Genomic DNA, 58807 nt, shown 5'->3' with positions numbered 1-58807 from the left:
ATTAGACGCATCTTAATTAATAGGACCAGCTTGGGGAACTTGGTGATGCAATGATCACTCCTGCCATGTAGAAACTAGAACAAACTGTTTCAATTTAAAACTTGGTGATGCAATGATGGTTAATCCATTCAAGTATGTTTGAATCAACTTATGTTTTCTTAGAATCAAGCATAATACCAAGAAATCAATCACATATGCTCCTTTTCATAAATAATTTTGACTTTAGAGTTTAGAAAGATTTCCAAACTTTAATTAGTTTCACTAATAGCCGAGCTTGATGATAATTTGATATTCCTAACCAAACTATGATGGGTAAAATAAAATTTGATGTAGTTATGTTTGATAAAATTAAATTTAAAAGAATAAGTTGTGTTTGGAATGATGTGTAAAAATATGTTTTAAAAAATGAATTATATTTGGGTACAACAAAGTGAACTCTAGCGTAACAAGATGCAACATTCAAGTTAATTAGAGAATGAGAAGGTTTTACGTACCACCAAATTGCAAACTGCAAGTTAAAGTGTGTTTTACTATTTGTGGAAATAGAGCCGTAGAGGCTACATCATGAAATATGTTGCACACAATGTGCATGTATTGTGACTTAATTAGCTACTACATAACCTATACTCCTCAACCTATTAACACATGCATTTTCATTTTCTTCACTTTGGCTTTAGTATAAGAGGATGAGGGCGTGGAAAGGGAAATGAGAGTTATGTGAAGGAGGGAGGGCAGCGGCGGAGGAGTGCGAATGGCGAAGAAGATGAGAGTGAGCCCTAGAATTGGAGATTTGGAGGAAGGGTATGTTGTAATGAGGACAAGTGAATGGTACTTTGAATTTGAAATTTGAAATGAGTGCATTTAGTGGTATTAATGGGTGTTGTGCACTCATTTAACGATTTTTTGGAAAAAGGAAGCTGAAGTAAAATGTAGGGTTTGTGAAGGAAGAAGATAAAAGAACAATGTGGTGCGGATTTAATGAGGAAGATAGTGAGAGAGAGAAAACGAAGGGGAGAAGATAGTGAGACAGAGAGAAGAGACGGAGAATAAAATAATAAAAAATAATAAAAAGGGGCAGGTGGAGGGATTTTAGGAAGTGATGATGGAATAAAATAGGCTTAATAGCTCTTTTGGTCCCTCACTTATCACAATTTTGCACTTTTGGTCCCCAATAAAAATATTAGTACTTTTGGTCCTCCACATTGCTTATTTATTTGCAAAAATGATCCATATTTGGACTAAAACGGCAAAAGTGTGTATATGTGAGGGACTAATTTTGCTAATTTTTCCTAGAGGGACCAAAAGTGAAAAACGTGATAAGTGAGGGACCAAAAGAGCTATTAAGCCAATAAAATAATATAAAAAATTTGAAGTAGTGGCACCTCGACTAATATGGTCTTATAACTGTTGTTTTAATATTATATAGATAGATACCATAAATATACATTTAACACACTTTTTCTCAATAAAAAGTATTTAAAATATACGTTTTTCTAGACTCACTTTTGTAACCAAAAAAAAAACTCACTTTAAAGCTTGAAAAGACACTTTTATTTAACAAAAAAAATTCTCAAACAAAACAAAGCATGTTACCATGCAAACATGACACTTTTATACATTTATTGTTGATGGAAACAGAAAAAATAAAATTGCTTACCAAGCAGGCTCTTAATGCACACAGACAGAAAACACTTCTCAGGAATAAAATTTCGTACGCCCAGCGAGTAGCAAGAGATCGATCGGCGTTCTACTATACCAGGAAAGTTATAGTGTGGACCAATTTTGAAATAGTCCACCGGTGATCCACTATTATGATATTTTAATTGATGATTCTAAATGAACAACTGGATCATTGGTGTACCACTTCAAAATTGGTCCAAACTCCCTACTATGACCAACATCAATTACCGTTTCAAAGGAAAAGAGCAGGGTTGGATACAATGACCACACCAAAAACCAAAACCATATTCTGAAATTCTGAAACATTTAATTGGAAACAAAATATACAGATAAACAACAAGGGGAGTTTCCTAAACAAGTATATATCATTATTCTAAATGATCTCCAAGTAAATCTATATGCTTGATTCAATGCAAAATACGAGAAACCAAAACTACGGAAACCACCACAGTCTATTATATCTAACATTATAATTGTTCACCAAGTCAATTTTTTTTTTTTGAATTGAGAAGGGAAACACCAGAGTGTCCCTCTAACTGAGCTCCACAAACAGGCTGGCCTGAGGATGCAATCCTGCTTCCTTCAATGACAATGTCAGTTTTTCTTGTCCATAAACGACCCGCGGAAAATTGGAGACCAGGCTGTAGCTATCAGCTTCTAAACAACCCAATGAGTCAACATAGTCATATACAGACTGAATTGTCACTGTGTTGTTGAACCTCCTTTCCTTGCGTTCACCAGTTGGAAATCGTACCAAAACCTAATAATTTTGATTGGGAAAAAGTAAACAGAGATGTCATGCAAATGACATAACCAAACAAATCTGAACAGAGAAAAAAAATGAGACACTAAAGAGGGAAGGAAAAGTAATATAAAAACACTGAGAAACAAAAGCAAATATCTGATACGTAAGCAAAAATAAAAATGAAATCTCACATAGTGAAACTGCATAAGCTGAACAGATATATGAACTAATCAAACATGCCAAGAAAGCTAAATCTTCAGATACTTTACCTGTGTAACATTAGGCCCTTTTGCAGGTTCTTCACCAAGGGACTCAGCTTTTTGTTGACGGATTTTAGCTAATGCAGCTTGTTTCTCTGCAGCTTCACGTGCTTCTCTTTCACGAGCCTCCTCTTCCTCCTTGCGCTTCCTCTCAGCTTCAGCAGCTTCCCTTGCAAGACGTTCTTGTTCTTCTCTTCTCTGCCGTTCCCTAGCCTGGACATACATACAGCATTAATCCACTGCAACAATAACACTGCATGTTCTTTTGAAATAAAGGCCCCGTGCAAAGGGAAGTTGAGAATGGGAAAAAAAAGAGTCAAACAATAGTGTGTACTGTGTAGAGGCCACACAAAATGACAAAATGACAAAATGAACAACCGTATAATACAAAAAGCATACTTGATCAGCTTCAAGTGCAGCTCTGTATGCAGCATCTTGCTCCTCCCTTAACCGGATATTATTTCTTCTTTCTTCTGCATCAAGCCTTGCTGCAACAAGAGTTGGGGAGCTTTCTTCAAGCACTCGCTGTAGCATCGCTAGCATCTCCTCCGGGGATTTTGGCCCTTCAACCTGGATCACAAAAAACAGATTGACCAAAAAAGCATTGTTATCAGACTACTTCGTTAACTAAATATCAATAAAACATAAAAACACATTCTTTATAGAAAAATGTACTAATGGATAAGTGGTATAAGTATAACTATTTGACACCACCAATTAAAATCTCCCTCATAAGATGATTCAATACAAACTGAAGAGGAAGAAAATATTTTGAAGTGACAAAGGACCCAGTCAAACAACATAAAAATACAACCGAGTGGTCGACATCTCGTCCCACTAGGTGGGATTTGTTATATGGATCAAAGGTTGACTATCAAGGAATTGAATATCCAACTTATTTACGCACATGTGTGAATCTTCACCTAGCCAACACCAGTTCTCGCTATACGATAAAAGAAGATACTTGACCTATGTACTTCCCATGGTGGTGGTTAAAGTCATCTAATGCTCTAGCAGTCTAGCTCTGGAAATCAAATTCCATATTAAGAAAACGGAATTCCTAAAGATCATTCTATTCAGCTTCACAATAATCTCAATGATATGAAGATGGATATCATGGCAGAAGTAATATGGGAAAGTAATTATCAAAATAAAAGAATTCTGCAGAAGATGTCTTTATATTTAAGTCTTGTGTTAAATTTAACACACCATTTCACACATCGATTTACAAATGGAATTGGAAGGTTTCAAAATTGAGCTAAACAAACAGGAAATCATGGTAAAGTGTACTGTATGAGCTATTGTTTCTCTACTCTCGCTGCTAATCTATTTTATGCAAAAACTCACATATAGTATAGGGCATTGTAATTGAGCCGCATCTGGCAAATTAATCATACATGAAGCAAATATTCATCACTCCGGAACTAAACATACATAAATTGATGATAAACTTCAGGCTTTGCATTCCTAATAATGTTTTTGAAAATTAATATTACTGCCATACTTCCTCATATAGGACCAGATCTTAGGAGGACTAGAAAATCATGTCTCAGTTTACGCAAATTATTTGTAAAATAGAGAAACAATTGTGTTGAGATATGTAGATAAAATAAATAGGGAATAAATATATTTAGTATATTTTATCTTTTATTAGGATAGATCTTTTCCTTATTTAGCTATCCCTAAACTCTTGTATATATATATGTACTCAGCTTCATGGAATAATCAATCAGAATATTTCATTCAAGTTGGTACCAGAGCTTTCTGATTCAAGTCTCCCTCTGGTTTACTAGTTTAGTTTAGGGTTTCAGCCATCGTAGGCTAACCCTTATTTTTACCAGTTAGAATTCCGGAAGCAACCACCGGCCGCCACCACTGCTGTTGGCTGCTGCTACCATAGTCCGCTGCTGCCACCACTGTGTCGTGATCAGCCGCCACCGCCAGCCGCTGCCGTCGCCGCCGGTCGCCGCTGACAATTTTTCTGGGTTTGCTTGTTTTTATTCCAGGATTCCTCTTCTGTGGTTCGTTTCTGTGTTTGAGGTCTCTTGTTTCTGTTTTTTGGCCTGTTCCAGTCAGTGAGCCTTTCGTTTGAAGTGTGTTTGGATTTGTTTGGTTGCGGTTGTTTTCCCTGTCTCTGTTTGTTCTTTTTCTTCATGGAGGATTTGCTGAAGGATAAGTCTCCCAAGGGTGAGAAGAAGAGTCTCATCTCATTTGCTTTTTCTGGGACTCCTGTTATCACTTCTGAGAAGTTGAATGAGGCAAATTATCTAGATTGGTCCAATGCTGTTGAGATCTGGTTTTTGGGTCAAGGTTTGTCCGAGCACCTTACTAAAAAGTGTGCTGATATTGATGCTTCTGAGAAGAAGGAATGGGAGAAGGCTGATTATCAACTTGTTTCTTTATTATACCAGGCAATTGAACCTAGACTGATTGTTCACTTTCGTCCCTACAAAACATGTTATGATGTGTGGAAAAAGGCACAGGACATCTATGCTAATGATATTCAGCGGTTGTATGATTCAGTACGTAATTTGGCAAATCTCCAGATGACTGATCTTAATTTGCCGTCTTACCTGAATAAGGCACAATCTACCATTGTGGAGCTGAAGTCAATGCTGGTTAATGACGATTTGAAGAAGGTGCTGGAGAAACTTGACAATATGTTCATGGTGTTTGTTTTGCATGGTCTCCATAAGGATCTGGAATCTGTTCGAAACCAGACCCTTACTAATCCCAATATTCCTACAGCGGAGGAGCTTATTAATCGTTTACTTCGTGTTCCTTCATCTGCCACTTCAGCTAGACTTGAATCTCATACAGCCTCTGATTCCTCTGCTCTCATATCAAATTCTTTTGAGTCAGGGGGTCGAGGTCGTGGTCGTAAAGGTGGTGGACGTGGAAGAGGAGGTAGAGGAAATCTCCATTGTTCTTACTGTAAGAGGGATGGACACACACAGGATCGTTGTTACTCTCTAGTTGGGTTTCCAGACAAAACTGCTAATGTCGCACAGTCTATGGAGTCCAAGGTTGAATCTGATGGTGCAAAGAACCACTCATTCTCAGCTGATGAGTACAAGGAATATCTCCAGCTGAAGGGCGCTCAACGATCATCTTCGTCAGCAACTGTTGCTCAAACCGGTAATTCTACAGTTTGTTACTCTCATTCTACACCTGTTGGATCCTGGGTTTTGGATTCCGGTGCCTCAGATCATCTCACTGGTAATCCTTCCTTTTTCTCTAACTTATCTTCACCCAAAACTACACACCATGTTACCCTTGCAAATGGCTCGAAAGTACAAGCCACCGGTGTTGGGCAGACATCTCCTCTTCCTACACTACCTTTGAGTTCTGTTCTATTAGTTCCGGGATGTGCTTTTAATCTTATTTCTATCAGTAAATTAACCAAATCATTAGGTTGTGCCATAACTTTTACCTCTGATTCCTTCTTTATACAGGACCGGAGTACGGGACGGATGATTGGAGCAGGATCTGAATCACATGGTCTCTATTATCTACAACAACCATCTTCTGCAATTTGTGCGGCTGCTGCTGAGTCTCCGAGTTTACTTCATCGTCGTCTGGGACATCCGAGTTTGGACAAATTAAAGAAGATGGTGCCTTACTTGTCGCAGTTAGAGTCTTTGGAATGCGAGTCATGTCAGCTTGGGAAGCATGTTAGGTCGTCTTTTCCTAGTAGTGTCAATAAAAGGGCCCTACATCCATTTGATGTCATTCATTCTGATGTTTGGGGTCCAAGTCGTGTTTCTTCTATCTTAGGATATAGGTATTATGTCAGTTTTATTGATGATTTCTCCAGGTGTACTTGGATATTTTTAATGAAAGATAGATCTGAGTTGTTTAGTATCTTTCAAAATTTTTGTCATGAAATTGAAACTCAATTTGATAAGAAAATTCGTGTTCTGCGAAGTGATAATGCTAAAGAGTATTTTTCTGATTCCTTTAACTCTTTTATGAAGTCTCATGGCATTATACATCAGTCTAGTTGTCCACATACACCCCAACAAAATGGGGTAGCTGAGAGAAAACATAGACATATTGTGGATACGGCTCGTACTTTATTGATCAATGCTAATGCACCTTTAAAGTTTTGGGGTGAAGCTGTTTTGACTGCAGAATATTTGATAAATCGGATGCCATCATCTGTTTTGGGTAATCAGATTCCTCATTCCATGTTGTATCCTAGGGAATCTTCATTTTGTGTTCTGCCTCGTGTCTTTGGTTGTACTTGCTTTGTTCATGATCTTTCACCAGGTCGTGATAAGATGTCTGCTCGGGCTGTCAAATGTGTCTTTTTAGGTTACTCTCGTGTTCAAAAAGGGTATAAGTGTTACTCTCCATCCACACATAAGTTCTACACTTCTGCAGATGTCACGTTCTTTGAAGATACACCTTACTTTGTTACAACTGGTCAACAATCTGATCTAGATATCTTTCCTGTGGTTTTACCTGTTCCTCAAGTGTCTATGTCACCATCTTCGGTCGTTACTCCTCAAGCAGACACTTCCACTCCATCAGCGCCAGCTCCTGATATGTCTCGTTATCGCATTACTTATGAGCGTCGCCCACGACGTACTGTAACGGATGAGCCCCACGACTCAGTTTCTGCAGGAAATGAGACATGTGATTTGGTTCCTCATCCAGCCTCCTCTCCTGCTTCGGATCCTGTTGACTTGCCCATTGCCCTTCGGAAAGGTAGTCGTTCTACTCGTAATCCCCATCCTATTTATAATTTTCTCTCATATCATCGCTTGTCCCCTGCATACTACGCTTTTGTTTCTACCATATCTTCCATTATTGTACCTAAGACTATACAGGAGGCCCTATCTCACAAAGGTTGGCGTCAAGCGATGATTGACGAGATGACAGCTTTAGAGTCTAATAATACATGGGAGCTTGTTCCTCTTCCTGCAGGGAAATCTATTGTTGGGTGTCGTTGGGTCTTTAATGTTAAAGTAGGCCCTGATGGACATATTGATCGATTGAAGGCTCGTCTTGTTGCCAAAGGGTACACTCAGGTTTATGGCTTGGATTATAGTGATACTTTTTCACCAGTTGCAAAGATGGCATCTGTCCGTTTATTTTTGGCCATGGCTGCTATGCGACATTGGCCCTTGTTTCAGCTGGATATTAAAAATGCTTTCTTACATGGTGATTTGGAAGAAGAGATCTATATGGAGCAACCACCGGGGTTTATTGCTCAGGGGGAGTCAGGACTAGTTTGTAAATTGCAAAAGTCTCTGTATGGTCTGAAACAATCACCCCGAGCTTGGTTTGGCCGTTTCAGCAATGTTATTCAGCAGTTTGGGTTAGTTCGTTGTGAAGCGGATCACTCAGTCTTCTTTAGGTGTTCATCCTCAAAGACGTTCATTTATCTTGTTGTCTATGTGGATGATATTGTAATCACCGGTGATGACCAAGAGGGCATACAAGCTCTTAAGCAGCACCTGTTTCAGCATTTTCAGACTAAGGATCTTGGATCTTTGCATTACTTTCTTGGGATTGAGGTAGCTCAGTCAAAGTCTGGCATTGCTATTTGTCAAAGAAAGTATGTGCTTGATATTTTGGAAGAAACAGGCCTTCTTAACTGCAAGCCTGCGGATACTCCTATGGACCCTAATGTGAAGCTTCTGCCTAACCAGGGGGAGCCTTATTCTGATCCAGGAAGATATAGGAGGTTAGTAGGAAAGTTGAATTATCTCACAATGACCAGGCCTGATATATCATTCTCTGTTAGTGTTGTCAGTCAGTTTTTAAACTCTCCTTGTAAGAGTCATTGGCAGGCTGTTATTCGGATACTTCAATACATAAAAGGGTCGCCTGGAAAAGGTCTTGTTTATACTGATAGAGGTCATACTAGTATTACTGGATATTCAGATGCGGATTGGGCAGGTGATGCAGGTGATAGGAGATCCACCTCTGGTTATTGTGTTTTTATTGGTGGAAATCTCATCTCTTGGAAGAGTAAGAAACAAAGTGTTGTTGCTAGATCAAGCACCGAAGCTGAGTATCGTGCTATGGCTCATACTACGTGTGAGCTCTTGTGGTTGAAGCACTTACTTCAGGAGTTGAAGTTTTGTGCGATTACTCCTATGAACTTAGTATGTGACAATCAGTCAGCTTTACATCTTTCTTCTAATCCGGTTTTTCATGAACGAACAAAACATATAGAAGTTGATTGTCATTTTATTAGGGAGAAGATTCTTTGTGGTACTATCAAGACTTCTTCTGTTTGCTCTCAAGATCAGCTGGCTGATATTTTTACCAAGTCTTTACGAGGTCCCCGGATAAAATATATGTGACAAACTGGATGCATACGATTTATATGCTCCAACTTGAGGGGGAGTGTTGAGATATGTAGATAAAATAAATAGGGAATAAATATATTTAGTATATTTTATCTTTTATTAGGATAGATCTTTTCCTTATTTAGCTATCCCTAAACTCTTGTATATATATATGTACTCAGCTTCATGGAATAATCAATCAGAATATTTCATTCAAGTAATTGAAAGTTCATGTCTTTAATGATACAGCCTGGAAAAAATTTATGTACTAAATATTATCTACGCAGAAATCTATCCAATTAGTAGGGATTGATATAGTTATAAATTTATGTTTTTATACAAAAGAAAAATTTTGGTAGAAATTTTACCGAAGTTTTATTATCTAAAACAAAGTGTGCCATGCTGATAAGTTTCATTAATATCATGCAGTCATTGTTTGCAATTCATAATTAAAATCATATCATCACACGATTTTGCAATTTCGCAGACAGGATCCCGAGTTGTGAGCAAAATTGCATATCCGTGTGATCACATAGAATAATAGAAAAGACAATCTGGGCTGCGAAATCGCAGGATCAGTGCATGCATGATCCCACTTCTGCAGGTTTCCAGGTCGGATTCATGATTGGATGCAAAAAAAGAATGGGAAAAAAACCCCAAAAACTGAAGATGAAGTTAACCCGATCCTGAGATATCTTCAATCCTAAGTAATGAAATTGAAGCCCACTCCCTCTCAATCACAATTTCAATCCTAAGTAATGAAATTGAAGCCTGCTCCCTCTCAATCACAATTCACATACGTTTTCCGCTCTTTGTTTTCTGAGTGTGACGAAACACTAATATGAGGAGTGAGTCTTTGTTCTGACTCAGACTCACAGTGATTCACCCTATCACTCAATTCTCTCCCAGAGTCAGACTTTTAGTTTCATGTTATGAGACACTTGTGAATCGTGTTACATTGGATGTTATGCTAATTCAGCTATATTGAATAATGGATTATAAATTTTTGTGTAAGTTGAGTTTAATGATGTGATTTACAAGATATTTTCCTTATCTATGGTAAATTTTATGCATGTGTATGTTTAAGTATACTTCTACTTTATGGTAGAATCTTATGGTTAAACTTACCATTATACTATATTCGATCTAGCAACCCCTCCCAATTCTAGACAGAATCATGACTTTGACAACATTGCATGCAACTCTATAATAGACTCAATCCTCAATTAAGGAGGTGTATGAAAGTAGAAAAGGAGACACGGGCGGTTGATGCCTTGGGGAATTATCACATCCAAAGAAAGGGTAGCTGAAGAAGAAGAGAGGAAAGCAAAAAATGAAAGCAGAAAAAAACTGGACGGGTGGGGTGGATTCAGGGTGCATGAAGAAAGAGGGGAACTGAGGAAGCATGATATGGTTAAAAAGGAAAAGAGGGGGAGGGGAAGCTAGGGTAGATAAAATATTGAATGAGTTTTGGGAGAGGTAACTCTTGGGCCTGCAAACATAAACACCTGAGATTATTTATGTAATGTGTTACTTCTTTGTATCTATGGAATTCTAGATTGCAAATTTGCAATCAGAATCAGGATACTGGGAGATAGGATTCCCTGCTAGTAAGGAACTCTCTCTGTTTTTGTTGTCTCAAACACCGAGGACCGTTCAACTTAGTATTACAGCTCCTAATCTGGGAGACCTGAATGATTCAAAAAAGATTGAAGGTAGGCTGAAGCAATTGAAATGAAAATGAATGGGATAAACAGTAGAGGTTCCAAATGGTGCAAGGCATGTTCGCATAACTGCTGTGCCAAAGGAGGATCAATCGATCAGTGAGTCCAAACATCTCAACAGAGACAGAAGATAGCTGGGGAACTGTGATGATAACAGCAGATGGTTGTTGAGAAGAGAGGATAAGGAGGCTGGAAGTGGAGAATGATATTTCCAAACCAACCAAGTTTCAGAATGGAGAAGGTAACCGTGGCAGCTAGCTGTGTAGAGGGAAGGTGATTTACTTTTTAACTTCTTAGTCACGGAGACGGGAAAACATATCCCAATGCACAAACGGAGAAGCAATATTTTCACGTCAACTTAAACATGAATGACTGTTGAGCTCAGCGGAAATCCAAACACACACTTAAGCTATTAGAGTGCAAATAGTCACTTTTCAAACCATGTTAGGTCAACGTAAATACAGGCCAAGGCACAAGGAAGAAACTTCAACTTCTCCAAATACTGATATTATGGCATTAATTTTTCCTTTTACTTTACGTGTCTCATAACGGAAACTTTGGATTTCACGATGAATATAACTAAAACAAAACAAACTATTGACACTTTGCATGTTTGGGTTCAGCAACATTATTCCGCATTTCCCCCTTATCTCTGCTCACGTACCATGTCAACATACTAACAGAGGCTCTAGCATGCTGAAAACTGAATTTGGTGAGAGTGAATTTTCTCACTCCCCATTCTTATTCTCTCAACAAAGCTCTACACATCTAAGACTGTTCAAAACTCCAATCAAAATTAAGTTAACTGGTTAAACAGACCACAATCTGGTCCAATTTCTTCACCTTAAGAAAAACATACACATAAAGGGACAAATTTCAGCCAAGTCATTTCCTGGCACCTAGCCAAGAACTAGGGTATAACTAAAATGTGAAAGCATATAATCCTATAAATCATTCACATCCAATATACAGTGAAACAATTGAACAAAACAAGATCAATCACTGAAACAACAGCATAATAATTCTCCATTTTAGTTTCAAATTCAATCAATAAATTAAAGAATAAATATATATGACAAAATGAAGCTAAAACATGAAGTAGAAAGAGGACCTGTTGAAGCAGCGCAATTCTCTGGTTGGTAGCTGCCATGACCAGAGCACAGAATGGAAAACGAGAAGCCTTCAAGCTATTACTCATCTTAAAACCTTCGCTAGCGCGAATGCTACCACCCCAGCAAACAAAATTCAGGTTCACAAACGCCGCAAGAGTCTCAGAGCAGAGCGTCCTCTGGCAGAACAACGGCGTATCAGGGTGATCAGGGGAATGCAGGTAAACAAACAGAAGCTGGAACGAGTTCCTTGACCGCTGAAGCGCATCCATGAAACCCTCCGTCACGAAATTCGGCCTCACCGACCCGTAATCCCGCTCAAACGCCGCCACAAAATCCATCGCTTCCGACGTCGCCGAAAGCATCGGCGCCGAACCGGAGGACGACGCGCCGGAGCCCGAGCCCCCGCCGCCGCCTAAGCCCATGAATCCCAAGGAGTAAGAGAGAACACCGCCGGCGGCCCAAAGGCCTAACCCGATGGCGCCGGAAACTAACCCTAGGCTGCCAGAAATGACGGAGACGGGTAACTTGATGAGCTTCCATGCCAGACCGGGAGGAGGCGGTGGCGGTTGTTCTGGTTGAAGGAGATGCTCAGTGACGTCGTTATTGTTATTGTTGTTGTTGTCGGTGTCGGTGGTGATTGGATTGGTGGTGGTGGTGAAGGAGGAGATGGCGAGTTCGAGGTCCCAGCCATGGGCGGCGAGGATCTCGGTGCAGAGGTCGGGATCTTCCAAACCGGTGATCGCTTGGAAATACGCCAATTTATCTGCTACATCTGCCATTTTTGTGAAATTGAACTCGAATTCGAATCCGAAAACACGAACACCAATTGAATTGAATTGCAGAAGGAGAAGAAGGAGGAAGAAGAAGAAGCGATTTGTAGGTAGAAATCAATTGAATTTGAAGGTTTTGGGGTTTTTCTCTTCCATTTTTCTTTCTATCACTCTCGTCTTCCTCTTACTCTGTCGTTGTCATTCACTTCTCCTCTGAGTCTGTGTATTCTGAAATGAAAGCGCTTAAATACAATTTGGCCTTTATCTACTGGCCCAATTTCCTCATATGATATCAAGGTTTTTTGTGATTTTTTTTGGGTCCATCAAATATGGACAAGTCGAAACTAGTCGGAATTTAGACAATCTTGTTTTAACCGGATGTTACAGGTCATCTTTCTCCATCTCAATCATCTTGTGAGTAGTCGCCTGCCGGGGAGCACTTTCGCCTTAAGTCGTGTGATATACTCATCGGTTGTGTAGATGCTTCTCCTCCTTCCTCCTTTTGATGTGATATTGAGCTCTTGACATTCTAGGGAGTTACCTGGTGGAAATAAATTGATGGACGAATTTTAAGGCTAAGTCATCCCCAGCTTCGGAAGGGTCTTGGTGGAAAGAGACGGGAACCAACACAATGTTCACTTCTGTAGGGTTATAGCGAGAAAGTACGATAGATTCTTGCATGGTTACCCCAATGAACATCATGGCGCTAGTTTAAGTGTCGAGATGTACCTAAGAGTCGGAATCTCTTATGTATGGCACAATATATGTCATTCATACAATGCTCATCGGAGTCTGGTTGCGCATGATGGTCTCCTGAACGGGTGCAAAAAAGAAGTTGGTTACTGTTGTCGACGGAGAAGAGAAATTATGCTAAGGTTCTAAAATCCACATTGGTGACACATAGATGATAGATCACTTAATAAATTTTATTCCTTTTTGAAAGTAACCAAACGAAATTGCCACAATTCATCAAGAAAAGAGTTTCTAACAATCCTACTATGATGAATGCGCTAGGGTTTCTAGCCATCCACAATGGTGGCCCGTAGATTACTTATAAATTCTATAAATGTACTAAAATATCTCTTGATATTGATATCTTTTAGAAAGTACCCATATTGAATTTCTACAGTTCATCATCCTTTCACTTTATGATCATTCCCTGGTTGCCTTAATCATCATTTTTCTTTTCTACTTCACTTCAACGCACCAAAACTCTCCCTCTTACCTCTGTTCAATGAGTTTTTTTATTAATGAAACCTTTTTCTCTTGTCTCTCAATACGAACACTCTCCTTTTAAACATTTGTTTTTTCTTGTTCCAAAGAGCCTTTATCATGGTATACATCATTTGGTGGAGCCATGGAGGCACAAAAGAAACATCAAATTTTGGTGGTTAGGTCTTGCGTATAGGTGCGTAGTAGGAAGAACCTAGCACAGAGGATAAGGATCGAGTGAAAGAGAAAGAAAATGATAATTAGGGATAGATGGACTCAGTCGTTGTATGTGTGTTATGAACAAGAAATCAAATTTGGATATGTTCGGAAAAATGTTTCGCAAAAGAAAAAACAATGAAAGGTTATTGTTGGTTGGAGGAGGAATATTGTTATTGTTGTTTTCCATACTAACCTCGAGATTGTTGGAATTATAATAGGCCACAAAAAATGTTAAAATTAAAATCACAATAGTCGGATATGTGTACTAACTACTAAGGTTACCCTTAGGAGTTAATCGCTCGATCTTTCAACCATTGGTCAAATATCATAACTACAAAGAAATTAAAGACCATAATAGTAACCCTAGGAACTCAAAAGGGGGAGTTCAAAGCTTGAGTGTACTTAATTGTCAAAATTATTTGTCATAAAAAATGTGGAGATTGTGAGAAGAAGTTATGTCAATGGCTGAAGAGGTGGCAAAATTAGTTTAGCCCGCTGGGTCAGCCTGTTTGGCCCACCTTTTTGGCGGGTTGGGTTAGGACTTTGAACCAAAATCTTAAAGTGGGTTAGCCCAACCCTACCCAAATTTTGGCGGGCTAATTGTGGGTTGAACCGGGTTGGCACGCCAACCCATATTTCCACCCTTATTTGTTATTTATTTTTGTCTAAAATTTTAATGTTTACATGACATTATCGTATATAATTGTTGGCTTATTATTATTGATTGAAGTAAACTTTTGTTGATGATTGTATAACACATTTATTGATGTTAAGAAGATTAAGTGAGTCTATATCAAAGAAAAAAGTGACATTTACCATTAACTAGAAATTATACCCGTGTGTTGCACGGGTTTATTTATAATTTTTTAAAAATTATATATGATTATTATAGTTTTAATAAATATATAAATATTAAAATATGTGTAATCATAAAATATAATAAATTAAATAATAATGGAGGTGAGACATTTCATTGAATAGAATTCGAGTTTACTCAAATTTAATAATTGATATTTTTTTAAAAAGAAAACTGTATTGAAACACAATAAAAATGAGAACAACCTTCTTTAGATAATTGCATTTGATCACAACATACCCATATCTGTTGTTCTCTACCACACCCTTGATTTGCCAAAAAGTTTGTCAGAGTGACGCAATACATGCACCACACCAACACACTGAATTATAGACATCTAATGATCTATATGATTAAATATATGTTCCAATTTCCTTGACTTCCTATCTCCCATAGAAACTCATCCAACCCTAAGGAGGAATCACTCTCAACCACCACATTTGAAAATTTAAATTGCTGGAAAAATAACAAAGCATGTAATACTACTTGAACCTTTGTCAAAAGCCCACAACATTTTAGTTCCTTTTGCAAAGTAACCTGAAACCTCCCCTTCTTGATCCCTCAAAACCATGCCAATACCACTCACCATTGGGTTCCCTTTCGACGCCCCATCCACATTAAACTTCAAAACAGTGGCTGACGGTGACTCCCAATACATTGTTCGTGGCATCTTTTATTTTCATGGCCATTCAATACGCTCAAAGCCTCTAGCAAACTGCTCCAAATCATATCGACAATCATTCCACTTCCCCTTGACCCACCAAAACACACAAACCAAGCAATAGTCTCATATATGTTGAAGAGAAATAACTTTGTTATTAAACACGCGTGCATTTCTCTCTAGACTCTAGTAATTGATATTAAATAATTAGTATTGAAGTAGTTTTAATATTTTATTCATTTGAAAATATAGAAATTCATTATGTGAATTTAAAATATATTCAAGTACTAAGTTTTTAATATCATATATAATTTATAATGACATATTTTTTACACTTTATATCCACAATAAAATAATTTTAACTTTTTATAATAAGAAATGATTTTTTAGTGTAAAGAATTATTTATTAGACTTAAATTTATTCAACTTTGGTCATAGTTATTTTACTATATTATTCTTTCTCAAGACATTTCTACTAATATATAATAAATCAAAAATTATATTTTAATAATTTTTTCAACGAATACACACACATTATAGTTAACGGTAAATACCGATAGAGTTCCACTTTTTATTTAAAGACTACTTTTTCTTAATTATTTTTAATAAATATTATTTTATTATAATTAATTTTAACTCTCAATATTTTTTGTATATCAAAATATTACTTAGTTTTATATTAATTTTCTCCCCTTCAGTTTATGATTGATAATTAATATTCTAATTTTTTAAAATTAATATTGGATAAACTATTTTCTTATAAGTAACTGAAATTTATAATTAATCGATAATACAATTAACACAAACATGAGTTTTTTATTATTTAATGTATTTTCTATTTTTACTATTTAATATATAGTACTGCCATATGATTTAATGTATTTTTTTTTATACTTGATGATTTTTTTTCCTGAAATAAAGAAATATTTGTATTATTTAGTATAGGTAGTTAAATAGTCTTTAGTTAATTTCTTTCATTTTTTAATCTTTATATTTAATGTATTTAATAAAAAAATTATAATTTAATTCAAAGGTTACATCATATTGGCATTTGTAAAGTCAAAAAACAAAAAGATTGAGATGTTTCAAAAGTTACATTATATTGAAAGTTGAATAGAAATTTAATTTTTTTAACTTTATTGTTTAATGCATTTAACACTTATAGCTCAAGTGAGCTTTACATATATATATAGATTTGGTGAACGTCATTAACACTTACACTTGGTAGCTGATTTTAAGATTATAGTTACAGTTTTAAATAGCAACTCATGATAAATATTTGTTTGATATTGTCATTGGTGAGACTTTCGTGTTGAGCCCATGACCTTTAAAGATAAAGAACAAGTATAATATTGTAATGATTCTAATTTCTACATGTGTCAACAAACAAAACGTGAAAGATTTCTTAAAATTGCAAATTGCACAACCTTTTCTATTTCACTACATTTTCTAAGTGGGTTAACCCGCCAACCCGCCGATCCGTCAAAATATGAATTGGGTTGAGACTTAGTACTCAAATACTAAAAGTGGGCTGGTCCAACCCAACCTGCATTTTGGCGGACCAATGACGGGTTGGGTCTGGCCCGCCCCGCCAACCCATATTGCGACAACCAATCACATGAACAAGGATGCGTGAAGTCTCGAGCCTAGTAGATTTGTTAATTTTTTAAGATTTCATGTATGCATATATCTTTGATTTGAAATTAATTGCTTTCATTTAATATGAAACAATTCAAATATGAAGAGAAATAATGATTTTCAAAAAGCAAAGATCAAAACATTATGGGAAATGATTTTAGTTTTAAAAGCTCTACAATTGGAATTGGATAGAATGAAATGGTAATCGACTAAGTTACTAACCAATTGACTAAATAATTAACCAATGCAAAATGTTTCAAATTTTATTCCAAAGCCTTATGGTATTCAGTTAACATAAATGTTTTTTTATAAGCCATAAGAAATATATTGAAATGAAGTATAAGAGTTACTTCAACTCAATACAAATAGATAGAGAAGGAAAAAGTAAAGTACATATAAACAAAGTACACTACCAATGACCAAGATTTCATTACTACCAAAGATACCCCAACACCTCTAAGGAGAATGACTAAAGAAAAATTGTCTCATTAAAACCTTACAAAAATAAAAAACCCCTTGGAAAAATTTGATGAAGAAAAAAGAGTACAATTTTCTAGAGTTAAAATGTAATCTCCATAGAGGCCTATAAAATAAACAATGGACAAGGGGACCTAAGAAACAATATCCAAACTCCTACTTCAATCCCAATTAATCAGACCAGCATAATCACCATGTCCCTTCCACGAAATTCCAATTGAAAATCACAACAGTAGACACCCTGCCTGTAGCATAAAATCCCACGCCTTGAAGACATAACAGTGGAGCAAAGCACCCCTCTTAATATATCTAACAGCAAAGCAAATCCCTTATTCACATATCAGACCCTCCAATGGCAGCAGCCCAGAACATAAATTTTAGCAATATATAACCCCCTTCTGACATATCAGCACTTTCTCACCTTACAAATCATCTTCATTCTGCATAACTCAAAAACAGCCTTTGGTTCAAATGTCCCTGCATTAAAATGACAGCATTTCTTCCCATCCAAATATGTCACACTACAGAAAGGTAATTGTCTTTTCCAAAAAAAAAAAACATAAAGGTAATTGACGTTCAAAAAAAAAACATAATGGTAATTGATTAATCTGATTTAAATTTGCATTCTATAGTTAACGGAAAGTTTTGTTAATCATTTATACTGGTTTTTTTTTATAGGTCAATGTTAGTGGTTAGTTGTTAGTAAGTTAGAAAATCCCTTCAAATTTCCCTTCCAGGATTCGAACATTGGATCTTCCCCTCCCCAACACTTATGTCTCTAACTCTTACCACTTGAGCTAGCCCTGGGTACAATCGTTTATACTGGTGGGTGTGAAAAATATGATTCTCTTGATCTTAACTCACTTTCTAACCACCCTAGCTCACAAAACTCCCCAAGATTTTGAAACCTATTTCTTTCAATCTTTGAGAAGTGATTCTACATTCTATAATGTGTTTTCTACTTTGTTAAACACAACACATATCATTTTCCTAAATTTCAGACTGAGTGAGTAATTGTTCAAGATTTCATTGTGTTCATGCTTAGGGTACGGTTTTTCTTTTGTAAATATAAATATGGGTTTTGATTCTACAGCTAGATTTCATTCTTCTCATTCACAACTTGATTGGTGTGGATTGTAAAAGGTGTGAGGGTTTCTTGCTGGGTAAGTCTTCAAAGAGTTCTTGGAGAAATTGGTGTAATTGAATGCTATTGGAATAATAGTGAACAAACTCCAAAAGAGAATTTGGGGAGATTGGATGCAGCATTCAGTGTTAGAAGGTGAATCAGTATAAATCTCAGCGTGAATTATCTAAATCCTAATCTCCTCAGTTTCAATTTGCATATTTCAATTCATTGATATTCTGAAATATAATTTGTTAATTAGATTTTACACATTCAAGATTTTAAAATCATTAGTTCAATTCGAGTTACTAATGTTGTTCATATTGTTGATGACATAGTATATATGTTAATTGCATCTGCTATTGAAATCTAGCATCAAACTCTGTTTTGTTACCCTTAAAAATCTAAAAAGTGTATACATAGTTCACCCCTCTCAGTTGTAGCTGGTATATAACTGTTAAATTATTAGTACTGTAATATTGATGATCATCCAATGTCAACACATGCTGATGTGCTAATGCTTGTGATTTCTTCTTTTGCTCCTCCTTTTGTAACTGATCACTATATCTGATACAGTTTTGATACATTGACAGTTACCTTATCTTCCATTTCATTTTCACAATGCACTTTCTTTTTCTATCTCTCTAATTATTTTCCTATCACATCACATATCAGATCTCTCGTTTTTCTCTCTTCTATTCCTATCTCTCTCTGGTCGAGGGTGGAATCAGGGTGTGGATATATTATTTTCCATATCTGATACATGTAACATGTAATCTGTCATGTATCATAGAATCTATGTACAATAGAATCTTCAGACTCAGACCATTTGGAGTATTTTGATATCTTTCTCATCCTTCTCTTGGTCTGGGGAGATCTTGTTGTTGGGTGAATGTACTTGTTTGGGTTTCTCACACTCAGCTAGTTGGAATTGAGCTAAATCTGACAATTCTTCAACAGCTTTCACAATGTCTTCTACACGCGCTACGATTTCGATAAGCAAAGAAGCCACAGTTACCACTTGAATAATATCCATGAGTGGGATTTTGATATTTGCAGACACTTCTTCACCATTTGCACTATGTGACGTTGTTGGGTTAACCATGTTTGGATATTTCAAAAAATCTCTAAGATCTTGCGCTGCACCATTCATCTCTTCAACCAGAATGTCAAGTTTGTTTGACCTTGTCATGTTCCTCATTGTAATTGCTAGCTCTCTAACCACACTTGCAGTGTTTGCACCCACTTTCATTGAGATGCTGCTCATGTTCTTCTTGATGTCATCAGAACTCTGGAACCCATAGTGTGTTACATAAATAATTTGACTATTAATATCTATGTGCCTGGAAGACTATAGATATAAAATAAATATGCATTTGATTAGGAATTAATTAGTACCTTATTTTCTGAATTTATGCATCCAAAAAGAGCATCTAGGCAGGAAGCACAGCTGCGCATTGATGCCCCAATTTTGAGATATTGCCTCCACGGGTGACGAAAGTTGAAGCGGCCATGGGCAGGTTCCCATCTAGCAAAATTAGCCTAAATCAACAATATCATCATTTTAGTCACATTCCATAAAAATAAGAGTAACTTAAAAGGTTATAATTTTGATGCACTGTTACTTCTTACTGACATTCAATAATTGCATGCCCCATATTCGAAAACAGAAGCGACCAATCATTGAATGTCTGTGTATTTTTTTTTTACACTGTGGTGTATATATGCATACCATTACTTCTTCTGATGCTTTGGATTGTTGCACACACTTGTAGCCTAGCAGTTTTTTGTGAGACTCCTCATCATTTCCTGCAGGGGACTCACTATTATCGAAGTACTTAGCTACACAACCTGAAACGCATGCGTATATATCTGAGTCAGAATTGATTATGAGAAAAGATAATCTGATACAAGCATGTGCTATCACTCACCTTGTAAAGAGTTTGCCAGCTTGTCGAGGTTCCCGGTCACTAAAACAAAGAGTTCTTGACCAGCCCAGACGGGTTGAACGATGACGCTAACAATTATGCACAACAAACTGCCTACTATAACAGTGCTTATCCTTTGTTGTGCCATAGCTAACAACTCTTCAACCCGATAACCTGATACTGAGATCAAGCTGAAAGTGAGGATGAATATCAAGGCTCCATAATCAAAACGAGCCTTTATGGTTGGGATGAATCTAGAGAATGTTGCTGCAGAAGCTGCAAACACATATCAAATTAACTGATCATTAGCTTGTTACAAAGATCCATAGTAACCTCTATAAATAATATATAAATATATAAAAGGGCTAAACATATAAAAGGGCCACCCGGGGCGCAATGGCAATGCGCAGGTCTAGGTAAAGTTTCGACCACTTGGTCTAATGTACTCAGCCTTACATTATTTTTACATGAGAGACTGTTTCCAGGATTTGAACTCGCGACCTTAGTTACCATGCAACAACTTACATAAAGTTTTGAAATTTTGTTTGTTATATACCTAAGAGAAAGAGTGAGACTCCAGAAATTATAGGATCCCATTGATGTCCTGCTTTACTAGCTACCCAGTGTACTCCAAGGGCTAGAAACCCGGCAAGGGAAGTTCCACACATTCTGTTCATTGTTTTATATATTGTAGCACCTGCATGCAATTTGATATATATGATTAGAGTATATCTATTTTGGAAAAAAAAGTTCTTAAATTACAGGGACTCCCTTGCAAATCGATTTAATACATAAAGATTATATTGTAAATAATATAAATAATATATAGTAAAAACATGATTCATCATTAGACCAGTTTTAAACATGATAGAATCAATTTATATGACGTATGTTTGTTCATGTACTAATATATATATATATATATATATATATATATATATAGGAACACCTACCAGCTGTGAACTCAAACACTACAACTACTGTCATGATTGCCCACATAGCATTTCCTCCAACTCCATTGTACAAAGGCTTCAAGTAGTAGAAGATAGAAACAGCAGAAAGTGCTACACCTACTTTCAAGCAATGGATGAATTTTCTAGGATCATTCACCCCTAACTCCCATGCTTTCTTCACAAAGTTGCATAGCTTGAATCCTAGCCCTACTATACAGGCCCACATGAAAGCAAATCCTGCTCTCTCTTCTTCCTTTTTGATTCTCCATTCTACTTTTACCACTTCCTTCTTCTGATCTTGAGCCATCTTCTTGATGCTAAAGCTTTGTATAATGGTTTATGCTTGGATATGAAATTTGCAAGCTGTGTGCTGGATATTAGATTAGTAGCAAACAGCCTTGTTAAATTCCAAATGTGGAAGCAGAAGCTTGAGCCATAACAGTGGAGTGTCCTTGTATTTATATATAGAGAGATGCGAGGTGTAGCATGACATGAAGATATTTTTTAAAACATTTTTTCTATTATAATAACAAGATTCAGGCCAAAACACTATTTTCAATTTCAGTGTCCTTAAGATACTAGAATGTACTAACTTTTCTATGTGTTGATAAATCTATTATATACTTAGATGCAACTGATGTAAGAGCACAAACACACCACTCACATGGTGCTATCTTTGTCGAGTAGGTAAAGTTTAAAGATCCCAAATCCAATTGTTGAACACGGTGCTTACATTGTTTTTTTAGTTAAGCAATGGTTAATTCCTCCGGTAGAAATTACTTACCATAAAATATGTTCTATTCATACGTGTGATGATTGAATTTTCAATTTTATGATTAATATGCGATGTAAGTAACTACAATGCAAAGTTCTCATGTCTATCGTTTTTTATCTTTTTTATTGTATTTAACGAATGTCGCCACCTATTTAAAAAATAATAACATGTCTCTCTTACAAATGCTTTTTTTTAAAGATTGGAACTCTATTTTAATCGTTTTGAAGCCTAACTTACTTGCCATTAGAGCAACAATACCTAATTTTTTTTCCATTCTTCATGACTAACTCTAATTCTATTCCTTTCTTTTTGAACTTTTGAAAAACTACCAAATCGTGCATTCAGCTCCACTCCTATATTTTATATATGGATGAGGATGAGAAATGTGCTTGTCACGAGGCACTTGCACAATTGCACATATTATATATGCTAATTTGTTTTATTAATTATTAGTATGACCTAAAACCAGAATTTGAGATCTTCTGGGAAAAAATAGAAAAATCCGAATTTAGGACATCAATTTATATAATCTCATATTTAGTAACTAGCATTGTCACGCATGGACCACGCCATGTTTAATATTAGCATTGCCTGTTGTACCGCACAGAACCCTCTCCTGATTCTTGGCACCTTGACTTGATACTTAAGTCTTTTTTCCCACTTAAAATATATTCTCCACGGAATGCAATATTGTTCGAGACGGAAACATTCATTTTATGATGAGATTAACTCTTAAGAGTTTTTTCTATTCATAAAACTCGAATTTGAGATTTTATATACTTAAGGAGAATCAAATATGTAATACTTAAACTAACAATCAGGACATGTTGGCTACTATGAAAAATAATATTAATTAGGAATCAAGAAACAGAATGAATTAGGTCATGAATAAGACATTTCATTTTAAAAGCTTAAAAACTTTTGAGAACAAATGAGCTCTGCGGAATTTAAAATGAGGATTTCATATAGTGATAGCATTTTGAAACGACACATATAAGGAAGAATCCTTATCTAGCTCCTCTGTTTTCACGCACTATATTTGTGATCAAAAAGCCAATCCAGCTAGCTAGCAAAAGTTACTTTATAGTACGAGCTTGTGTCACCATTTTATTGTGTCCTAACTTACTCTTAAGTTTGTGGTGCCCACTAGGGTGGACAACTTATTTTTTGGTCCACCGGTGGACCATCATTAATCACCGTTGGATCTTGGAATATAAGAATATTCTTTAATTGGATGGATATGATTGGTTGGATGATTAAAGGGTAAAAATATAATTTGATATCCCTTACAAAGAAAATCAATTGGTTGAGTTCATTGTTGTTGGCACTTATCCTGGTGGGAAGAGCTGCATAACCTGCGTTCATATTCCCTCTGCCCTCCTCTTACAAGCTCTTCTTCTCCCAGCTCCGGCGTCTTGCTCCATCGCTGGCCACATCACTACCATCAACCTCGCCAACGCCGACGTTTCCCTCTCCAGCATCCTTTTCCTTCCTCACCCCCATCCCCTCTTTGCAACACTTCCTATTACAAAACCCAGAATCATAAACCAAAGAAGAAAAATTGAATCTTTTTTAGTTGAAAAACAAAGACAAGACATTAGCAAGAAAAATGAAACCCAAAAACCCAGAAACAACAAGAGAGAAGAAATATTGATTTTTTTTAGTTGAAACCCACAAAAAATAAAGACAATGCATCACCAAGAAAGCTGAAACTCAGAAACTTAGAAACATGAATAAGAGAAAAGAGGGTGGTAGATCTGTGTTGTGTTAGCTTTTGATCTGTGCTAGCAAAGAGAAGAAGATGAAAGAAGAAAAATAATCAGAAGAGAAGATGGAAGATAGATCTGTGTGAGCTTTTGATTTTTGATATGTGTGCACTTTTGATTTTGGTTTTTTAAGAGAAGAAGTTGATAGATCTGTGTTATGCTAGCTTTTGATTTTTTGGGTCTCATTTTCTGAGTTTTCTATGTTTGGGCGAGAGAAGGGTGTATGGAAGAGGGAGAAGCGTTCATGGATTGAATTTCCAAGAGACCAACATCACAATTCAAAGAACGATAAATATTTAAGTAGTAGTGTGTGTTGTGTCCAATTGAATCCAAAAAATCAAAGCTCCTCCACGTTTCAATTGAATCAATACAGTTTTAACGCACAAATCCATCTTCCATACACCCTTCTGATTTTGTTTGTTGTGTTCATGTTAGACAATTGAAATTGAAAACAATAAAGGTGATGAGGAAGGACTGTGAAAGGGAGTTGGGTTTGGGGCCCCCCTATGGGGCTCCGCGCCCCACTTAAAGTGGGGAAATTACGGAAAAACCCCCTTTACAAGAATACGGAATATTAAATTTCGTATTCAATACGGAATATAAAGTTCCGTATTATATTACTATGTAAATGACAGGGGTTTTTCCAAAACCCATTTCAGCGCTCCAAAACATTTCAAACCCTTGCTCTCCAATCTTCGAGACCGACGATCTCCTTGCCTCAATCATCATCTGGAAAGTGTACCATCGTCTCCATCATCAAACCCATTCTCCCCATTCATTGCATTGAACCTAGAGGTAAGTAAGTTTGGATTTCAACTTGAATTCACCATTTAACTTGGAATTATGGAATCTTGCAACCCTAGGGTAGTCGATTTATGCTTAAGTAGATGTTATGTTGGCTGAAATTGTGTATAAATTGGCCTTTGGGGCGAGTTCCATTCATGCAATGTCGTTAATGGATCTCTGGTTCGATACGGAACATAATGTTCCGTATTCAATATGAAACTTAATGTTCCGTATTGGATACGAAACTTAATGTTCCGTATTGGATATGAAACTTAATGTTCCGTATTTGGTGTCTGTTTAGAGTTATAAACTTAATTTATAAAATGTTTTTATAAAACTTAATATAATTAGCTTAGTTTATTTATAAAACCTAATCTAATTAGCTTAGTTAATTTATAAAATGTTTTTAATTTAGTTATAAACATCGTGAATTATTTAGTGATTTTATTTAGAGATTTAATTGAGAAATTTAGTAATTGAGCGAGTATAATTTATTCAGTGAATTTATTTAGAAAATGTTTGCTCTGAATATATAGTGAGAATGAAGAACAGAAAGAGGTCTCGAGCTAGTGAGGATGCGGGGCCTACAGAGGATAGACACCGGCGATTACATGCTTCTAGCCGGCGCGGCGATCAAGCTGCGACCTCTCACGCGGTTGAGGCTTCAGCTCCAGCTCCAGTTGATTCTATGCAGTCGCCCATGGTAGAGGCTTCAGCTCCAGCTCCAGTTGAGCCTACTGATCGAGTTCCTACTCCGCCGTCTCCCATGGTTGAGGTACCTCGCCATGAGTCAGCAGGCGAGGAGTCATCAGGCGAGTCGTCATCCGGCGATGAGTCATCCGGCGATGAGTCATCCGACGAGGAGTCATCCGGCGAGGAGGGGTCATATGACGAGGATAGTATTCCTCCTCCTGATGTTGATGCTGATGTCGTGCCAGAGGCACAGGGTGGCGAGGAGGACCTGATCCAGAGGTTGCCGCCGTTTCCGGGGGGGCCTGTTGATCTGTCGCTTCTCACGCATTATGCTGATCACAAGGCTCCCTGGACGTGGCATGCACTCCTACGCACAGACGAGCGGTATGTGGACCGTCGACACTTGAGGGTGGCCACAGCTGGGGGGAAGGTTTGGAACCTTGCTTGTGATGGTGATTCAGACAGTCACAGGAGGGTTCGAGAGTTGATTGAGCAGACGGGTCTTCATCAGCTACCCTGGTGCAGCTACTCGGAGACAGATGCAGGCCTCATTTTGGCCCTTGTGGAGCGATGGCATGAGGAGACTAGTAGCTTCCACATGCCGTTTGGGGAGATGACCATCACCCTGGACGACGTGTCGGCTCTTCTCCATCTCCCAATGGGGTCGAGGTTCTATACGCCTGGGAGGGGGGAGAGGGACGAGTGTGCAGCGCTATGTGCTGAGTTGATGGGAGGATCTGTTGCTCGTTATCATGCTGAGTTTGATAAGAACAGGAGCCAGACTATTCGCTTTGGGGTCTTGCAGACCCTGTATGATGCTGCGTTGGAGGGTATGTCTTAATTATTACTTGATTAAATAGTATCTATTATTATTGTATTGTTATTAACTGTTAACTGAATTCATTTCATTGTAGAGCACCGATATGAGGACGCTGCACGGATTTGGCTGGTGAACCAGCTAGGCGCGACGCTCTTTGCTAGCAAGAGCGGTGGATACCACACGACCGTCTACTGGATAGGTATGTTGCAGGATCTCGGTCGAGTGTCCGAGTACGCGTGGGGCGCAATTGCGCTCGCTACGTTGTACGACCAGCTTGATCGAGCGTCCAGGAGGGGGACGGCCCAGATGGGAGGTTTCAGCTCACTCTTGCTAGGATGGGCCTACGAGTACCTTTCTGATCGCGTCATTATCCGGAGGGCGGATCCGGAGTACTCACAGGACCAGCCTAGGGCGCGGCGGTGGGTTATGTCCCGGGTCGGGCATGCAGGCCTCGATGAGAGGCGAGTCATGCTCGATGAGCTGACGGTGGATGACATTATATGGACCCCATTTGAGGACCATCGGGCTCATCGACCACGGGATCAGAGGGCCATGTATTCTGGCTACATCCGGACGCCATTTGGCCGTGTTGTTCGACGACATCTACCAGAGAGGGTTCTGCGCCAGTTTGGCTACATCCAGGATGTCCCTCGACACCCCTCCGAGATCCAGACGACTGGGTCCCTTGCTGAGACCGCAGATGCTGCCTATGCTGATTTTGTGCCGCACCTGCGCCCTCAGGGGATCCCTGTTACTCATTCGGGAGAGGCTGTGGAGGAGTACATGAGGTGGTATGGCGGTGTGTCCCATCGGTTCATCATCCCTGATGATAGGAGGGAGGAGTTCAGTGCTGTGGTAAGTTTGAATTTTATTTTTCATGCAATTGTGATTTTTTGTTCATGATATTTTATTTGTACACTCACATTTATGTACATTATTTTTGCAGACGGTTGTGCGTCGGGTCGTGGACTTGTTGGAGCAGTCACTGGAGGTGCCAGATGCTCTTGCAGTTGGCACGCATGCCCGATCCCTCACTGAGAGGGCGCTGGATCTTATTAGATCCAGCGCATTCATCGGTACCCAGGGAGTAGCCTTTGCTGCTGTCCGAGGAGCTGGAGCTGCAGGAGGCAGAGGTCGTGGAGGTAGAGCCCGTGGAGGCAGAGCCCGTGGAGGCAGAGCCCGTGGAGAGGGTGCACCTGCAGAGGGCGCTCGTGGAGGCAGAGCTCGTGGACCTAGAGGTCGGAGGGGTGGCGGTAGGGGTCGGGGCGAGTGACTGTATATTTGTATATATTTTTTTGTGTACTTTTATATTATGACATGTGACGACATTGTATGGACTCTTTTTATATTAACCACGCTTTCTATTTCCACCTATTATGTTTGGACTCTTATAATGAAAAATAACCTGTATAACTACACCGTGAATAATGAAAGGCAAGATAAGTAACATAAGGCCCATCAATATACCAATGACCATCAAATTACTATTATTAAAAGCAGCAATGAACAACATAAGGGCAAGGCCCATCAGATTAATATTACAGAGCGTTTACAAATGAATATTACACAAAGTGTGGCGTCAGTCTGTGGTGATGTCTACATAGCTTTGGTGACTAAGAGGAACACCAAAAGTAACAAACCAAGCTTCTAATTCTGATGTAAACCTGTGTAAACGTGTAACATATGGGACGCACCAGCTTACTGATATAGGATCAACATACCGTTCCCACTGGAGAGCAATTGGCGGCATAGAATGTCCAGGAGTTAGATGGAGCTACATTATAGAGAATAACAATAAAATTAGATAACTTACAAATACAACAAATTAATTCACAAACTGGATATTAGTGTACGCAATAAAAAAATACCTGTACAAAGTGATTTATCACATGACCAACAGCTATAACACGATGTACAGGAGGTGGACCTTCTCCTCTTAGTGGAAGGTATGACCAACAACCCTGAGAAGAGATGGATATGAAAACCACTTGGAACCTGGTTGCTACAAGGTATCCCATCTCTGGCAGTTGCATCCATTTATCCTCGGTAGCCGGATGACCAGGAAGAAGAGTGAGTCGAGAATGTAAGGCATTAACCACATGTCTGGACCACATTTCATCATACAATCCTCTGTGTCGTTCAAGTTCGTCTATCAACGCTTCCCTAACACATGGCCAACCTTCCTCACCTGATGGTAGTCCCAGTAATGCAGCAATGGCTCTATAGCCACAGTTACCATCGTCCTCAACATTCTGAACTGTGTGTATATATGGGTGGAAAAAGGATGGAAAATGACCCATGAAATAACTTGTATCAGACTTCTTCACACGCTTCTTCTTCTTTGGTGGTTGCGAAGCCTTCTTTGCCTCTTTGATCTCCCTATCAACATGCTCAAAACCTGAAGGATCACGAGTCAAGGATCCTATTGCTTTAACCTTGGGTGGTTTTCTTTCGTTCGAGTGTAGAGTGCGCTTGGACCTTATCTGAACCTCAGGAGTACAAAGTGAACTGCTTTCAGGACAATAGATAGCTTGAAGCTTCCTCCTTACCATACTCTGCCCTCCAGTATCCAAAGAACTGAAATAATGTGTCAATGCCTCAACTTCTGGTTGCATATCTCCATGGTTCATGCCGCAAATATGGTTGCTGATAGTATCTGCAACAGGTTCAGGTACATGCTCCCAACTCAGTCTCTTCCAGAATGGATGAATTGACTCATATGGAATTCTTTCATAACCTGCAAGTTCACAAAAGTGTCACTTTCAATAACAAATAGAATTAATTGACAAGAGAGTGGTTGACCGGTGACCTGCAAGTTCACAACCGCAAGGTAGTCCATGAGTCTCTCTCAACAAGCAATCGCATCCGCCGTAGGACTTCATTCTTATATGTTCATCGTCGATGAGCTGCAGGCATTTGTTTGACACAAATCCTCTAATATTTGTGTAAAATGGGAACATGAAAATGTGATCAATTCTGTGAATACTGCGCTCAAACGATGCTAATATTTCAGTATGTCGATTACATGTCAAACTATGCGACGCATCCCAAGAAGTGGCTAGGTCACCCTTGCAATCCCGCAACATCTTCTTCAAACTGGCATGTGCACCCTCAGCCCTGCAAACAACAAACAGATATCTTATTAACTCTCCAATGTAAACAATCTATCAAATGAAAAACATATAACAAGGCATAAATTAAGCTCATATAATTTTTGTACCTGTTACTTGTTGTTGTTCCAAAGTGCATCACATGATTTGTCCATGCCTTGGCAAATTTTTCCTTGTGGACCAACCATGTTGTAGAACAATAGGAGGTAAAGTTGCTGTATTTGTCCTTGCACATATTAAACAATTGCATCCATTGAACTTCAAATTCTTCAACTGTTGCAGCATCCACCACCTCTCCCCACTTCCCCATAACCAATTCAGCAAAATCATCTGTACCAACATAGAGTTTGCACTTTGCCAAAACACACTTGTTGATGTGCCACAAGCATAATAAATGGCTGGTGTTGGGAAGGCTTTGCTTAGCAGCACTCAATAAGGCAAGATCCCTGTCAGTAACAATCATCTTAGGCAACATGGCTTGATCAGCTAATAGAGACTTCATACACTCCAGTGCCCAAACGTAGTCATCTGTGCCCTCATTAACAATGTAGCAAAAGGCTATGGAGTATGTCTTATCTGTGGAAGTCAGTCCAACAATCTCAAGCAATGGAATTTTATATTTGTTTGTCTTGTATGTGCAATCCATAATCACTACATATGGAAATGTGTTGAACAATTTGATAGCATTTGGATGAGCCCAAAATACATCCCTAATGACTTCCGATCCAGGCTCATGTCTTTCAAAGTGGACGTACTTGTCACCGTCCAACTTCTTCAACAAGTGTTGCATTTCTGTCAATGACCCGCGGAGGGATTTTCTTAACCTCTTGCAAGCACCATAAATCTGAGATATGGTAGTCAAGTTTAAAGGATTGTTTTCCTTCAAAGTCAACAGCATCTTTCTCGGTGGAACCCAACTCTTTGACATTTTTTCCACTTGCTCCTTCTCTTCGGAATTTAGACGACCAACAAAATTGTGGCCAAGTAGTGACCTAGCTGGTTCATGGTTGTGTGTACCTTCCATCACCTTTAGCCGCCAATCTCTATCTATGCCATTTTTCATAGGTCGTCCTTTTAGTCTAAAAGGACATTCTGTCTTTTGTGTTCTCGTTCCTTCAACAAGGTCAGGGTCTCTGTAGGGAACATACTTACCATGCTTCTCGCACCCCAACATGACATAAGCTTTTCTGCTTCCATTCCCACCGCTATCTGACTTTGTGATCAACACAACATATCCATTTTCAATCGCAATTCCATGAACCCAATTGATAAGATCATCACGGGTAGGGAAAATCTGTTCAATGATGCATACCCAACACACAAACAAGGCATAAACAAGGGTGATCAAGACATAATAAGAATTGATATATTACACTTTCAAAACAATGCAAAAATCTGTTCAAAGAATACCTGATCAGTTGTAAATAAATGCGAGACATCTATACTTATACACGGGGGTACAAATGCTGGTGGTGGCACCTCTTCAGGTTGACCATTGTTCAATCCAACTTCAATCAATTGGGATTCATGAAATAAAAATGATTCTGTCATCCCTGGAAGAGAATACGGAACTTTATTATCCATATTGAATACGGAACTTTATAATTCGTATTTAATACGGAAATTTATAATTCGTATTGAATACGGTATATGAATTTCCGTATAGACTCCGAAACTTTATATTCCGTATTTTAACACATCTCAGAATTCAGAAAATCATCATTCTAACTACTTAATCTACTTAATCTAACTACTTAATCTAACAACTTCAACTACTTAAACTAACAACATACAACAAACAACTAACAACACTTACCTCAAATGCTATCTTTTTGCATCCAATGGTGGAGAGCTTGCCAATGAAGGAGTTGGTGGTGGTGGTAGGAAGAATGGAAGTGAGGATGAAAGTGAGGTAGGAGAGGGTGAGAGAGAGGGTGGTCTGGAGGCATTGAGGGGGTTAAGGGGGCTGGTGAGGGGTTGGTGACGGAGGAGTAATGGTGGAGGGGTTGGTGGAGGGAGGAGTAATGGTGGAAAAGGTGATGACTGTCAGAGTTATAATACGGAATTTTAACTTCCGTATTCTATTTTATAGAATACGGAAGTTTAAGTTCCGTAGGGCATTTATGGGTTAAAAAAAAAGAGGTGGGGCGCGGAGCCCCATAGGGGGGGCCCCAAACCCAACTCTCACTGTGAAAGTAGGGAGAGGGAAGTGGGAGGAAGAGGGAGAAAAGAGATAAAGTCTGAAGTGCCCTTGGTGTAAAGTCTAATATATCCCTGGTGCACCGGTGGACCAAAAATAAAATGGTCCACCCTAGTGGGCACCTAAGTTTGTCTGTTTGTTGCAGCAACATAACTTTTCCCCACTTGGGTAAACTATTCGTACAAAGCATGTCCGGATTAAGATGGATGAATTATCACTATCTTATTTGGTCAATACTAATTTCTATTCCAGCTTTTGCTTTTATGTGTTAATTAAGAAAAACATGGTTTATAAATTAAAAGAGGTTTTCTAAAAATGAATTTTAGGGTTAATTAAGCTTTTAGTTCATGTAAAATTGACTCGGTTTGAATATGATTTCTCACTAGAGTAAAATTACTAACTGATCGTCAATGTTTGCGAAATATCTCACTTTTGGGCTTTGTCGGAGACAGAGCTCCGATAAATTTGGCATGTGCTCCGATCAGCTACGAAGTTGTTGAACCCAAAAAGCGTTTTAGCTGACCAAAAAGAGTGTATCTAAGTCGTCGCTAGAAGAACAATCTGAATGACTTGGAAATGGACGACTTGTCCCGGCTGATATAAGCCACAAGAAAGCCGAGACACAACAAGCTAAGATAGGACAATCAGAGGCTGCCCACTTGATCAACGATCTCACTTAAAAGACTTCCTACACTTTGCAGAGACAAACACCAAGGACATTGAGCCTATAAATATAAGTTTTGTCATTAATTTACAAGACATGTTTTCCATTCAACCATTGGTACCTTAGTTTACTAAAACTCAAATATTCTCTCCCTAACATCGATACTGAAGCGTCAGAGCGTCTTCCTCAGGGAACTAACCATCGCACGTCGTCGTAAGCTTCGAGAGAGGATCTCACTGAATTCTCATATATGCCAAACACCATGTGCCCCACCCAATCCTACTTGGTATGTCTATGCATGTGTTTAATGAAGCTGATGTATTTAAAATTAATTTTTAGTTAAAATTTAAAATCCATATGTGTGATTAAAATTCAATTATATTCTTTAATTATTTAGAAAATGCAAATTCAAAAAAAAACTTTACCGGTAAACCGATAATCCAAATTCATGAGTATATATGACAATGTTATTCGAACCCAAACCCAACAAACTCAATGAACATTCAGGAGATGGATTTGTGACAATGGATAGACGTGGTAGCAAGTGACGACACCACGACAGTGGATCTGAACATTCAAACAATGGATTCGTCTGGAATCTAACAAAAAATTGACTGAACCGAGACATTTCACAAACAAAAACGAATGAAAACGACTCCTTTAGGTTACGGTCAGATGAGACATTTTTGCTCGAATCTTTCCATAACCGAGTAGTGCTCACTCCTACCGGCTATGCCCCAAATACCCTTAAGGCGTGTTTGTTAGAAGGTGAGTTGGGAAAAGAGAAATGGAAAAGAGAGAGTTACACTATGTTTGTTAGGATAGAGTTAGAAGAGAGATACAAGATAGAGAGAGATCAGAGAAATGGAGAAAACACCTTTGTTTGGTGAAGCATTGGGGGTGAGGATAGAGAGAGTGTTTCATTAGGCCTCATAGCTTTTTATGGTCTCTCCAAATCGAAGAGAGCTGGTCGTTCCCTGTTCTTCATTTTTTCTTTTCTGATTTTTGCGCTTTACTAGCGGTCACAGACCGCCAGTATTCACATTTTAACCATCGGAAAGTGTTTTATATTACAAATAATTATTTAATTTAAATCACACTTTACTAGCGGTCTGAGACTGACCGAAATCACATTATGGCCGTTAGAAAGTGTTTTATATTAGAAATAATTATGTTTAAAAAAGTAATATTCTCTCTTCTTTACCTTTCTTCTCTTACCATCATATCAAACAACTTATAGATGTGGGGTGGGTAGCTCACACGATTTAGCTAAGGGTAATTGCAGGTGAAGGACCAGGGTTCGAACCTTGATGAGGGATAATATGTACTTCATTCGTTCCTAATTATAAGACCTAGTTTTAGATTTTTCATGTTCCTAAATATAAGATCTTTTACAATAATCTAGTAAAAAGTATTGTACTCTTCCATATATACCTCTTACAAAAAAAATTGTAATAAATATATTAAACAATAATTAAATTAAAATTGAAAAAAATTATGCTGTAAAAAACTATTAAACTATTTACATTAAATAACAACATTAATAAACTTAAAATTTACTTTAGTTTTGTATTTCGCAATTATATTTTTTTTCGTAAACGAAATATATTATTGAATGATGCAAAAACTTTAGAACAAGCTCTCTCATGATATGAGTCAAAACAAAACCAAATACAAAAAAAGCATGTCATATCTCAACCTCTAATCTTCTATATATATATATGTAAAGGAGACTTGAGGTTTTGCATGTATTAAATGCATTAAACCATAAAGCTCCCATACATTTATATTAAATATGTTAAAAAATAAAAAAATATTAAATATATTAAAAACTGAAAAAAAATTATATAATAAAAAACTATTGAACTACTAAAATAAAATAACAACATTCATAAACTTAAAATTGACTTGGACTTTGCATTTGACAAATATTAAAAATTAAAATTAAAAATTAAATATTTATTAATAAATAATTTAGATAAAAAAAATTTAAAATAAAAAAATTATATCTATCAATATCTATCCAACTATATCTTTATGTATTTGTGACTTTGCTTAAAGTGATTGTATGACTACTAAAAAAATTGCTTATTGCAAAAGAAATGTTTAGCATTAAATAAGTTATGTGATATAAATAAAAATAAGTTATGTGATATAAGATCATTGTCATGCTCATTTAAATACAATAAACTAAAACTCTTGGTTTCCTGTAACCACCATTTTAAAATAATCAATTTCTAAAAGGATTTTGTAATTTTATAAATTTAATTGCTTTAAGAATAAATTAAAAATGAAAAACTTCCATTCTCCATTATCCGTTAATGAATAGCTCATTCTTAGAGGTGAGTCTTTTCTTCTTCCACTACTCTATGGTCATTGAGAATGCAGTTGGAATTCCATATAATTGAAACTCCGCTTATCAAAAAAAAATAATTAATACAGAGTAATAATAATAATTGAAACTCCAACCAATCCTTTCGTCTTCAAAAATTCTTATTATTCTCACTCTCATGCTATTTAAGCTAATTATATCAATTGCCAATTCTTCATGTTTCTATTCATCCCCTTCTCAACTTGCGTTGTCAATTATTTGTATAATATTCAAGCTGTTTTTCATACACGGTTTGTCTACCCTCTACTCAATTCACCGTTTTAATTTTAGGATAAAGACGATTCACTTACACAGTTTAACACATGGTACCCGTTGTCCCCTCTGTCCTCTTATCAATTTACCGGCCATTTTAATTACAGGAGAAAGAAGAAGCAGTAGCAGGTTCAATGACCATCTCTCTTGAATGCTCAAAGCATGTATTATACTGGAAACACAAGAAGAATTAAATTAAAGCTCTGCTACTAATTAATTAGTATAGAAAAGAAATTCTTCTATCTTGATTTCGCCCCCCAAATAATTTGAATTTTTTTTTACTGCATTCAACCCTCAAATATGGCTTCTAATCATAAGTTTTTTTCACTTTTAGAATTATGTTATTGCCAAATTTAGGTTTCGTGAGGAGTGATATAGATTGGTTGATGAAATTGAGCCTGATCAGTTTCAGCGGACAATAAGACCATATGGTTTGATGATCGTTGCAACGTACTTACAGAGGTGTTTGAGCAAAGATCCAAAGCAACAATCTGGATTTTATTTAAATAGGCTTGAGTTTTATTCAAATCTTTGTCTTTGAGTATTGATATAATGATCTTTTTCATTTTTCATACTTAATATTTTCATCAAAACATGTATATATGCTACTATTATATATATATATATATATATACATGCATCCCCTTTATAGTGCTTTGATATTATTTGGATTGTAAATTTTGTTGCCCAAAATTAAAAGTAATGACCCATGAATAAACATAGAATTAAAATATCAGTACATTACATTTTGATATTTGGAGTATTTTGTGTCGCAAATGACTCTTTCTCTATAATCTCTATAATATATCTAAAAGAAGAGTTTGATTGTATACTTTGACTTATATTCTCACCTTTTTTGCTTTCAGTAAATAATTATACTCAAATTTTTATGGACCAAATGCACTATAGGGTTGCCATGGGAGCTTACTATGTTTTGGTATGTACAAGATACTAAGTCAATTGTTATTTTTTTTTTCTTATAGCAATCTTGGTTTTCAAATTCATCTTACGTCAAGGATATGATTCTTTTCTATTACTCCATTTTCTTACTTCTCTTTTGATATTTATTTCTTTCCCGGTTAGCGATTTTGGGAGCGTATCAAGTGAGAGCAATGTTTATCGTGAGAGATGAGAACATTAAATTGTGATCATTATATTTTAATATTGACCATTGATCTTAGATCAAATTGTCACGATTTAATGCTCACATCTCTCACAATAAACATTGTTCTCACTTGATACGCTCCCTAGCGATTTCAATATATATATATATATATATATATATTTGTTTTTTTTTCATATGCAAGGGTTATGTCAAGGCATGAATTGTCTCATATTCTATTGTTGTAAAACGATTTCATGTCTTATGAAATTTTTTAATAAATATAAAATAACAGCAAGAATATATATCATTTCAACATCTATATGAGCCTACAAGTGGTTCACTTAAATAAGTTGTGATAGAACTTATCTAAATTTACCAAATCAGTTTTATAATGAAGATTCTCTTAGAGAAATAGAAATACGGGCTCCTTAAATTTAAATTACATAGTTGATCGATGACATCAAGTGTTATATTATTCATATGATTTAAGGGACAAAATATTATTACAAGAGTTCGTGTGAGATGGATAAAGGAAAACATAATATAATCGAACAAAAATTCATGTATTCGGTGAAGTTCTTAAGATCTTGATATTTAATAGGATATCTAAAATATTGTATGCATCTAAAAATAGGAATATTAATCATATTACTCATGAACATTAATCCAGTCATAGGAAGGCGCAATGGTAAAAGATTAATTATCAAACATATAGAAGAATGGATAATAATAGATGAAAAATACTTACAAGAAGCAATCACATCGATACCAAAACCCTTATCCCATGGATAGCTCTTACCACAAATTATGTAAGTGAAATTTTATCTAAGAAGAAAATAATTCACAATAAAAATGTTACAACAAAAAATATATTATTGTTGAGAATAATTCACCAAAAGGATGAAAATATTATTGAGTAAGATAAAATATATGCACAATATACTTTTTTGGCCACAAATGTATTATTTTGTTAAATATATTGTTAAATAATTAATTTTGTCAATATTATTACATTTAATATATTTATATACTCTTAATCTTCTTTCATTTAATAATTAGTTTACCTTTAAACAAAATTATGTATGTTTTACAAAGATACATAATTAGAAAAACTTAAAAATAAGCCCGTGCAACGCACGGGTTTAATTTCTAGTATATATATGTAAAGCTCACTTGAGCTATTAGTATTAAATGCATTAACCAATCAAGTTAAACAAATTAATTTCTTTTCAACTTTTAATATAATGTAACTTTTGAAACATGTCAATCTTTTTGTTTTTGACTTTACACATGCTAATATAACTTTTTGAAAAATACATATAGCCTCTATAATTGAAAAAATAAATAAAAAATAACTACATGCAATCTTTTTGTTTTTTGACATTACACATGTCAATTTGCATCATATGACTTTGAGAGCAATCTTAACTGCATGTAGTATAATATGATGAATAATAATTTTATAAAGTTGTAAATGGTAACACCTCTCATTGTTATTGGAAAGTAGGGGTGTACAAGACCCGGCCCTACCCGCCAACCCGTCCCGGCCCAAGCCTTTAGGGCCGGGTTGAACCCGACCCGATCATTAAAAGAGATCGGGTTCGGGTTGATCTTTGAGTTACCCAACTTCGGGTAGGGTCGGGTTCGGGTTGACACTCGGGTCACCCGGCCCGTCCCACATATATATTTTATAAAATTTTAATTTGTTATAATGATTAAAATGTGATACATGGTGCTCAAATTTATCTTACCATGTAGATGAAATTAAAATGTTTAACATTTACCTTATGAATTAAATAAACGTTGGTCAAACTATTGACACTTTCATGCTCTAACAAGAGAAAATCATGTGTGTGTATTATGCATATGTGAGACAAGTAAAGAAATGATCAAATAAAATGTAAACCTCTCAAGTGCAATAGATTATGAAAGAATTGGATTCTTTCAAGTTATTTCTTCTAAAAAATAGTTCCAACTTATAACTCTTTTAGTATGTTATTATCTTTAAATTTTACAATTAGTATCAAATAGTCTTAAACTTATTGTCCCTCGGGCCAACCCGGTCTCGTCCTACATAGAGCCGTCCTAAATTGGACCCGCATAATGTCGGGTTGCTTCGGGTCTAGGGACGGGTTAGGGTCTATGAATTGACCCGATCAATATTTAGGGCCGGGTTAGGGTTAACCAAAACCCGTCCCAACCCGTCCCTTGTACACCCCTATTGGAAAGTGCAAATTCCCTCAAACTAATGAGAAATTTGTCATTTTCAATTCTTTTCTCAAATTCACTTAATATTATCTGTTACTAATATGGATCAGTCTGATTTATTATGAGTGCATTACTCATTCATACTCTCTTTTAAAATTAGTGATACCTTCCATATTCTTCAATGCTTAATCTTCAAATATAAATACACCTCACCTATTTGTGTTTTATGCAACTTTCATTCAACCCCAGCAAATCATGAGATATGGGTGCTACCTGTATTCCTTTTGTCATTTATTTTCATATCTTGCATCCAAACTTGCTCTGATAAATTACTATTTGGGTTTTTAATTGGCGGAGACTACTAACATAACATTTGAATTAAATTATGTAATAATTTTTTATTTATTATGAAATCTTTAGGAAAATCAAATCTGATTCATCATAGAGACTACAAATATATTTAACCTAAATCATGAAAACAAATATTATGAATATTTATAATTTAACTTTTTAAAAATATTATTTGTGCTTTACTTTTTAAAGCTACAATTATAATAACTTTTAAAATTTCAGTCCTACTATTAACATTAGTGCATATTTTAAAGTTATTACCTTCCTTTAATATTTATTATTTTAAAATTATTTTCTTATAGCTTTCTTACCTTCATATAAATTTAAATATCACAACTAAAAAATTCTTTTAAAAAAAATATATAACTTAAAAAGGAACCCGTGCAACGCACGAGTTTAATTTCTAGTATATATATATGTAAAGCACACTTGAGTTTTTGCATTAAATACATAAGCAAAACTCAATGTTGCATATTAAAAGCATCCAAACAAAAAAATTGTAATAAATATATTAAACAATAATTTAATTAAAATTGAAAAAAATTATATTGCCAAAAACTATTAAACTATTTATATTAAATAACAACATTCATAAACTTAAAATTTACTTTAGTTTTGTATTTCACAATTATATTTTTTTTCGTAAACAAAATATATTATTGAATGATACAAAAACATGAGAACAAGCTCTCTCATGATATGGGTCAAAACAAAACCAAATACAAAAAAATCATGTCATATCTCAACCTCTAATGTACTGTATTTCACAAATATTAAAAACTAAATTCAATAAAAAAAATAATATTTATTATCAAAAATTTAGATAATATAGTTTTAAAATTAAAAAACATCTCTAAATGCGTTTGAACCCCTCTGCTAGGGTTTCTGGACCATGTGATGCGAAAAAGGCGGCGGCGAATCGGAGGGGCTCGACGGCGGCCCGCGACGACAGCAACGTGGAGGGAGAGGCGGACGGTGGAGAGCTAGACGGCGAAGCTGATGGTGGCTTAGACGGAAATCACGGGAGAAGGAGGAGGTGCTTTTCAGTGTTCATCGATGGGTTAGCAGAGAAGAGCGATTACCTTCAGCTCCGTGATCTTTGCTCCAAATATGGTAAGGTTATCAACCTCTTTGTTCAACAACAGAGAAAGGTTGGAAGAAATTGGCGCTTTGGCTTCGTCAGATATGGGGTTCGTGAGCAGGCTTTGAAGGCGATTGAGGGGCTCGATGGGCTTAAATTGGGCGAAACTTATCTATTAGCTTCTATGGCCAGGTTTCCTAGGGTTGAAAATTCTGTTTCATACAAGAATCAGGTTGATTCTCAGAGCAGTTCAGAACAGGGGAAGAGGTCCTCTGCGTTGGGGCAACAATGGCAGGTAGGCACTACTTCTACCCTTCTGTCCTGGCGTGATACTGTCTTGGGGATTAAAAAGGTGAGCAACTCATCTTCCTTCTCCAAGGATGAGTTGAGGATGTTTGAAAATACTGGGAGATTTGCTGTTCAGAATTTTAGTGTTCCGGATTTGGTCCTCTTTCCAGAGATTTCGGGTTCAGGTTTGGATAGTGATGTGAGAGAGATTAAAGGGAGCGTTGGAGTGCAAGATGGTCAGCTCATGGATTCTGCTAGGAAGGCTCGATGGTATAGTGGTGTGTTAGAAGCGGCTGAAGCGGTAGATGCGGTGGTAGTGCAGAATGGTGGTTCTCCTGCTGTTGTTCTTTTAGTGGGGCAGGGGTTCTTGGAAAAAGGGTTGCTTTCTTTCCTTTTTCAGGGTCCCTCGGCTGGAAGGTGGAGCAGATGCCTCCATTGCGCTGATGTCCCGCGCCTACGCTTTAGTTTTCTTGCTGCCCCCTCTATTCTGTCGTTGATGGTGGGATTAAGGAATTCGGTTTTTCCGAGGACCTCCCCTTATGCGGGTGTGAGGTTTGGGTGTGGGCTTTTGGAGAGCGCCGAGTCTTCTGAGTTGGTCGCTTCTGGTTTTAGTGCAGCTGTCGATGAAGCTTCTCCGCCGCTTCAGGTATACCCGCTGGTTCTGCCGGAGTCTCACCTTTCTTCGAGTTTGGTTCATGTGGTTGGGGGTGCGGAAGATGCAAGTTCTTCACTTGAGGAGGGGCCTTCAGCAGAGGTTCCAATTCAGCAACCTCGCCGCGCGGGGGCGTCCTAAAAAGTTTCCCCCTTGTCAGAGACCTATTGTTCTGCCTCCGGTTCTTGAGGAGGTTCAGGAGGATCTTCTCACCTCTACACCCTTGGCGTCGGAGGCTCTAGATCAAGCTAGTGGAGGGCGTTACTTCACGCCATCGAAAAAGACCTGGCTTGTTGGTAAAGTCTTGGGGCTAGAGTTTGAGGGGAATGACATTGATGCTATTCGAGGTCTGGAAAAGGTATACGAGGAACACTTTATGTCTTGATTTATTTTGTTCCTACAGGGTTATGCTTGTATAGTCTTAGGGTCTTCTTTTTGGCTTGTATCCCTTGGCTTGGTCTGAATTGGTTTTTTATTTACTATCAAGCTGCCTCGTTTTTATTGGGGTTGTACTCTCTCCTTAAGGGTTTTGTCCTTAAGGGTTTTTTTGTGGATAATAATATATAATCCTTTATATTTCAAAAAAAAAAATAGTTTTAAAATTAAAAAACTGTTTATATTTAAATGAGACTTGAGTTTTACCTTAAGTAAATTAAACCATAAAACTCTCATACCTTTGTAATAATATATTAAAAAATAATAAAAAACTGAAAAAAATTGTATTGTCAAAAAATGTTCAACCACTTACATTAATTAACAACATTCATCAACTTAAAATTTACTTTTAAAAAAACACTAAAGTTAACTTAAGTTTTGCATTTGACAAATATTAAAAAATAAAATTATTTAATAACAAATAATATGGATCAAATATTTTAAAATTGAAAAATGCCGCTAAAAGGTATTTCATTACTCGAGGAAGCATAATAGAGAAAAATAATAATAGCAAAAGTTGAATAAATGTTTGTTGTCAGAGGCCTGACCTCTTCACTTAGTGTGATTGTAGAGCCTCAAGGGATTAACATCACGACTATCAGATGTGGGAAAACATTCGCAAATCAAATAAGTTGAAAAAAAACTAAATTCTTAAGATAATATTTTAGGCAATTTTTTGTCAAAGGCTATTTAAGTTATCACTTATTATAATTCAAAAAGTTACCATTAATTTATTATTCTTGGTCTTGACATGTCACAGTAAATGACTTTCCAGGTAAAAAGTATAAAAAATGATATCAAAACTTATTTCATGGCATTAAACACTTATTACTTAACATTTTTTTTACGTAATTTAAATATTTTAAATAAACTTAATAATTTTTCATATTATTAAATATATAAAAAATTCTAATTGTTAAAATTATTTCTATTCTAATAATTAAATTTGAATAATGTTAATTATTTATACAAAAAGAACTATAATTTTTTCACGGGAATCTCCAAATAGTTAAATAGGAACAAATGTAGTAATAATAATGATTAATAATTAAAATTATATAAATAAAAAATAAAATAAATGGCGATCTAAAAACTAAATTTTTATTATTATTTGATTTTGAGGGTGAAAAAAATATTTTATTCAAATAGCAACACTATTCTCTCTTCTCATCTTCTACTCAACAAAATGTCATTATTTTTTTCTTTCTCTTCTTCTTCTGTGTCATAACAAATAATCTTTAAAATCTATTATATTTTTCACATTTTTCTCCATCTAATCTTTTTCTTCTTTATCTTTCTTCAAAATAAAAAAAGTGGTAACTACGCTAGCTTTGTCCCTGCCTTCGTATTTGTCTCTTCTTGAAGCGCATTTAGGAATAATATAATAAAATGTGGAGCACTTGTTTAGCTACTTCACCGAATTAGCACTTTAATTTTTTGAAAAGCCAACCCACTTATCAAAAGCTACTTTATTGTACTTTCTTAGTTCACCATTTTCTTCCAATCCAAACTTTGTTCTTAAATCTCAACCAAGGTTATTTAATATTGTAATTGTAGCAACACAAAGATGCTGCCTGTTTTAGTAGTTTACTATATATATATATATTTTTAAACTTCTATATTATTATTACAATTACAATGCATGCGTCCCGATTTGTTTGGACAAGTCGTCATCTCATCATTGAATAATAGTAGTACTTTGTTATTTTACTCCACGGACCGTATCAAATTTATGGTCAGTAGAAGGATTGTAAATAAACCTATAGCTATGACCTAATAAGTAGTACTATTATAGGAAATTTTTTAGTGCATGTTGATGAAATTAATTATACTAGATATATAGTCCTCACTCCTCCGTGTTGCGGGGGTAGTGCAATTTCTATCTTTAATAATTAATCAAAATATAAAAAATACATGAGATGATAAGAATAATAGTAATTTTTTAATATCACGATAGTTAAAGGCGATTTCACCTTGAAGGAATCATAAGCCTGGTTGGTAATTCAGTTGACAATTTAATTTAAATATTTAATTACCATTATGGCATCTTTTTTTTTGAAATATCATTGCATCTCTAATATCATAAAATTTCATTTTTAAAATTTAATGACCTTTTTTTATCTTCTTATATAATCTTACTTAAATTATTATGTACATACCGAGCTAACAGTCATCTAAGTATCGAGGAAAAGAAGCAACGTCAAAGGGATGACACGAATAATATTGTGTTCATCACTCTTTTCCACCTCCACCTTAGAGGAGTGAGAAAAGAAAATAGAAAAATCAATGATATAATATGTGATGTGACAGAAAATGCGAAGAGCTGCAAATCCTCTTGAAAGAGAGGGGTGCCTTCGGGAACGCAGACACAGGCGGTGCATGGTTGTCATCAGCTCGTTCCATAAGGTGTTGGGTTAAGTCCCGCAACGAGCGCAACCCTCGTGTTTAGTTGCCAACGTTGAGTTTGAAACCCTAAGCAGACTACAGGTGATAAGCCGGAGGAAGGTGAGGATGATGTCAAGTCATCATGCCCCTTATGCCCTAGGCGACACACGTGCTACAATGGCCGGGACAAAGAAGAATAATGTGTGGAAATGAGATGAAAGAGAAAGAGGAGTGTGAATGAATCATTACTCGGGATGGCACTATCACATTTCATTAAGCAAAATTAATGCTTATCACTTGGAGAACTGTGTACATACCAAACTATTGTTCATTTAATGATATCCTCTTGCTTCATGAACGTACATCAGATCCTCTTGATTTCAAAGGTTGGGGATGAAAGATAGTGATCTGAAATCAAAAGGGGAATTGGGCTCTAGACTTCTGCTTCTGCAAATGTAGAGTTTTGGAGGTTGGGGATGGAGGATAGTGATCTAAGATCAAAAAGGAGTATTGGGTTTTATTTATGCAAATGTGGGTTTTAGATGTGGAGGCTCAGGTGTTTAGGGAAGAGGCAAAAAACCAGGCACTTTTCTATAATTAATTTAAGTTATATATTTTAATATTAATAACAATAAATATTACAGGTATAACTATTTTAGTGGCCTACATCATTCATGTACCATACCAAAAAAATTATCATGTCCTGTACCAAGACTTTGTCGATACAATATATCAATAACTGTTAATTATGGAAAACTTGGGGTCATATCCAAGAATAAAAGGCAAGAAGAGGACAAAATCATACATATTCACTCTTATACTAATTTTAGGGATTAAGTTGGAGATCTATTCTTTGGTCTGACTCCAAAAATTTGGAGAGAACATCTGGCACTCATCGCGGAGGCATGTCAAAACTTTACCTTCCTCTACAACCAAGAATTCAAAAGACAGTGAGAAGCCTTGGATGGAACTGTGAACCATACCTCCTTAACTTGTTACTACCTGCAGCTTAGGGTGGAAATAGGCCATGTCAAGCTTTGCGCGGCCAAGTCGGGGCTATACATTATAACTTTTAGGCCAAGCCTAGCTAGCCTTTGGCATGTTATAGGTTAAATTTTAAGGTCTTATTTAACCTTTTTGATGTCTAGTTTGACCTACTAAATTGTTTACAAACCTATTTAAAATAAAATGTCTTAAAGAGGCCAATAAACCAACAGACTAATAGGTCTTCAGATATTCTAATATCTGAAAAATTTAATTAAAATAATATGTTTTATTTATTTATATTATTAATATGAGTGATATTATGTAAAGAAGTGGGCCTTTCAGACTAAATAAACTTTTTTAATAGTCTAGGCCAAACATTTTTAGTTAATCAGAACTTTTAATTGTAAATTTAGTGCTAACATATTATTACGAGTTAAAATAAAAATAATTTCTAATTTTTCTATAAACTATATATATGAAAAGTATACTCTGTTAATTCAATTTTTTATCTTCAATTAAACATTAAACTTGCATAACTATATCTACTACTACTTAAAATTATCCCTTGAAATTACTATTCCTAAGAAAGGTTTGAATCCTGACCGTTTATTTAAATTGTTTTGTTTATTCTGAATCAATCTTGGCCTTTGGTTTATAGCAGCTGATTGGTGGCCCCACCCTAATATTTCTCTCACGTTTCTCTTCCACTCTCTCCCCTTCGTGCGAATTTTCCCCCTTTCTGACCTAATTGCGTGTTTGCGTGTTTCTTTTCCCTTCTTCCCCTTCCATTACCTAATCGCCTGCTTCTGTGGTCCTTGTGGCAGAACCGTAACTGTTGTGTGTCCAAAGGAGAGAACCCTCATGTGGATTCAATTATAGAAGGTGCCAAAATTCGAGTGTGGAGGAAAAGGATTTAAATGCTCAACTTATGAATGGCTAAGCCAACCAATTATGTGCATAAAGGCAGCAGGGTAGCTGGTTTCGTTACTCATGGTCACGAGGCAAATACAGACTTCATTTCCTTTTTCCCTTTCCTTTACCTAATCGACTGCATGTGTAAAGAAGGAGAACAGTGTGTTGAGCCCTTTTGCTCTTAAGTTTTTGTACTTCCGATGATCTCACTTTCTGTGCTGGAGATAGTATGGTGGATGGTGAAGGGCTCTCTCACTGTATATTCTGTGATCTGTGATTGTTGGGAGCAGTTGGGGGTCAATTGTAGTTGTTGTAGTTTCCAGAAGGAGAAGGTCAGTTTCTTTGATTTGGGTTTTCCAGTGATTGTGATTGATGCAAGATTTCGTTTGTTTTAAATTTTTTTTGTTGAATCCATGCTTTTTTAATTGATCAAAATGATAATTGTTACAATTTTATGTTGAAGTAGTAGTAGATTTGTCAGTAGAAGAGACTTTGATTTGTCAGTAGAAGAGAAGAATTAGAAGCAAATTTTGTCAGGTCACTGTTTTGATGTCAGCTTAGGACAAGAGGTTTGGTATTGGCAGTGTTCCAGGCCCAGCAATTTACTTGCTGGCATCCTTCAGTTTAATTAATTTGAAATTGAAATTTGTAATGACCTACCTGTCTCACTTTGTATCCGTCTATAAATACTGGTGTATTGTGGTCTCTTTGTTGCTCTTGCTCATATCCTGGTTTGATTTTGATATTGCTATTGCTTCATTGCTACCTATCTTCATATCTAATATCTGATATTTGTCTTGTGCCTTAATCTCAATCATGGCCTTTACTGCTGGTCCGTTCAACCCTCTGAGTTGCTTATTGCTGGAAAAGACACATGGAAAATTAAGGTTCGTGTTCTTCGACACATCTTGATGCTCACTTGGTAATAATCATTCCTTTATTTGTGCAAGAGTAACACTGCTATGTAATTGAACCAACTTCTGTGTATAGATTTTTTACTAGGAAGTCAGTTGTGCACGTGTTTCACTGCTCTGTTGTATGGGAAGTTTAAATCAATTGCAAAATTAGTTTTCGTTCCAGTCCAAGCTTTTTGATTTAGGGTGCCATCTGCTCTCCTTTAATGACAAGGTAACAACTTTAATGCTTTCTGAATTCTGAGTTTCTTTATAGGTGAATAATACTCTATATTTCTAGCAAAATAATTAGGGTGCTTACAATTGATGCAAAATTTCGTCACTGTGACATATGTTTCTTCAATCCCTCATTGGTTAGGTGACAATGAGAAGGAGTAGAATAGATTGTTGAAGGAGATTGGGGAAGTGCTCACTGTTTGTTGTCAGGAGTAGAGCAAAATCAGAAGCTAAATATGTCATTTTTTTCGTCAGCTGAAGCTTTCCCTAATGTCAGGTCAGAAGGGTTGGCTTTCCCTTTCCAATTGTCTATAAATACTGCCTTAGTTTGTTGCTTTTCATTGTTCCTGTTGCTATTTCTCTACATATCTGAGAATTGGTCTTTCCCTCAATCTTACTGATGGCGTTAGGCTGGCCTTCTCAATCCTCTTCCAAGTTTATGCCTTGGCAAATATACATGTCTGATCTTATCTGGCCAGTTTTTTTCTTTCTTACAAGTGTAGATAGATAAAACTGATGGTTATTTCTTTTTCTATTTGTTTTTTCAATCTTAAATGTCCAGAATATGAGTGAAGAAGAAATAGGCGAAGGAAGATTGTCCACAAAAATGGATGTCTTTCCAATCGTGAAAGGAGCAGATGGAGGATTGGAAGAAACAGCAAAGTAAAAAAGTTGTGGGAATTTACTAATTGTCTTATGAAAGTGGGTAAATCTGTTTTCTTTTTACTGAATATGTTCTTGCTGGTTTTAACTTTGTAATATAGAATTTATTGATTTTTCATACATTTATGAGTTTTGTGCTGTATAACATACATTCTTTCCATTGTCTAATGTTCTTGACTGAATCTTGCAGTGCTAGACTTCGCCACACAGCTTGTAGAAACGGGAATAGAAAATGATGCTCTCTTGGCATTGATCATTTTATCTTTTCAGTTTATCCTGGTCAATCATGAGTATTACAATGGTGTTGCATGGAAGGAACAGATGGAGGATTGGAAGAAAAAACAAAGTGTTGCAACCCTTTGCTGCTTCACTATTCTGTAAGGGAACATCGCAACCCTGTTTTCTTCCTCGCATGTTTTGTGATTGTCCTCTTATGTTTGGGTGCTTATGTCTGTTTTTTTTTTCAATTTCTGCGAAATTGACCCTTTTTTAGTTAATCTTTTCAATTTCTTACCATTTACAATAATTTTCTCTTTTAGAACTCCTTTTGTTTCCGTTTTGCCACCACAATCTGGAAGAGGGTTTAGTAAATAGTATGATTGCGTTCTAGACCCATTTGAAGACAAGTTACAAGTAATGCTGATCTCATGTTAGACTTTCATGTTCAAGAAGACTTCGACATCACCACAAGGTAACTTTTTCCCCTTTAGTCTGAATCCCTTCATCTTACTTTGATGGTGGCACTGTCAGATCCTTCGCCTCCAGTGGCTTTGCGTTGAATTCTTTCCTAATTTGCAGGTTTTGGAGCATCATGTAGGGTTGATTTTGAGAGAGAAGCTTGGAAATTTGGTGTACCAGACACGAATACGTAGGGACTGCAATGGGTAGGTGTGGTTTCTTCCCTTTTTTTTATTTTTTTTTCTCATGCTATGCTCTTAAATTTCAATGTTTCTCTACTATTGCATATCCTATTTGGTAAAGTATAAACAAAATTCTTTTTAGAATAAGAGGAACTTTGTTGAATATACTCTTTCAAGAGTTGCTTCTTTTTGCTCTCTTAGTGAGTTTCATTCACAGCCTCTCCTTTCAGCAATTGTGCAGCAGTCCTAGACTCCACCTCATTATGCAGAGTTGCAGTAGTTCTGCTTTGGTAAGGTATAGTTCCTTTGAGGTGTTATTGTTTGAAGGTAAATTAGAAAATAAGCTGAGTTCTTTTATCCTTAATTATTAATTCTTATTATCAATTTGTCGGAATTTGTAACTCGCTATGGAAGAAGAGATGCAAATATAAATGTAGAATTCATTAGTTTGGTAACAAATGTTGAGTAAAGCATATAAATTGGTCCTGAAAGTGAGCACTTACCTGCTATAGTGAGAGTTTCCATTTAGAAAAATGGCACTTATCTGCTATAATGAGAGTTTCCATTTAGAAATAATTGATCTGGCTATTTGTTAAATTAGGTTCCAAACTTTTGGTGGCATTCCCACTGTTTTGTGCGTGGTCAATTTCTAATTTACTTTCTATCATTTGCATCATTGCTGGAATATTTGGTTGCTTCAATTCTAAATTAAATCCAACTAGATCCAAGCCTATGTACATGAAATTACCTTTATATTGCACAACATTTCTAGCATTAATTTACTAACTGTGTTTCATTTTCTCTTTGAGAACACTTCCCACTGAGGTGTGTTTTAGAGAGGAGTTGTTGTTGAGGTTGGCTTAGTGAGATAAGATGGTGGGTGCTCTGTCTATTGCAGGTTCATCAGTGCTGGACTGTAGAGATGAGCAGTTCCTTCACTGGCCGCGAGGGAGTGGAGGCTCAGTCTGAGCAAAAGGTTGCAAGAAGCACCGTAGGAAGAAAAGCGGATTTTAAAATGGTAACATGATCAATGTTTTGTGTTTAAAGTTGTGATTTGTAAAAAAGAACTTGAGGTACTTTGTTTTTTGTTACAGAGGTTTGGTTTCTTCATAGGCTTGATTGAGAAAATTCTATCTGGGAATGTGTCATCTCTGCCTTCTCGACTTAAGGCTTAGTGAAAAAGAAGTAGCAGTTGAGGACACAACACAATGAGTCTCACTGCTGCTTAAGAATTTTAAAGTACATCCTTTGATTCTCCTCACATGCTTGCTCACTTGAAAAACCAAGTGCACTTTGAAATCCCCATGCTTATCTGTTTTCACTTCTTTCTTGAATTTCAGTTTGGAATTTCCCTTTTTGTATTCTACAGCTATAGATGCACCTTTACACAAATATTGGGCATAAACCATATAAGCCTCAGAATTCTGACAATAACTTAAGGATATGAAGTAGAACCACTGCAAGAAATGGATCTGAAGTGAAGTGGCTTCCGATGGAGAAATCCTGTTGAAAACATGTGCCACAGTACACAGTTCCAACCACCACAACTGAAGGAAGAAGGTCGTTGCTGTCAAGGCTAGCTTCTAGAAGACTACCACGAGTGAGACTGAAACAAAATTACCAGGAACCAAGACATTCTAAGGTTTGTTATTTTAGAAACAATTATTATGAGTGAACTGAATTAGTTTCCTCTTCCCCTCAAAGTCTCAAACCTTTTATAATCAAGCTCCCCAAAAGTCAATCTCATCTAGCTAATTGCTTTCAAACAACTTGATTGTGTTTTTTTGGGTTACTTTTTTAAGCAAGAAACCAGTTTTGCTGTTAGTTTTGTCCAAGTTACATTTTTCTTGGTTTTCAGTGAAGAGGAAACTAAGGAGAATATTTTTTCAGTATTTCCCGTGACTGTGAGATGTCCTTTAGACTTGGATGCGAGATTGATGAGGAGACACCTGATAAGCTAGAAGGTCTGTAATGGAAGTATTGTATGTCTAGCATCTTGTACTTTGAATTGGAAGTCTAGCATGTTTTTTAAGCCAGCTTTGCGAAGTTTAATAATGAATGACGTTTTCGTTTTTCCCTCCATCATTAGATTTGCTACTTAAAAGCTAATGCAATGAGTACATTTTATGTTTTGCAGTCTTAAGTTTAAGTTCTACATAAAATGAAGTAAATCGAGATTTTTGTTTATTTTCTATTTTCTTTCATTTCCCATAATCCTTTTGAATAATCATCTTCTTAGATAAGATTTTTGGGTCCTCTTTGTTTCAAAGATTTTCATTCAAATTAATTGCTTGATGCAAGAGATTTCAAATATGGTTGTAAATTGTTGTCTATCTTTTTGTTTATCATGTAGTTTTTCAGAGCTAAGGTTGAATCCTTATTGGCCAGAGACATGGAGACATCTATTAACAACACTACAAAGGAAGAGAGATCAATTTTCTCTACTGTTGATACATTGATACACTATACCCCTCTTCCTGTAGTTTTGCTGCCTTCCGGTCCGTTAACTGGCTAAAAGAAACCAATTATGCCATCTTCTCAAGATGAATGCTCCAATGTCCAAACCCTTACTTTAATCCCTGTTGTGAATTTATTTTCCTTCTTTTATATATTTACTTTAAAGTTTTTCTTGGTCACAACTCGCTTGCTTACACGGTTGAAATTTCAGGTGGTGAACTGTTTATGCTTTGTCTGAAAGACTTCTAAAGTAGATTAATAGATCCCAAAGTATAATTTCAGCGGTGTTAGCTTGGCATGGGCTCAAGATGCAAGTTCATTATTTTACACTATGTCAGATGAAAGCAGTGGCCTAACAGGTAAAATTGTTATTGGCTATTCATTTTTATTAGTTTTTGAGGTTGGAGGAACGAAATGGATTTTAGCTTAAGATAGTATCATAAGTTCAACTTCCATGTGGTTTTATGGCAGGGTTTTTTGTAAAAATACTTGGATATGATCCTATGAATGATTTTGCAGTATTTACAGAAAGTGATTCCAATTATTGCGTGGAAATAACAAGCACAAAAGATGGCAAGTTCACAACTGTTAACTTGAACTTAAGGACTTCATTGGAGGAAGGAAGTAGACAAAATGAAAAGGCCAACTCTTTTTTGTGGGTTTGTGAGTGTGTCACCATTTTGCTGAGAAAAATTGGTGTGAGTGCTGCATCAGAGGGAGAATTGGGATATTTGAATAAAGGTGCCCCTTGGAGCAGTTGCTACCAGTTTTATGTACTTATCATTTACGTCTCTTTGTTTCTGGTTGGATAATGTTATTCACCAATCACATGTACCTCAAGGTGATTGGAGCTTCACAAATATAATTTTAGAAGTGGTTATGTTACATTCTATATGAATACTTGATTCATTTTCAATATATTTCTGCATTCCATGGATTTTGTAATCCTCCTCTTTCATACATATTTTTTATTAACAAGACTTTATCATTTACTTTCTAAAAAGGGTAGCCCCTATATATGTGTCATTCTGAAAGTTAGGGTTTTTTGTGAATGTTAGCCGAAGTGATAGGACTAATTTCACGTAGCGGATGGGAAGGGTTAAATGTGAAGGGGACAGGGTTCAAAACTTGTGGATGTGAGTAAGTTATTTGTAAAGCTAGGCTATCATTTGAACTTATTATATTTAAATAGTTCAACTATTATTTTTAAGTATATTTTTTATTCACTTTGAAGATTGTAATATATTTCCTACTATATGTCTTAGTATTTTAGAGTTGATATTATTTAGATTTGGAGATCAAATTTGAAGTGAAAGTTAGGTTTTTTGTGAATGTTAGCCGAAGTGATAGGACTAATTTCGCGTAGGGGATGAGAAGGGTTAAGTGTGAAGAGGACAGGGGTCAGGGTTCGGAGCTTGTGGATGTGAGTAAGTTATTTGTAAAACTAGGCTATCATTTGAACTTATTAGATTTAAATAGTTCAACTATTATTTTTAAGTATATTTTTTATTCACTTTGAAGATTGAAATATATTTACTATTATATGTCTTAGTATTTTAGAGTTGATATTATTTATCTTTAGAGTTCAAATTTGAAGTGAAAGTTAGGATTTTTTATGAATGTTAGCCGAAGTGATAGGACTAATTTCGCGTAGGGGATGAGATGGGTTAAGTGTGAAGGGGACAGGGTTCGAAGCTTGTGGATGAATTATGTATTAACATTTTTTGATAACTAGGATATTCCTAAAAAAAAGTAAGATAATTGTTTTACTTGAATGTTGTGATGATCCACTTATTTCATGTGGATTGAGTGGTGCATGATTTTTTTCATTTGTCCTAATTGTGTAGAGTTTTTATTTATTTATGATACTTATGTTATTTTTCTTTTTTTTTTGGTAAGTATGTTAATATTTTTTGGCTAACTAGAAATTAGCTTTGTGGGCCAATTAATTTTTTGAAACTCTGGGCGGCCCAATATTTTTGTTGAATGAAGAAATTTAATTTTTTGTTAAATGTTAGGGCAGGTCTATGATCTTTGATTTTCTTTTCCCAGGGACGTGAATTTGTCATAATAAAATTATTTTTCTTATTCACTCCCTTTTAGTTTGGATTCACTTTCTCTCCTTCCCTTTTCAGCCTTCTATTGTTTGTGATCAGAGCTTTGTTTCGTTTCCTATTCAACAATGGACAAACTTGTGTTTGTAACACCCCGATTTCGGTGGCGTCACTTTAGTAACCAAAAGTAAACTTAATGCGGAAAAAACGTGAATATTTTTTTTTGATAATAACTAAGACGAGACTGAATTAAATAAAACCCAACAATAACAAAATCAGAACTAATATATAATACATAAACAGCCCCCGCTGTAGTACTAACCTCGTCACGAGTAAACCTCCAGTGACGGAAAGAAAAGTGTAGCGCCCGAAGGCAATATGTACAGACTGAAAATAAAGGTGAAGTGTCCGCAACACCATCCCTCAAAACTGAAAATCAGCTGGCCCATCGGCCTGAAGCAAGACCTCCTAAGTCCAACCAACTCTCTGTGATTCCTGTTAAGAAACCACACAAAAGCTATAGGTGGGAAGCTACCCTGTCCCAAAAGAAACAAATGATGTTCAGAGCTAAGACTCTACTCCTACACTAATCCCATCTTGAGGAGCTCACACCAGCACCAAAACCTACATGCTAGCATGATCGTCGTCCGAATTCGAAATCCAGAACGACCTAGTCTATGTACACCATCCGTCATCCTCTCGCTACCGCGACGCGCTCCTGTTCCAGCATCCCAACCTAGTTTCCCCCGAAGGGTAAACCATGGTGAACCAGTCCGCAATACTCATCTGACAAAAGGCGTTGTCCGCCAAAACACACACAGAAGACGCGAGGGTCAACTCTAAAGAACTATGTAGATAATAAACCCAATAGGTACAAATAATATATAGCCACTTAGGCTTATAACTAGAGATATCATTCCTAGGGTTGCATGTTCCACCAAATCATAATGACAATAATAACATTTAGCATGTTCCAAGTAAGTTTATCAAATAGCAACCACACTCATCAACTAAGTCAGTATGCATGTTGCGTGATATGTATGCAGGTTAACCCAGTCAACCAATATGCAATCCGGAAACGGATGGGCATCAAAACGGATCAATCCTAGCACCAGCAACGGTGGGACCATTTCTGCCCGCGTGCCTCTTACACCAAGCAAAGGTATGGACAACAACGAGTCAATCCTAGCACCAGCAACGGTGGGACCATTTCCGCTCGCGTGCCTCTGGGATGGACATCAACGGATCAATCCTAGCACCAGCAACGGTGGGACCATTTCCGCCCGCGTGTCTCTTACACCAAACCAAGGTAGCCAGATCAGCCGTAACCCGTAGGTCTGCCATTTCGGTCTGCTACAAGAGACGTCTACAAACGCTCTTTCACGGCATTCCGGGTCTTATGACCATTTTGGAAACCGACGAGGTCCAGAGTACGTCCTGTGTTAATACCTCATTAATGTTGCATGTATGCAAAATGATTAGTCAAACAACGTCTCCGTCCTCACTCGACACGTCGCCACGTGTTCTAGGGAAGTTAAAGTCTCTAAAAGCTTACCCTAAGGTAAAGTCGATTCTGCGACAAAAGACACACTTCACAACACACATCGCTGCTCCAACAGCACAAGAGTATCACATACTCGGGAACTAACGGTTCCCCGGACTTATCCCCAGGATAGCCCAACAACATCGCTGCTCCAACAGCACAACAACCAACGCTGCTCCAACAGCACAACAACCAACGCTGCTCCAACAGCACAACAACAACAGACTCAACACTTGGATCCGACGACACTTCTCGTTTTCCAAACTATGATTTTCATCCAAAGCCTCCTTTCGAGATTATTACCCTTACTTAAAGATTTAGAGGTTGTTTAATGTCTTATGAATTTTCTTTTCAAAATAATATCATTTTTAGTCTTATCGCAATTCCTATAAGTTCTCGGGATCTTCGAATCCCCAAATGACTCCAGAGAATGTCTCGATCCATAAACCCTATACAAGGCCCGAACCTCGTTCGTCCTATCAAACTTTCTCAAAACTCTCAAAATAAAATCGGCATGACCTGCCCGCTATTCTCACCATTCAGAATCTCAGATTTTCAGTGTAAAGCATATTTAAATCATCACAATCAACAACATGTCATATATCAATAAATCGCATCATAAACACTTAGCACTTAGCATATAAAGCATGCACCACACATCCTAGATTACCCACATAGCACATAGCATGTAAGTCAATCTTCAAAAACATTCAGTAGATGAATCATCTACATTGTCAGCCGAAGCCTCAGAAAACATTTTCAATCACACACAATCTCAGTGCATAAACAGTAAACAATGTCGAAATATCGACCCTAAGCATTAACTAGAGATTCAGTGAGAAGCCCTCACCTGAAAGTTCTCCAGAATGATCAACTAGTGCTTCCTCGCACTCAAAGTGTTGCTCCTCGGGAAATTCCTCAAAAGTTCCTTTAAAACAAAATCACAGAAATACTATCAGAATCTATCGAAAACTAAGTTATCGATACGTACTAAGGTTACCCGAAGTAATCTATACTCTAAGGTACGATAATCTAGCGCGAAAAACAAGTTTTCGGAAAAAGGAAATTTCTTCCTCCCCCTTAATAGGGCTCGGCCACTTTGGCTAATTATGGGGCTCGATTTTTCTTCGATCAAACTTGGTTCCTATGCTTTCATAAGCCGTAACTAAGGGTATTCTGAACTCGGAAAAATTATCGGATCAAAAACTGTCGCAGGGGTATTTTGGTCATGATTTTTAACTTAGGATTTTCAAAACTGAAATCCCAAAAATAAAATTTTGCAGGGACGTTACTAACGACGTTTATGACAACTAATCCTACTAACACTAAGCTAAGGCGATAGTTTACAGCCTAAAGGTTGGAACTTTACTCAAAAACTACATAAATGGGTATTTTAGGTTCAAATTGATTCCGGCGGAATTCCGGCGACATAACGGAAAATCTAATCCGGCAGAAGTGATCTTGGGCATACATAGAAGAGGTTTAGAATCAGAAATGAAAGATTCAGGATAGTTTTGCAAAAACCCATAAACTATCCACTCAGAAAACTCTACAGAAAAGCTATGGAAAAAGCGATCGGAGGTAAGGATTAGCGACTATACCTCGAAACCTTGAAGTAGCAACTGATTGATCGACGATCAAGCAAACGATGAAGAAAAACTCTTCTTCCTTCTTCCTTGTTCTTGGCCGCGGTTTAGAGGAGAGAAAATGGAGGAAAATTGTGTTTTTTCTTCCTTTATTTGCTATATATAGAAGGTGGAAATTCGCGGGAAAATGAAAGTTTCGCGAATCCGATTTTTCCGGCGTCATTCTCCATGAATTGTAAGATAGGTTTTGGCAAAGGAATTCCTAAGCTAAGAAGATGTCTCCTTGTATTTTTGGCAACTAATGCAAAGTCGGTGCAAAGTCGGTGTAAAACTATTTTACCCGATAAGTTGCTTTTTGCATCGAATATCGGAATGGAAAACTTCCTTCTGAAGAAAGATTGAAATCATCAAGAGAAATGGGTGTACGCGTGTGGAATATTCATTTGAAGCTCTGAATAGATAAAGTCCTCAAAGTCGGGAAATTCTAGGGTTTTGAAATACCAGGGATTCGGTTTCGGCAAACTTCCGATGATTGGAATCGGACGTTCGTAGATCCTAGAGTTTCGCCTCGAAACGATTGTTATATATGGAAGAAGAGAAATTCTAACATTTCTCTGAAGATTTTTGGAATTAACTGCCAGCGTGCCTAAAAGTGAAAATTAGCTATATACTAGGGTTTCTGACCTAGGTTTAAGCGTATAACGATCGTGCTATAACTTTTATCGACTTCGATACGATCCTTTGACTTTTCCTGAACTTCCTCCTTCATAAATTTATTTCATTTAATAAACTTTCGTTCAGGTTTCCCTTCACATTACATCAACCCTAATCGTGAATAAGAAGTTTATTCACTTAACATAAGCCTAAAACTCGGGCCTTACATTACTACCCTCCAAAAAGAAAGTTTCGTCCTCGAAACTTAGGGTTCAGTAAAAGCTCTGACTATTGTTCTTGATCTTTTCCTCTAACTCCCATATGGCATCGTCTGTGTCTTTGTTCCAAATAACTCTTACTAAAGCACTCTGCTTTCCCTTCAATTGTTTCACTCTTCTAGTCCCAATGTTGACCAACGGCGTCTCAAAAGACATATCATCTTCCAACTCTATGTTGTCCGGTTCGACCACTTGCATCGGGTCTCCGTTGGAAATAATATTCGTTGGCATTCGTGCAATCGCACAACCTTAACCACTTGCTCCTTTGCTTTTGTTCGTCCAAATTACTGATTAGTAGCTCGGTACTTCTCTGTGTTCCGGAGTGAATGCTCAACTTGTCCTCGTGATGTTCACTCATGATCCAAACTCAACTCGATCGCTTGATAACTCCTAGTCGAACTATTGCCTTGGAATCTAATAGTCCATTAACGTTACTTCTAACTTCGTGATCATCATCACTCGCACCATGAAATCAATCTTCTACTTAGTCACCGTTCAAGTCTAAAACTCGACTTGAGTCTTAATACCTCGTGCATGACAAGACTCATCTCCTTAATCATCCATTCATTGACCACTCATCAGCTAATCATCTTCTTAATATCCAATAATCCATTATTGTCGTCTTCGTCCTCAAAACATTCCTCACTCAAACCAATTTCGACTTATTGAAATCCTAAACACTTCACACAGATCAAGACTTAACCTCTAGAGGTTCAAACCATAACTATACCTCAAGGGACTTAACCAGTCATTTCGTCATCTCACCCTTCAACTTACTGTCATACAGCTCAATAGCATGTGTCGGCTCCACAATATACTTCCGTTTAAACGTATCGGTGGAAGACTACTTCCTAGGCTTAGCATGTTATCCTAAACCTCGTGTACTTCTATAGTTAAAATACGAGCAATAACTGGGTAAAGTCTTAATAGGTGTACTAACTATAAGGTTAAAGCTCAGACAGTATATGTAAGTTAGGTGTGTTTGCACACGCTACGAGAGAAATGGAACAATATTATACCGAAATAAGAAAGATTGGTTAGAAGGTTACCATCGTTCTTGCGCTCTCCTCTGACAAATCCTTCAGCTCTCTCACCGTCCATGGTGTAAACTCTTGCTTTAGCAGCAGAACGTTTTCCACGAGCAGTGTTCACGGTTGGCTCCGTCTTGGGTGCTCTACACTGATCGGCATTATGCCCCCTTCTGTTACAATTAAAGCATTTGGGCCTCTTGTCGGGACAAGCATTAGCATAGTGCCCCGGCTTCTCACATCTGAAACAGGTCACCTCCCTGTTCAAAGTCCGATCTCCAGAACCACCAGCAGTACCCGTCATGGATCTGTAAGATCCTGAAGTAATCCCTCCTCCAGCAGGACGCTGATATGGTTTCCTGCTCTGAAACTTCCCCTTGTCTTGAAAATTTTGAGAACCTGATCTCATCGGCCCTCCAGTTCCAGCCCGGTTCAACCTCCGGTTCTTCATCAGCTCCACTTCAGTGGCTTTCTCCACCACTGATTGGAATCGCATGATTCCTAGTGGCCTCACTGAGTCCTCAATATCCGGCCTCAGTCCATTCACGAAGCGCTTGCACATGTAGCGCTCGTCAACATGATCATTAAAGAATTGAAAATGCTTCGCCAAAGACTCCAGCTTCGAAGCAAATTCCGGTACAGACATACCTCCCTGACGGAGTGTCAAAAACTGCGCCTCCCTCTCATCCCGGGCACTTGTCGGAAAATACTTTTCCAAGAATGCGGTCCGGAATGAGTCCCAGTTAATTTCTTCATGGTTAGCTTCCATGATCCCCCTGGTGCCCTTCCACCAGTATTCAGCATCTCCCAGCAGAAGATAAGTCGCCATGCCCACCTTGGCACCCTCTACAGTCTGCAGAACACCGAAAATCTTCTCGATTTCCTGGATCCAGAGATCCGCTGCGTCTGGATCAGTACCACCAGAGAACTTTGGTGGGTTTTGCCTCCTGAAGTCATTGAGGCCTTTGTTCTGGTCCAGAGTTATTTCCCTCTGGCGCTGATGTTGTTCACGTGCTTCTTCAGTAGCAC

General features: G+C 36.9%; 4 protein-coding genes and 2 long non-coding RNA genes across 16 annotated transcripts; 3 read left to right on the top strand and 3 right to left on the bottom strand.

The window, feature by feature from the left end:
• Window positions 1-1967: 1967 nt before the first annotated feature.
• Window positions 1968-12830, bottom strand: LOC130721126 (plant UBX domain-containing protein 10). Its single transcript, XM_057571861.1, has 4 exons — window positions 11826-12830; window positions 3085-3255; window positions 2695-2898; window positions 1968-2440 (listed from the first exon to the last, which is right to left on the bottom strand). The coding sequence occupies exons 1-4, from the start codon at window positions 12603-12605 to the stop codon at window positions 2213-2215; spliced, it is 1383 nt and encodes a 460-aa protein (XP_057427844.1). The 5' UTR covers window positions 12606-12830; the 3' UTR covers window positions 1968-2212.
• Window positions 12831-19233: 6403 nt separating this feature from the next.
• Window positions 19234-22103, bottom strand: LOC130720541 (aluminum-activated malate transporter 10). Its single transcript, XM_057571193.1, has 6 exons — window positions 21664-22103; window positions 21267-21407; window positions 20714-20986; window positions 20515-20633; window positions 20181-20324; window positions 19234-20073 (listed from the first exon to the last, which is right to left on the bottom strand). The coding sequence occupies exons 1-6, from the start codon at window positions 21968-21970 to the stop codon at window positions 19603-19605; spliced, it is 1455 nt and encodes a 484-aa protein (XP_057427176.1). The 5' UTR covers window positions 21971-22103; the 3' UTR covers window positions 19234-19602.
• A 1662-nt stretch (window positions 22104-23765) lies between these two features.
• LOC130720163 (protein MAIN-LIKE 1-like) lies at window positions 23766-27875 on the top strand. 2 transcript variants are annotated; one of them, XM_057570780.1, is made up of 4 exons: window positions 23766-24999; window positions 25527-26513; window positions 26598-27358; window positions 27450-27875. In XM_057570780.1, exons 2-4 carry the CDS (start codon window positions 25532-25534, stop codon window positions 27774-27776), a joined length of 2070 nt encoding a protein of 689 aa, XP_057426763.1. In that variant the 5' UTR covers window positions 23766-24999; window positions 25527-25531; the 3' UTR covers window positions 27777-27875. The 2 variants fall into 2 exon arrangements, with proteins under 2 accessions (XP_057426763.1, XP_057426762.1); XM_057570779.1 differs by lacking the exon at window positions 23766-24999 and having other exon boundaries at window positions 25124-26513.
• A 90-nt stretch (window positions 27876-27965) lies between these two features.
• LOC130719707 (uncharacterized) lies at window positions 27966-31227 on the bottom strand. Its single transcript, XM_057570319.1, has 5 exons — window positions 31024-31227; window positions 29724-30907; window positions 29313-29620; window positions 28372-29240; window positions 27966-28277 (listed from the first exon to the last, which is right to left on the bottom strand). The coding sequence occupies exons 1-5, from the start codon at window positions 31195-31197 to the stop codon at window positions 28083-28085; spliced, it is 2730 nt and encodes a 909-aa protein (XP_057426302.1). The 5' UTR covers window positions 31198-31227; the 3' UTR covers window positions 27966-28082.
• Window positions 31228-46109: 14882 nt separating this feature from the next.
• LOC130719939 (uncharacterized) lies at window positions 46110-47357 on the top strand. Of its 2 annotated transcripts, none has more exons than XR_009012911.1 (4): window positions 46110-46412; window positions 46516-46653; window positions 46798-46927; window positions 47218-47357. It is a non-coding gene; the product is annotated as an uncharacterized LOC130719939 (long non-coding RNA). The 2 variants fall into 2 exon arrangements; XR_009012910.1 differs by having other exon boundaries at window positions 46798-46932.
• A 429-nt stretch (window positions 47358-47786) lies between these two features.
• Window positions 47787-51478, top strand: LOC130720979 (uncharacterized). Of its 9 annotated transcripts, none has more exons than XR_009013308.1 (10): window positions 47787-48009; window positions 48117-48202; window positions 48409-48473; window positions 49077-49196; window positions 49273-49417; window positions 49519-49820; window positions 50037-50142; window positions 50532-50759; window positions 50847-50994; window positions 51155-51478. It is a non-coding gene; the product is annotated as an uncharacterized LOC130720979 (long non-coding RNA). The 9 variants fall into 9 exon arrangements; XR_009013309.1 differs by having other exon boundaries at window positions 47864-48009; window positions 49292-49417; window positions 50532-50735; window positions 51155-51471; XR_009013305.1 differs by having other exon boundaries at window positions 47864-48009; window positions 48409-48468; window positions 50532-50735; window positions 51155-51468.
• Window positions 51479-58807: the final 7329 nt, after the last annotated feature.

The sequence above is a fragment of the Lotus japonicus genome, chromosome 5 (genome assembly GCF_012489685.1).
Source record: "Lotus japonicus ecotype B-129 chromosome 5, LjGifu_v1.2".
NCBI lineage: Eukaryota > Viridiplantae > Streptophyta > Magnoliopsida > Fabales > Fabaceae > Lotus > Lotus japonicus.
This window is presented reverse-complemented; position numbering and strand designations above follow the sequence as displayed.

What these genes read in the sequence shown, in the direction of transcription:
- LOC130720163 (XM_057570780.1), top strand. Translation starts at nt 25,532, where the DNA reads ATGAAGAACAGAAAGAGGTCTCGAGCTAGTGAGGATGCGGGGCCTACA. An exon ending in GTATGATGCTGCGTTGGAGG is followed by an intron (nt 26,514 to 26,597) that starts GTATGTCTTAAT and finishes ATTTCATTGTAG; the next exon opens with AGCACCGATATGAGGACGCT. An exon ending in GGGAGGAGTTCAGTGCTGTG is followed by an intron (nt 27,359 to 27,449) that starts GTAAGTTTGAAT and finishes TTATTTTTGCAG; the next exon opens with ACGGTTGTGCGTCGGGTCGT.
- LOC130719707 (XM_057570319.1), bottom strand. Translation starts at nt 31,197, where the DNA reads ATGGATAATAAAGTTCCGTATTCTCTTCCAGGGATGACAGAATCATTT. An exon ending in TTGCGGTTGTGAACTTGCAG is followed by an intron (nt 29,241 to 29,312) that starts GTCACCGGTCAA and finishes GTGAACTTGCAG; the next exon opens with GTTATGAAAGAATTCCATAT. An exon ending in TGATAAATCACTTTGTACAG is followed by an intron (nt 28,278 to 28,371) that starts GTATTTTTTTAT and finishes TCTATAATGTAG; the next exon opens with CTCCATCTAACTCCTGGACA.
- LOC130720541 (XM_057571193.1), bottom strand. Translation starts at nt 21,970, where the DNA reads ATGGCTCAAGATCAGAAGAAGGAAGTGGTAAAAGTAGAATGGAGAATC. An exon ending in AGTGTTTGAGTTCACAGCTG is followed by an intron (nt 21,408 to 21,663) that starts GTAGGTGTTCCT and finishes AATTGCATGCAG; the next exon opens with GTGCTACAATATATAAAACA. An exon ending in GCTGGCAAACTCTTTACAAG is followed by an intron (nt 20,634 to 20,713) that starts GTGAGTGATAGC and finishes CATGCGTTTCAG; the next exon opens with GTTGTGTAGCTAAGTACTTC.
- LOC130721126 (XM_057571861.1), bottom strand. Translation starts at nt 12,605, where the DNA reads ATGGCAGATGTAGCAGATAAATTGGCGTATTTCCAAGCGATCACCGGT. An exon ending in GAATTGCGCTGCTTCAACAG is followed by an intron (nt 3,256 to 11,825) that starts GTCCTCTTTCTA and finishes TTTGTGATCCAG; the next exon opens with GTTGAAGGGCCAAAATCCCC. An exon ending in AAGGGCCTAATGTTACACAG is followed by an intron (nt 2,441 to 2,694) that starts GTAAAGTATCTG and finishes CAAAATTATTAG; the next exon opens with GTTTTGGTACGATTTCCAAC.